General features: G+C 39.6%; 2 protein-coding genes and 2 long non-coding RNA genes across 4 annotated transcripts in view; 3 read left to right on the top strand and 1 right to left on the bottom strand.

Moving 5' to 3' along the window:
• six2a (SIX homeobox 2a) overlaps nucleotides 1–3586 on the top strand; it is a 3862-nt gene extending 276 nt beyond the window's left edge. Inside the window, exons 1-2 of the mRNA XM_026190185.2 lie at nucleotides 1–910; nucleotides 2315–3586. The exon at nucleotides 1–910 is cut by the window's left edge and continues 276 nt beyond it. Coding sequence (XP_026045970.1) covers nucleotides 351–910; nucleotides 2315–2627 — 873 coding nt within the window. The 5' untranslated portion in view covers nucleotides 1–350 and the 3' untranslated portion in view covers nucleotides 2628–3586. The remainder of the gene's footprint in view (nucleotides 911–2314) is intronic.
• Nucleotides 3587–21630: 18044 nt separating this feature from the next.
• On the bottom strand, nucleotides 21631–25492 carry six3a (SIX homeobox 3a). The gene is made up of 2 exons (XM_026190522.2): nucleotides 24378–25492; nucleotides 21631–22625 (listed from the first exon to the last, which is right to left on the bottom strand). The coding sequence occupies exons 1-2, from the start codon at nucleotides 25067–25069 to the stop codon at nucleotides 22433–22435; spliced, it is 885 nt and encodes a 294-aa protein (XP_026046307.1). The 5' UTR covers nucleotides 25070–25492; the 3' UTR covers nucleotides 21631–22432.
• Nucleotides 25493–28165: 2673 nt separating this feature from the next.
• On the top strand, nucleotides 28166–30888 carry LOC145419558 (uncharacterized). The gene is made up of 3 exons (XR_013900850.1): nucleotides 28166–28303; nucleotides 28533–28666; nucleotides 29754–30888. It is a non-coding gene; the product is annotated as an uncharacterized LOC145419558 (long non-coding RNA).
• An 8031-nt stretch (nucleotides 30889–38919) lies between these two features.
• Nucleotides 38920–40887, top strand: LOC113035535 (uncharacterized). Its single transcript, XR_003274356.2, has 2 exons — nucleotides 38920–39203; nucleotides 40119–40887. It is a non-coding gene; the product is annotated as an uncharacterized LOC113035535 (long non-coding RNA).
• Nucleotides 40888–72089: the final 31202 nt, after the last annotated feature.

The following is a 72089-nucleotide window of genomic DNA, read 5'->3' as shown; positions in this document are numbered from 1 at the left end:
GCCAGCTTAGAATAATATTATTAAAACGAGCCAGCGAGCCCGGTCTCCGGGAGTAGTTTATGTTGAAACGGCATAGAAAAGGTGGAGGACGGTGGAAGGAGTAGCAACTTTCTTTCTTAGCAACTTTATGGAGAATAGTCGCCTGGGGTTTCGCATGGCTGAACGGACTTGAGCTTATTCCATAATACGCAGTTGGACTTTGCCTAACCTTGGGCACTTTTACGTTTTAGGTAACTCTTTTGGGGACTTTTTGACGCTTATGGACTTAATGCGTTTTGATTTAACGAGACACTGAGAGGAGAGACGTGGAAGTAAGGTACAATATAATCTGTATTGGTTTACTTGTCGCCATGTCCATGCTTCCGACGTTTGGTTTTACGCAAGAACAAGTGGCTTGTGTCTGCGAAGTCCTCCAGCAAGGGGGGAACATCGAGCGTCTTGGGCGCTTTCTGTGGTCCCTCCCGGCGTGCGAGCACCTCCACAAAAATGAGAGTGTTCTCAAAGCGAAAGCCGTAGTTGCTTTTCATCGGGGGAACTTCCGAGAGCTCTACAAGATCCTGGAGAGCCACCAGTTTTCGCCGCACAACCACCCGAAGCTGCAACAGCTGTGGCTCAAAGCGCACTACATCGAGGCAGAGAAGCTGAGAGGCCGTCCGCTCGGCGCCGTAGGGAAGTACCGCGTCCGGAGAAAGTTCCCCCTGCCCCGCTCTATCTGGGACGGAGAGGAGACGAGCTATTGCTTCAAAGAGAAGAGCAGGAGTATCCTCCGAGAGTGGTACACCCACAACCCTTATCCATCCCCACGGGAGAAAAGAGAGCTGGCCGAGGCCACGGGACTCACGACCACGCAAGTCAGCAACTGGTTCAAAAACCGACGGCAGAGAGATCGAGCGGCTGAGGCAAAGGAAAGGTAGGAGTATATTTACTTCTTAAAACAGACGCTAATCTCAGATTAGATTATTTTATTTTTTTTTTATCATTGTCACATCAAGCAAAACATAGGAGGTAGTTCCAAACTGTTGCTGAGTCACGGACTGCCACTGCTGACTCTGTATGCAAAAATAAATTTCTGACCTACATCTGGAAATTTATTTAACGTAGATAGCATGGACATATTCTCAGATCTTATTCAATCGCCACAAATTAAAGTTACACTGTGTGTATTTCTGTGATAACTGTATAAGCCCCTATTAAAAGTTGAAACGCACGAAATGAAAGACGTGTTGTCAGGTAAATTACAAGGTTATAAAAGTTGCTTTTACCCCACTTTTATGTTTTAGTAACCACACTGATTATAACATGAAACTTGACTTTCACGTTAAGATCAGAGAAGAAATATATGCAGACTACTGTGAATCACAGACACTGGATGAACACATGGTATATGCAAGGAAACATATCAGAACACGTATGAAAGATGTTTTGCGGTGTAATTGATGTGGCTTGTTGTCTGGTCTTCATATCAGCCAGGCTGACATTTCATTATGAGTCGTTTGCACATTTCAGAGTTTGGAAATTATACAGCCAGGCATGTAGAGAGGTGCGGGAGATGTGTTTTTGTCAGGTGTTCACTGGGTCGGTGTCTTCTTTCACCCCCTGGCCACTAATTTGGGCTGAAAGCTCCACGTAAATCATGTCTTCCCACTGAGAAAAGCCTCACAGCAAACCTATGAACTATGCCATACGCAGTACGCACGCGTTTCAGAATGATTAGGCCTGTCATTTATTTAGAGCTGTGGACAAGCTCTCCTCGAGTGGCCGAGGACTTCCTCAGGTTGAGCTTCTCCACGGGTCACTATGGTTAAATTAACTTGCTCTAAAAGTTTCATGCAAGTTCAGTAGTCAGATGGATTTATTATCTTCCAGTCACTCTCTACTACTGATATTTAATATAGCGCTTCTGTAGTGAATTGACCCTCTAATTATTTTTGCTGGCTAAGTGATTGCATCTGGGCACACGTGCCTCAACGTATTCTCGTGTGAACATTAATAAATAACCAGACTAAGAACTGATACATTAATGAGATTATTATGGCTGTTGTAAAAGTGTCACAACCCAATAAATATTCTAGTAAACACAACAGAATTGTGTGTGCCACTTTAATTCAAGTGTGTGTTCATGTTCATATTTTTAATGCAATCTTAAACATGTTAAGCTACAATTAGCTGGTGTCTTTGTTCCTGTAGGTTTTACTCCGAGATATGAAAATTTCAGTTCACCTAAATCTTCCTGGTTGTTATGCACTTTTTCGCAGATGTGCTGTAATTCCGCATTTGTACCAAACTGATGTGTGACTTTGGTTTCTGTTCGCAGAGAAAACAACGAGAACTCCAACGGCAACAGTCACAACCCATTGACTTCTTCTATTAATGGAAATAAAACTATTTTGGGGAGCTCGGACGACGATAAAACACCTTCTGGGACTCCGGATCATACGTCTCCGAGTCCGGCTCAGCTCCTCGGCGCAAACCCCGGTTTACCGTCCCTGCATGGCCTTGCGCCCCCGCCGGGACCCAGCGCAATCCCGGTACCCAGCGGCCCAGACTCGATGCACCATCACCACTCATTGCATCATGACACCATACTGAACCCTATGTCTTCTAATCTAGTGGACCTCGGCTCTTAAAAGCCGTCACTGAATGGAGCGCCATTTTTTGGGGAAAATAATTTACGAGGTGGTGTGAGTTAAGCTTCAAGCACTTGCGGCACGGTGCAAGGCAGACAGACTGGAACACTGCGAAAACAGCCACCGTAACAAATCATTTAGTCTCATATTCAACCTTTAAAATCTTTTTCAACAAGTGGAGAGAGGAAAACCTGCCAGTGAGCGCAACACCTCCTCTTATCCCCAAACTGAACGAGCCCTTGTTTCGGGGATTTTCTAGAATCAAGAGTTCAGAGCAGAGCACTTAAGAACTTTCCAAATATACTTAAACAGGACCCTACCGAACTTTTCCCCCCCGTTAATTCGCTTGAGGAAAATATAATTTGGAAAAAGTAAGTAAAAGTAGTAGTTTTTTGAGATGGCTTGTTTTGCTGCAGGGCTGGGGATAAAAAATTGATAAAAAGAAAGAACAGAAGAAAAGAAGGAAGAAAGAAAGAAAACTTTACCGGAATGTAAAAACGTAATATGTTATATTGTTGAAAACAATAACAATAAAGTGTCTTAATTCTTGTTACTATTAGCCTACAGTTGTTATTTTAGGGGTTTAGATTAACCTTTATCACCAGACTCTATGGGCACAAAGTTACGTGTACCCATCGCCTTTCTGTTTACATGGGGTTTTTAAAGAGAGCCATAAACGGTTATTTTTGTTTGTTTGTTTGTTTGTTTGTTTGTCTGGGGGAGGGTGGGCTGATGGAGTATGCCAGTTAAACGTGTCTCATAGGGGCTGTGATAAGATAAAATATTCTAACCCCTTGATATTATTGTTATAATTATTTGCATTTTAATTTGGGGAGAGACTGCATGTAAACTCTGCGATAAATGATGAAACATAAAACGATTCACCTATAGTTTCATATACCCTTTACAATAAAAAAAAAAAAAAGAAACACGTGGAATAAAGTCGAGAATTTCTTTGATTCTGAATGATTCTTGACATTTTCTTGGCTTTTTTTTTTGTCTCTTACGGGTCACCTCCTTATAATATTATAAAACCATATAAGCTGGAGGACAAAATATATAAAACGTATTTTAGAGAATCTGCACGTAAACGTCGATATTTACAGTGTTACAGAAATATTGCTTGAACGATAGTATTTAGGATTTATGATCATTTGTAGTTTCAGTTGAGGATACTTAGATATTTTTCCCTTCAGCTCATTTATGTCATTTTAAATGCAGAACAACGCACAAACCATGTATTCAGCCTTATTTCCTCAGGCTTTTTAAATGTGCTCTGAGCCACCACTTCCCAACGTTAGGAAAATACATGATCAGATATTACTGAAAATCAAAAGCTGTTAGCCTCTGACACATATATCTCCTGCAAGAAGATAGATAGATAGATAGATAGATAGATAGATAGATAGATAGATAGATAGATAGATAGATAGATAGATAGATAGGTTTTTCAATTTTAAGGACATGAGGTCAAAGTTCATCCAAGTGATTATTGCCGATTTTTTGTTTCTTTTTAAGAAAAGCTCCGCACGCAGTCCAATGTTTTGTAAAAACATCACTCGAAGCATGTGGCATGTGGCCATGGCAGGCAAAGCTGGGCGAAATTTAGCAGTGCTTCTCCAACTGGGAATCCTGACGTTCGAGTGATGACACCTTATCTTTCCGCGCTCAGTCCGGGAGAACAAAAGTACCGTAGTGTTTGGAGTAGGAAAAAAACAGAACTGGAAACGACCGCTGAAAGAAGACACTTTGTTTGAACAGCTTCAGCCGCGCAACACCTCCAGCCTCCCTCCCGCCCCCTCCTCCCCTCTGCTGCCTGATCAGTTCGTGCAGAATAAACCTAAAAAAACATCTTTTCTGCCTTTCATATTTCCATCATAAGGCTTTAGTACCTCCCCTATTTCAGGTTTCGACAGGCCGGCGCGTGCTCGGTGTATTTTCTGGTGTCTTCTGTATCTTCATATCAGAATATAACAGTAGCTTATAGTTTCATAATTTTCTTACATATTGCATGTTTATATTGATAAATGTTACACATTATGCATGATATACTATAATATTATTTTACAATATTACTCGCATTTTAAAAACAAAAAACGATGCCAGCATATAGTTAATTGTTAAGTGGGTGTTTTGGTTCACATGTTAATGGGTTGCAAACATTTTTTTTAATATTTGAAACAAGGGCGAAACACTCTTTTATTCGTTAATAAGTTATCCTGTAGACCCAGGTGGCTCTAATGGGAGTGCAAATATGAGAAGTGCTCTCAGAGAGTGCGCGAACTGTCTGTAGATGTGAAATATCGGTCACAGCTTCCTGGGAACAGCTTCCTGCGCCTGAAGGTCAATTACATATTCAACACAAAGCCCACAGGTTGTAATTAACAAGGATTTAAGTACACATGGGTCTATTCACAACAAGCCCAAAACAGCGGCTTTTGAGGAGACATAACACTGAATGTTTGGCCTTTCACCAAACCAACCCTACAACCCTACAAAGAGCTGTGATTTTCGTCTCCTCGTTCTTTCACTCTCTTGTTTCCCATAAGGCTTGAAATGTGAACTTGAACTGGTATTATAAGTGCGCCATGTGTGCCCGGAAAGTGGAGGCTATTAAACTTTTTTTTTTTTGTTTGGATGTTTTTTTTGGTTTTTTTTAAACAGAAGATGAAAAATCTGCCAGCATTGAAGAAAACGCCTAACGAGGCGCACTGACGTGATTATGCTAGGCTGGCTTATGGGGGTAAAGACCCACCAAAGCAACAGATGAGGGAGGAAAAACTGTTCGACAGATGTATCTTGTCCTGGTTTCTTCATCTGTAGGGTATTTAATCGCCTGTCAATTCACCATGTAAACAACGCCGTAAAATAGAAGCGAATGCCACTTTGCCCCAAGACCAAAATCCTGAAACAATCAGGAGAGAATGCTGAGTCCTGGCCTCGTAAAGATCACATCCATGCAATTTCACAGCAAAATGCATGTACTAAGCAGAGCTGTTCTGACCTAAGATCAGTTTTAGCTGTTATTATTGCATCTCCGCACTGTCATTAGCGCAAAAGGCATTTTACACACGCGTTTTGCCCGATTTAGTGAATGGTAGGGTGGTGATTTTTATTCATTCTGTTTGGTTTTCTCGATTAAAACAAGAAGCAAAAACAGAAAAGCCAAAATACGGACTCTTTGGTGTTAAAAACATCAGACTTTGTATTAAACATTAAATACTTAGTAGTGATTATTTATTTATTATAATCATTGTTTATATGTTTATATACTTTTGGACTCTTTTCCACAACTTTCACTAACTGTGCGACATAAAACAGCACTGATTTTTTTTTTCAATTTTCGAATGAAACAGTCTGATTTGAAAGTTTCTCAGCTGTTAAACTAAAATTGAAAAAGTTATTTTCTCTTTCTAAAGATTGATTTATCAGCTCTGTATTCGAGCCGTCCTTTACTCATAATATCACAAAAACAAGTAACGGCGCAAAAAACAACGCGTTACCCTATTAATCTATAAGCACTGATTGTTATTGATGCTGTCACACTCTTTAAAGTACCTAAGAGTTTCATTAAAAATCTATCATCTCCACGTGTAGATTTTTATGTTTATCTATTATTTTATAGTGCAGATTAGGAGGATACATTTCCATTACATTTTCAGCAATCTGAGAAGAAACGCTGTCGTCATTTAGGACTTTGAGTGACGATTTCTTTCATCATCGACTGAGATTTTGTAATGAAATATCCTTCAGATAAACACGCGATAAAGATGTTCTGCTCGTGTATTAGCAAACTATTGAGAAGATAAAACCGCTGAATTATTATTGTATGAGTTATAATTAAATACTGCGAAAATGTATTTTGTTACTATAAAAACAGAAGCTTTAAGATTTAGATTTTTGTTCCGCATTTCTGTCTCTTCTCTGTGGATGAGTTAATCAAACCTATTTAATCCACATACTTCACCAAATCTGAATATAAAAGGTTTCTTTCAATACACATTTAATCCGGAACCTTTTGTTAAGTGATGTTAACACACTTAATAGAAATGTCAGCTACAGAAACGGTGGTTATAATGTGACACGTTATTGGCCCCAGTGGGGAAATTGTCTTTTGACTTAGACCCCCTTCAGGGAGGTCAGAGGTCAAACTTTTATGGCAGCGGCCTCAGAGCTGGAAGGGATTCACTGTTGTTGCTCAAGGAAACTTCAGCAGAGCAGATAGGCTTAGACTCAGGTCCTCTGAGTCATGAGCACTTTTAAAATGACCCTCAAAATAATTACGGACAAAATGTGCAGCAAATGATGACTCTTTGATTTTGTTGGCAATTTGAAAGGTTTTGTGTGGCCATGAGGAAGACAAAATACAGAACTAATATATTGAAACAAAGGATCGCATTAATGTAACCAGTTAATAATTCACCCCACTTGTTGACTGCAACGGTTGGTAGCTGTCCTAACAAGTGTGTTAGACAGCTGGGTTTTACATTACTGATACACTGCCACTGTAATGTGGAGTCTAAATCAGACAGCAGAAAAAAATATCAATTGCATACACAATTACATCTTTCTTCTCATATGCACAGAAACAAGAAAAAAAAAGTTAAATCTTTATTTAAGCATCCATATGTTTTGAATGAAGTCATAATCATTAAAAGTTATTATTACATTTTGCATACAGGTCTGAATTCTTTTCAGGGTCTAGTCTTTTTGATTGAGTTTAGTATATATATTTTTAGTGGATACATAGTGTACACCATATGGTTCACATCTAACAAGTAAATGATCCCTTTATTGATCCTGAGGAGACACAAATCCCTCGGTGGTTACATCAGGAAGGACATCCTAAGTAAAAATCTGTCAAATAAAATATACTGCACTACCTGCTGAGGTGGCTCTTTCTGAATAGGACAAGAGCCGAAAGTAACTTTACTGGATCTAAACTGTCAGACTCAGTTAATAGTTAGCGAAGAGGACATACTCTTCCCTCTCTTCTTGTTATAGTTGACATCAGACTGTTCATCAGTGCACACAAAAGAGTCACGTGAAATGGGAAGAACATATTTCAGAATGAAATTCCTCTTTCATAATTTGAAAACCACCTTTAAAAAATGAATGCAAACATGTGTCACTGTCAGGAAGAGGAGAAGCTGGAAAAAAAAAAGAAAAATAGAAACATTATCCTTCACCTTTGATAAGTTTTACCAAACGATTTTGTGTTTTTAAGTATAAATATAATGCATGGCCTGAATATTATTTGTATGCATTTAAAAATGATATGGATGTCAACATAAATCATTCTCAAAGAAAACTTTGTTATTTTATGAAAATATTTTTAAATTGCGTAACTGGTATTATATTTAAAATAAATCTCCAATGTTTTATGAATGAGGGAAGTTTTGGCCTTCTTTTAACTATAACATTGATATTGATAGAATCTGAGATACTTACTGGCATAAAATTTTTTTTAGAATACTTGCCCAGGTCGGACACAGAGATTAAAGTTCATCGTCAGTGTGGTGGTGGTTTGTATAAAAACGTCCTCCTTCTTCATTGCTTACCCAAAATAAACATAGCTAGTTGCAACAAAATCAAAATGCAAAGATTCTAACTATTTCTGATGTTGGTAATGATTAATATGTAGGAGCAAAAAAATGCAATACATATTTGGGATTATAATTAGTTTGGCTGAATAAATTATTTTGTGTTGTGAAACTATAACTTCTAAAATACTGAAAAGCATATTTGGACTTTGGAATAAATGCTGAATACTGAATAAATACTAGTAAAAAAAACCATCAACATTGATAGAGTGAGACCATTTGATATACTTTGTTTTAGAATGCATCTTTATGTTTTGTTTAGCTATTTTTCTCTTTTAGTTTACAGCACTTTGAGCTCAATTGCAGTGTTAACATTATTGATGAACCCATTGATTTCACCTTCTCCTCGGCCATTATGCATTTTTGGTGTATCAGGTGTGTCCCATAAAACAGGATAAAACTGTAGGGGGTCTGGCGAGTGAGGAGGAGGAGGGGGGCGGCGGGGTGCGCGGTGTTTAGTTACGGTCAAAAACGAGAAAGAGAGAGACATGGCGAGGGGAGTACGAGCATTAATGCACTCCCTGTGTGCTGGACGCGTACTATTACAAAACACACGCTCTCACACACACATAAGCACACTGCGGGTGCCTTTTGCTCAAGTAAAAGGTCACCTGGCAGACCGAGTCCTGACTTCCATCCTGAGACCTGAGACAAGGAGAGGCATATCAGGAAATAAAGTTCAGTTAGAGGAAACCACTACACTTTTTCACTTCAGTAACACACAATTAAACGGTACAAAGTGAAAACAGGAACACTATACCTTAAATCCCCTTTTCAGCACTTCCAAAAGATATCCAGTACAATGGGTTTTAAAGCACTACAGGATTCCTGTTTAATGTAGATTTCTAAGAAAGCATATAGGCAATATTTCACTATGTTGTTAATTATGTTGTTGATTATTGTGCAATTACACACGAGTCACCACTAATGCATTAAGTAATATGTCATAAACCAGTTATGCACAGAGGACATGATTTAAAGAGTTGGTTTGAAAACTAAAAGAACTTATTTTAGGAGGTTTCAGTCTCTTTGTTTCACTGAGACGGAGGAAACGGTTGTAGTACTAATGTATATGAGTGTGCACACTACAGGGTTAAAGAAGGCTCACCTGGGCTTTTTGCCCCTACTGTAAATTCCAAGATAGAGGACAGACACAGGCTATTCTGATCGCATTAGGTTCACTCCGATAGTTTTTCCAGCTATTGTCACTTGACACCATTCCATTAAATCTGTCCAGCTAAAAGATTAACAGCACCATTCTTTATGCTTTCACTGGGTGTTCACTCTGAACGCCAAAGGGCAGGTTAAATCATGCACAAGATTTTCATAGTGTGCTGTGTTTTACGTTCAGCCTATCTAGCCTTTTTACTTGATGTTATATCAGCTAGCAGTGCACGGTGACACAGATAAATTATAGTAAAACAAGTTCATTAATCACAGCCCAGCTTTTCTGTTTTGTTAGTAGTAACCAGCTTGTATTATGATCAAACCTGTGTGTGTCTTTTTTAGTCCAGTAATAATTAAATGGTACTTTTATTCATTATTCATTTAAATTTAAAATACATTTACATTTGTGAGATGAGAACTTCTGTGGGTAGATGCAGGCTATGCTGCCGAGTCCATTAGTACACTCTGACTTTAGATAGCCGTTCTTATCATTATGATGCACATGATCACTAAATTTTAATGGTACAAAGTTGAAGACTTTCTTATACATTGCTTTGCATACGTTACTTTATGTAACTGTTATGAATGGCCAAGACATCAGTATAGGACAAATTCTGCATATTATTCTAGTGTATTCAGTCTCATCTGACAGCTAACCGTAAGACAACTGCCATTCTGAGAGAACTTTGTATCAACTTAAATAAATGATCTGACTTCGGTAGCTTTGAACTTTACCAGCATGAATGTGGGTTGCACATATAAGATAATCTGCCTGACAAGATAGTCTGGCACTCTCTCCAATTTTTAAAAGTAAAAATTATTGTTAGTTTTCTTTTTGTTGGTGTATTTTAACTGAATTTTGTACATTGCCCAATTTGCTGTAATTTGAATCATGTTTTCCTGAATATTGCACAGAAAAGGATGACAACTAACACAAAAATGAGTGAGTGAAAGAAGTGAAGATGGGTCTTGACACAGGAACAATGTTATGCTTTGTTCAAAAAACTATTTGTTGCTTTAAGGGATTAAAGGTTGTGCAACTTATTCACATCCTGCTCAGAGTCTGTCTGTTCCAAGTCAGGAGCAGGAACTTCCTTCTAATTTCGATCAGTCAGTATTAGTGTTGATTGTGCACACTAGACCTGTATGTCTAAGTGTGTACAGTGCAGGTTTGTCTGTTTCCAATGAAACGCAGTAACGGGTTCAACCTGCCAGACTGTTGACTCACCTTACAGTATGCATGAACATGCTTTGATGTTGGCACTGTGCAGAAATATGAAGGAACTTTTCAGAAACTGCTAAAAACAATTTGCATATGAGTAATGGTGCACAGTACATTATAGCATGTAATTTGCAGGTTATAGTTTTAATATTAGTTGCTCTTACTTCATATCATTTCTGTAAATGTAACCACAAACTTAAGCATGGTTACAAAGAAGAGAGAAACAAGAAAAAACAAAAGACAGCTTGTTGCTTCTAATATGCTTTCCATGCACCAGAGAAGGAGAGCTTCTCAAAGTTTCACTAAAACACTCATTGCCACGGATTCACTCCACTCAGTACTGTGCAGATTTGTCGGAAGAGTAACAAAACCTCAGAACAGAAGTGATGAAGGGTAACTATTTGGCTCTCTTCAAAATTTAGGGGAAACGACTGGAGCAAAAGGCCTGGAAATCATGACCGCTGCTGCCACCTAGCGATCAGTATGTGTAACCGCATACTGATCAACATAATAGACCATAAAACCAGTGCGCAAACTGGATACTCCAGCAGATGGGCTGAAGCGCAATAAGCAGGTAAAAGCATAACAGCAAAATGAGGAGTACTGGGTACTTCTAACAAAGTACCTATATAATGATAACAAACAGTTAGGTGAAAACTGTGAAAACAATGACACGTCTTCATCAAGGTCGACAGGTGAAATCATTCATGCACCCATCTGTGTTTGCACAGACTAGGAAAAGTAAGTATCGTTTGTCCTATTTTGCATAACTGTCAAACACACAGGAAACCAAAAGTTGCATGAGCAAACATTAAGACAAACATGAGTAAGACAGCATGAATGACCAACAGTAGTTTTACAATGATACCTGTAGTTAACTACACATTTCAATAATATGTTTGTTTGTGGCTATATTGAACTTTTTTAAAATATATTTTCAAGCATGCTATGCGGCTAAATATGTAACTAGAGCCCAAGTATGACGTTTACTTTTAGGTTAAGTTAAACAGATTGAGCTCATGGGCGTGGTGTCTTACTGCTGCACAGAGATACACTGTTTTGTGATAACTTAGAGTTATTTTGAAACATGGGCAATGTAATAGTAAGGGGTGATGCTTCACAATGACAGGCACATTTTGACTGGTAGAACAATGGTTTTCAAACCCACATGTCTGTACAAAAAACGGAGGAAGACATAGAACTACAGCTTTCTGATTCTCTATCCAGCCTTCCCCTTGTTTCTCATCTCTCCACTCTCTTCCCCATCTGCCCAGTTCTTCCTAATAACTTACACTAGACTGGTCCCCGAGCTGTGGACTCATCTTGTTGTGATTTTTTCCCTCACCCACAGCAGTGGCAGCTGCTTGAAGTCGTTTTTGCTTTGTTGCCGTTAACTTGCTGCTTGATTAGCTCCTCCGCTGCACATCAAACGTCCCTGGGTTTCAGCCAAAGCAATTTTGTAGTGCGAAATGCAGAAAACATGCCACGGGTATAATTTCACTACACAATAAGAGGTAGACGTAGATGGGGGGTATGTGTCAGTGACCTTAAAGCTTCTGTATACATCATTTGTAATTTATTGCACACTTGACTTGACACACACACACGTGTAACTACTGGAATGGATCTGGAAGCCATGAATGCCATTACCAGCTTGAATAGGCCGCAAGAAATGCTGCATGTGCTTTAAAGTAAATGCATAAAGTTCGATGGTGGAAAGCTTTACATGTGATACATTTTTAGTGAAAGTATGCTGGATCATTTAATACCTTTTGTTTCCATCCCATGGTTTATCTACAATTGTCATCTCATGAATAAAAGGAGCGAGCTCATGATGACACCTTGTGGTTAAAGTTGGCATCTCGTAGCAATTCATTTTCTGCATAATGACTCCTATCCATACAACAGCTAATCTGGAGCATCTCATTCCTATCTTATTCCCACAGGTCCATTTAAACTCAAACCAGGAAAGGGAAACAGGACATCCTACTGTAGATATTACCATGTGATTACATGGTACATGGATGCCAATTAACAATTGCAGCAACGGCCATAAACTTTGGCTTTATAAGATCACAAACTGACTCTAATATTGCTATTTGCAAAATATATTGATTGAACCCATCCTGCCAATACATTAACGCCCATAATAAAATCTGGTTTCATGGCAATTTGATCTTAAGATAAAAAAAAAAAAAATACACTTCCACTTCCTTACACACAACCAAAGGAAAGAACAGTTTATGTGACAAAATAAACATATAACACTTTAAATGTTTTCGGAAGTATTTTTCCTGTTTGTTCGTTTTTGTCAGGGGTATGATAGTCAGCTGAATGGAAATCTGACTGCTACAAGACATGCGCCAGTGTTGCATGCTGAAGTAGAAAAGATCATGCAGCTGCCTTATAAAGCTATTCCCAGGCAAAGAATCCCTCCAGGCAACTTCATGAATGTTCCCAGTAATGCAAATGGAAGCAGTTTAGAGTTTTCACTCCACGAATGTTTTTTCTGGTGGATGAATCACTAGATGGCAGTATAACATAATGAGACAGCTAGCAAGTATATAAAGTTACAAGACGCTGATGCACTCATAGAAGATGGTGTGTATATATATATTTTTTTTCTCACTCATTCACATTTGAATGAATGAATGAATGAATGTGAGGAAGTGCTATCTTAATCCCAGAGCAAACACTATCAAACATCTCACTCATCTCTCCTCCCTGGGGGGTAACCAATATGCTAGAGAGGATTACATCAGGGAAATCAGAAGAGTGCACATTTGCGCATCGCCCACTGACACTGTCACACCAAGAACAGACACCACTGGGTTAAGCCAATTGACCATTTACATGGCTCTCAGCCTCTCCCTTTGGCCTCACTCGATTTTCTCCAACTGTTCACGTTCAGTTCTGATGCTGTTTGCAAATGTGTGTGTGTGTGTGTGTGTGTGTGTGTGTGTGTGTGTGTGTGTGTGTGTGTGTGTGTGTGTGTGTGTGTGTGTGTGTGTGTGTGCATAAAAGCAGTCAGAGAGAAGATACGGAAACTAAAGGTAAATATTTGATGATGGAGTAAAGAAGAGAGCATATTGCTATATCTGTTGACAGATCAATACCCAGTCAGTTTAAATAGTTTTTTGAATGAATGATTTTGGTTCATTCTTTAGCTGAACCAAAATCACTGAATTTCCTTAAAAATGTGAACTTGTGAAGGGTTTTTGCTGTTTCGAACTGTAACTGCTCCTGCTTCATCCACCTCCACAGACGTACATTAGGTCTCTGAGCTCTGAACACTTGGCCATGTTTTCTTTCTCCTCTCTGTCTCTTATGGGAGCTATGCAGCTGCTGTTGCTTGATGAACTGGACTGAGTGAAGGGAGTGCAGAGGACAAGGCCGGTGTATACATCAATAATGCATGTGTTTTGGAGGCCACCTCAGGACAGAGGCCGTTTTTAAAAAGGGCGCTTTAAAGGTGCTCCACAACCGAGTCCTGTACAGGAAGTTATTAAAAATAGAAAAAGTGGTTAAACAAAACAGCCAGCTTCAGCTGAGGGCCTCTACCACATGAGCCAGTTATTAACAACCAAGGTTCATGTTACACGAACATCTTAACTAAATGCTCTCTTAGATGATAAACTGTGAAGGATAAATTTGAAACAGGAATTTAAATGAAATTTCTTTTCTCCTTTTTTGTTTTTGTTTTTGTTTGCAGATGCTTAAGCTCCCCCCCATCTGTACCAAGTAATACCTTTCAGCTGGAATCCTAATGTGTGTTACAGAAGGTGGAAAGTGTAAAATGATAAGTATACATGCAGTCATGCAGTATGTAGTTATATTTGGATACAGAATGTAGTTTTGTTTGTTTGCCTAAATTTATGTATGTTACATTTTTTTAATTCACATTTCAATTAATATTCTATGGACTCTCTGATATAGACAAAGTACATGCTCTTAAAAGGTACATTTAAAGTCGACTGATCCAAAGTGCATTTTTTACTCCAGGCTCTATTTGCTAATATGTCTATAAATGTTGGATGTATCGCCATCTAACTGGTTGAACTATAAATCAACTCTAGTGACCCCAGATAAAGGTTGCTTATACACTAACGTCAACTTGAAATCCAGCCGAAACCGCTTTAGGATATATGAGTGAGTGCAAAATGGGAAAGTGAAAGTGATCGCTTATGGCATGCAACATGGTGGGATGCACTTCTCCTCTTGCAAGGATTTAATGGCAGATTCAGGCCTGGTTGCCATAAGCATTTCACTGTCCCTTTACAGTGAACCCTTCTCTGTTGCATACTTTCTGCCCCCCCCCCCCCCCCCCCCCCTACCACCACCACCACCACCACCAGCACCTCCTGCTCTCCACAATAGGGGAGTTAAACTCTAAAAGGCCTCGCTCCAGCGGACACCATTATTCTCCCCTCTCTGTGACCATCACTACCAGTTCCCCTATTTCTCACAGACTGGTCAGTCATTTGGCTCCTTGCCAGTCTCTGTAAAATTCTGGGTATCAGTTTTGAAAAATTAACTAGGGATTGGTGATTCCATTACAGTCCCTGGCATCTGAATCCTTGAGCATTAAATGCAGTGTTCCAACATTGTTTGACTTTCATGCTATTAAACTTTAAAGACTGCATCCTGTACAGTGTATATACACTATGTGTGGGGATGATGTGACTTCACTGGCCTGCAGGGATGTTCATGCCATGACATCAACTAGAGCACAAGGAAGGTGCACTGATGGGGCAGTTTGCCTTTCTGATGTATACTGATAATAAAATTGTTGTAACAAGAGACATCTTGTTACAAAAATTCCAACACAACTTTTACATCAACAATTAAGACATAAAGCACTGCAGCAGTTGTGATAAACTTTGTTTAAATTCAAGAGAACCTTGAATTTTGGTGCCTTTTTTCTTCTTCTTTGGAGGTGCTTGACAAAAAGGTAACCAAAGCTTGGGGTTATTTTTTTATTTTATTTCACACGATTCCTCTAGATGGCAGTCAAGGAACACGTTTGGCCCTCCGCTCAGCTCTTCCTGGCCACCGCTTTCCACTCACAGTATGGACTTTTCCTCTGGTCGGCTGTTTGAGAGGGGGTCGTTGGCATCCAGGGTAAACCTTTCCAAAGCTTTGTAAATGGAGGTTAAATTGATAAGGACACCCAGGCATCAGTCAATCCCCGACCTTTTGTTCGGTACATGGGCACAAAAAGGAGGCGTGTCACCGGGCAAGCTTTACTAAAGCTGATGCTTTTATCGTATTTCACATATTAGTCACATATGCTAATCATTTATTGCTCAGTATATATTTGTATAACTATAGCCTCTTTGCGCAGACTCTTGTGAGCTGATGTCTCTGTTTCAAAAGCAGATATAGGTTATATAGGACACGGCATAGTCGGGTCAGCGTTACCATTTTATTCTTTTAGCTTTATTTCGTCAGAAATACCCCAAACACTTTGAGCTCATCAGAGTAGACCCAGCATCTTTAACTTAGATATCAGCTTTTAGATATACAGTGTCCCTTTGACTAAATTGCTTTCTCGTCATTGCTGGTTTTGGAGCACTAAACAAAAACACATGCCAGAATTGTTTTTGTTTTGATTAGCTTTTGAGAGATGTGCGTCAAAAAGACAAACCGTTTAGTTTAGCCTATGATGTAAAGTGCCTTGTGTGGCATTAGGCCGAAATAGAACCTCGTTTACGGTTAAAAGGGACAGATATTTTTTTCATGCATTGCCATCCCAAAACCTTAGTGGTTAAAGAAAAGGTTGGGAGTGTCGGCCTATGAAGTGTCTAAGCACAGCGGAACCGGGTGTCTGTGTCCAGGTTCATTCAGTGCTTTCAGCGGCCGACCAGTGGGCAGGAGCTCCAGCTGACAGACAATAGCCTTCAGCATCAGACCAGGGAACAATCACCAATTCATGGAAGGAAGGGGGTGGGGGGGAGTAAAGAGGGATGTGTCACCGAAATGTACCAAGACCGAGAGTACATACGGGAGGGAGTGTGTTTCACAAGTTTCTTGCGAAAAAATAAATAAAACTAAAAATCCAGTATTATCATTATTATGATTTTAACCAAGCACGAATGAGGGGCAATTTAACCCTTCGGTGTGCTGAAAGACAAAATAAACCAACTCACCCCCTCTTTAATTTGTGGCACATGATGTGTATAATGTCTGTACGTTCACGGCGCATTTCCCATTGCATGCATCAGTGCCGTGTAGTACCGTACCATGCTAAGAAGGCCTGAGAACGGCGGTAGAAAACACAGGTGCTGGGGCTCCATTTAAGCTGCTCAGCCCTCTGTCCACTCGGTGTGCACAAGCCGAGAGATCACAGCCTGCACCCAGCGCCCCCACCCCAACACGCACATACAAACAGCTCCATACGTGCCGGGCGTATGTACACGCGCGAGAGGAGTGGGATGGGGTGGGGGGGCTCATATTCGCTTGAGTAAGCTAGATTTGGGTTGCTTTCATGTTATGCTTGTTTTAAAAAGATGAGGCTTGTGCTATAGAAGCCTACACTAATAAGCATTAGACTGGAGTATTTCTTGACACCCTCTCGCCTCACATGCACACTCACTCCTCCCAACCTGACTGTGAAAGAGAGAGTATGAGCCCATCTGCCCCCCAGTAGCCTTCAAATTTAAAAAAAGAAAAGAAAAGAAAGAAAGGGGTGGGGGACCTTTTATCATTTCTTCTACCTTGTGTGACCTCCAATTTACAATTTAATGCTCAAAAACTTTTTTCCTTTTAATGTTGCTCTCAATTAAAAAGTGTGTGCGTGTAATAAATGACTTGCATGAAGGAAACTCTGTGTGTGTGTGTGTGTGTGTGTGTGTGTGTGTGTGTGTGTGTGTGTGTGTGTGTGTGTGTGTGTGTGTGTGTGTGTGTGTGTGTGTGTGTAATGAGGTTTGGGGGGTCGATCAGTTTGCAACAAGCAGCAGGTGCATGGCGCCGGCATTAGTGAAATCAGCACAATTTACGTGCACAGACGCATTTTATCAAAACTACACCATATCAAAATGTCTCGTCAGACCTGCCTGCTTTTAACCACGCAAAATTATAAAACCATCGATCTCATTCACCTATAACCTAATAGCAATACAACTGAATTAGCTGGGGGTTTTTTTTTTAATTACTTCTTATCTATCATAACACATTTGTTAATGCTTACATGTATAGGTATTTCTTGTAATCTGTCTATTAAAATGTTTGGAAGGATAGTTGTGTTGAACTGTGATGGTAAGGTGAAAAAACAACGTGTAATCAATGCAGACTCAAAGCATTTGGCCTCTGCAGAGATGGCTAATTGCAGCTAATATTTCACATAAAGACCCGGAAAAAAAGAGAACAGTAGTTCCCCGTCTAAAACACTGAATGGCAGGTCACGGTCATACAACTATAAATTACCACTCGGTCAAGAGGAATGCTGGGAGCCCTGCTTCTTACCTACTGAAGAAAGGAGGCACAGAAAGTTTAGTCCAAAGGCCCCGTTCATTCCTGCACTGACAGCCGTGCGGCTGAGGCTATAGGAAAACTGGTGCTCTTTGGCTGCTGCATGAATACACACCAATAGAAAAGTTGTGTTCAGTTAACCGGTGAAATCCGAGAAAAAACGGGGCAGGGCAAGTATTTCTCACCGCCAACTCCGGTCTAATAGCCCCCTCCTTCCTCTGGTCCCCTATAGTTGCGTTGACAGTGTCTGCATTAACTTCTTTGTACACGATGTTATAGTTGAGAACGAAGGGAAAGTTCAACTCTGACCTCTAAGCGGATCATCGCGACGCAAACAACCATCAGTTCAAACACGAATCAATTGTATTTTGTTCAGAAGAGAACCCGCTTTGCTTCTCTCCCTGTAAAGGCACTTCAAATCTGGAAGCGATCAAAAAATAATCGTCTTTACGTTGTCGACTTTCATGCCAATCTTTTCTATTTCCTTTTTTTTGACAGACGCAGTATTTTTCCCCACATAAATGCAAATCGACTCCAGGAAGCGAAAAGAAAGGGTGAAAAAACATGTGAATCCCCATTGTTGCCGCACTTGTCTCACATTCTCGTTTACTCTCATGTAAGTATCACACACAGAGATTACTCCTCGTTAAGTTCTTTTGTCTTGTGATCCATATTTGAGTTGACAGATCACGAACAAGAGCTCCCCCACTGTTAATGACCCCAGTGAGCAACAGATAGACTCGCACTTCCAGATCTTTTTCTTTCTTTCTTTTTTTTTCCTGCCGCTCCTCTGGCCTACATATGTTTGCAGCTAGAACAATTCTGTATCTGTTTACATGGCTCTCATTTACATTGTTTAACATGCTCTAATGGAAAACTCACTGAGATTTAATTAATATTGACTTGTTTGTCTGTTGCTCCTATAACACTATACCGTTCAATTATGATGATAGGGCTCTAACACACGATTTGCTGGAGTATTTACTGCAAAGCCTTATAAATATTCTCGTGGTGATTAAAACTGCAAGTATAAGGGCTACGAAGGAGTGTAACCGGCGACTGTAAAGTTTGCATCCTTAGCTCACTTAAAAAAAGAAAAAAAAACTACTTCAAAAAACGCTTGTATTTCTTTTTAAGTAAGTTACGTTTATGTGCATAAAACAGCGTTTTCCAGGGCCGTGGGTTTAATGAACGTAATTTTGCGCAAATGAAGCCCATTCATCGCTTGTTTTATATTCATGTGTCCCTATCTGTGGCTCCATCTCTCAGATACAGCCCTAATCCTCGTGTCCTCCTTTGCCGATAAAAATGCTCTTCAGTTTACGATTAATTTAATCTCAATCATAGCCGGGACTTGTCGCAGCCAATAAAACTTGTGGAGTGCGTAAATGGAGAGGCGGGGGGTGCGTGATAAGGTCTGGTGGAGCGGCGGTGCCATGTCCCCACGGTGCTCTTGATAGGGCCTATCTGTCTCTTGCAGGCCGGTTTAAGAACCGGAATGGGTTTAAAATATGATACAGATTTACTTCATCTACGATCGACTGCCAGTGAGTGCGGCTGGAGATGCTTTGTTTTAGCCAAGCGGGGAACTGAGCCTTGCGTTTGTCTGCGTCATGTCCTCGGTTACTTCAGGATCACAGACCTATTGAGTCGAATGGCGGAGGCTTTTGACACTACACTTGTTTTAGGTCCTGCTTGGTTTCTGTCTGGTGGGGACTTTTGCAGGTAGATAGCTTTATGTGGTCACTTCATCCAGTGGTCTGATTACATTTACTCAGTGTGTAAAAAACAAAACAAAAAACAACATAACATAGCCCATAACTTTTTTCAAGCCAAATTTCACATTTAGTGGAGAGAATTTCATTAAGTCCAACAAATATCTCAAAAAACTGCTTTTATGATTTTTACAATCCCCTTGTCATTGCTTTTCTAAATAAAGTCATTAGAAAAACACATTGAAGTAGTTCCATTGGGAGCGTTTGTGGTGTCTTGGTCTGTATTCAAAATTTAAATACCTCCTCACATTTTCCGTGGGCACACTCATGATCATTTGTATATAGGCTTTCACTTTTTCTTTTCTTCTTCTTCTTTTTTTTCTTTCTTTCTTTCTTTCTTTCTTTCTTTCTTTCTTTCTTTCTTTCTTTCTTTCTTTCTTTCTTTCTTTCTTTCTTTCTTTCTTTCTTTTTCTTTTTTTTTTTTTTTACAAAAAAAGTAATAAAAAGGAAAGAAATAAAATATCCTGGTAGTGATCTGCGAATCATCTGTAACACCACAGGTAATAACGGGTGCTGGAAAAAGGAAACTTTAGTTCTCTTTTTAAAATCAGACAGAAATCTGTCATGATTAAATAAATGGAAGTTTACACTGCTGGAGTCCTCTTCGCAGGTTTTATGCCAGTGTTCAGTTTCTGAAAGTCCTGCGGTTTCTCCGTACCAAACAGTGGCTACTGTCCTACTTTCTGTTACTAAAGACACCACCGCAGCACTCACAGACTCGATTCGTATCACAGAGTTGCGTGTAGCACATTTACATGGGGAGAGCCCGAGCGCTGCTTCTAGGAAACAAATCTCTGAGAAAGTGTTTCCACCAAAACTGCAGTTCATGCAACAGTGTCCTGTGGCAAATCTACTCTAGTCTGCAGAATAATTGGTTGGGGATTTGGATGCAAAGGGACTGCAGGAGAGAAAGCCTTTTTTTGGAGGGGGAAATGGTTCTCGTCCGAGGAAGAAAAGCTCTTTTCAGGGGCCACAATGGGAGATTGGGACAGGGGAGGAGTCCCATCGTGATTAGCCCATTTAATGGCGCGTTTACTTAATTTCTGTATTCACTAGCAACGGTAAACAAAAGGGGAAATGGCACTCACATTTTTAAGTGCTGCATGACGTTGACATTTGCCAGAATTTGGAGACTGAGGCAGTCATATAGGCGATGTTGCCTGCATCATATACGTTTGAGCCAGGGGTGTAATCATAAAATAAAGCAGACGTCTTCTTTTGGAAAATAAAATTACAAACTTAAAAATGAATTACAGCGTTGTGCCGCTTTTGTCGCTGCACACGACCAAGCTGTCTACGCCAAGACGATACAAATAATGAAATCCTGAGTTAACGCTGTACTTGAAATGAAATCAAACTAATTTTAGGTGAGACCAGCCCCCTGACTGAATAACCTGCTCCGAGGCTGGATAAGCCACGATGAGCATTAATGCTTCCACAATCCAATAATGATCCAATATGAACATGTGTTTAGCCACTTATCACTGTCCTTATCCGTAATCGGATGGAAATACAGACATCAACATGCAACGAGGTATAGCAAAATGAATAATGCGTTTGATCTTTAGAATCGTAACTACAAGACACATAATAACTACGCGATGAAAGGGAAATGACATTGGCAAATGCAAATAAGCGCTCAGAGTGACCCCGGTGGACGGAAGAGTATATATATGTTTTTGGTTTTGTTTCTGTTTCAGTTTTTTTGCCATTAACAACCCACCCATAATCAAAGAAAACCAACAAAAACGCCTACAGCACTTCAGTTTTAAGTTTTGACAAATATTTTATGTAGGAACACCAAGTCAAGAAAAGTGAGGAAGGGATAGAAAAGAGGATGACACGGGGGAGAGCAATAATTATGTACAAGCATATTTCTACACGTATATTACAGACCGGGAGAATGATCGCATTATTTGAGATATACATAATTCAATATAAAATTTCGAAAATAAAATTCTGATACAGTCATAAACGGTTCTGTTCGACATTTTTTGACCATGTACCCCACAGGCAGTGACAGAAGTGTATTAAAAAAAGGTGCTTACGACTTAAAATGATTGTCTGATGAACACAAAGTAAAAACAGGATTGCATCTTGTCTGCATGGCGGCTGCTTCACCGTCATATCATCATCATCACTTGGACTAGAACCGGAGATGGGAAAAGGTGCGACGAAAACACCAAGACGATCTGTTTTATTCCCTCTGATCGATGTTCCTGATGGAAAATCTTGCATTCAGGATTATTTCCCTGATTACAAAATCAAAAATAAAATAAAATAAAATAAAAAAAACCCATCATGCAAGTAGTCTAGTAGTATGGTGGTGGTGGTGGTGTGGGGGGATGAAGAGGAGGGGGAGGCGTGGGTCCTTTGAAAGCGCTTTTTAATAAAAATAAAATAAAATAAAAAAAACCCGACGTGCTTTTAACTCTTTTTATTTTAATATTTATATCAATCGGTCCTTTTTTCATCCGCGATATTTCATAGTCTTTTTTCTTCCTCTCAGGTCCATTTTCCCTGTAAATATTTCTCTTTTTGTTTGTTTTTGTGTTTTTTTTCTCCGTATCATACATCGCACTCCGAGTCACTGGATGTGACGGACAGGATGGACGTCCCAGTATCAACTCTCTCTGTCATACTGGAAACGCTGGTGGTGGGACTTGCCGCGGTTGAAGGCGACTCTGCCGAGCTGTGAGGGGTTAGACCGGCCTCTGAGAGGGACCTCATACCGGCTGGTCCTATTGCTTGGTGTTGGAGCCTGGAGAAGAAAAGAAACGAGGAGGGGGGGAAAAGAGAAAAAATGAGAGAAATGGCAATTAGACCTGAGAATGTCCCCCTTCCCCTCCTCCTCCTGCAAAATAGGGGTTCAAACTCGCCTTTCTTTCCCCCTGCCGGCCCCAGGCATGCATGCGTGCTTTTATCAAATAGCCAGCTTTCAGGGGACAAAACACATCACTATTTAGACTACCAAATGTTGGATGAAATGTACTAGGGCTGTGTTGTTGTTGTTGTTGTTTTTTAACTTAATTTTTTTTTTCTTAGAGATCAACGTCCTAGTCAACACTTTGGAATATAACTGATCCATGTTGCCAGTGCAGGGAAGCTTCAAATCCAACTTGCTGTCTTTGATATAGGCATTTTGAAGACATTTTCCATTTGGAAATCTGTGTTACTGCTCTGAGTTTGTTCAGCGTTTATTATTATTTCTTCATTCTGCACACGTGTATTCATGCTCATCAACAGGACTTTGCACGCCTAAAACCCCAAAATAATTATATATCATTGTTTGAAATAAAATATGGGTATTCTCACAACGACAAACTGCCGTGAGCCTTTGGCACAGATGTGTTTTAGTCTGATGGTAGGGGACGTGTATGAATGAGTGACGTCGAGATCCAGGTTACTCCAATCATCCTAAATGTTTATCTCCAATCCACTCATGATAATAACGCCATTGCGTGGGGATAATGTCAGCCTGGAAATATATCTATTCATTTAGCAAAAATATTAGAGTACTGTTCATATGGCTTAGTGCTCTCCAAAGTATTTTCTAATCAATTATGGCATTTCAGTGGAATGATACCACACTTAATGTTATGAATACAGCCCATGTCTTCAGATGTTTTTCTCTACGCATGCTCAGATATCAATAATATCGTTATTATCCTTTGAGATAGTCGTTGAGTTCAACAACACTAAGCAACATTTGATGTTAAAACGCTTAATGCTTGCATTAAGAACTTAAATTGGCCAATACACATAAATAAATAAATACATTTACTAAATTTAACAATTTAATATGTGTTTAAATGTAAAGATAAGACGATTTAACTTTAGAATAATTATTATTTAAAAAAAAAACTAAACACTGTCCTGTTTTTATTTCAGCTGATTGAAATAATTCACTAGGTTGTTTACAATTTTACAAGCGAAATAGTTGTAAAATTAAACAAATCCTGCAGCGGATGGTTTTTCTAAATATAAATTCAATAATCTTCATATGTTGCAAGAATGCTTCGCCTCTTGTAAAAATATAAACAAGGAGTTTCTGTTTAAAAAGAACTCGGCTCAATTATCTCTTATCAAGATTGACAACAAATGTAGTTTGTGTTTGTATTATTTTATTAGTCAGTTTTTTAAAATTCCAAACTTTAGATTAATTGTATTTTTCATTCTTAAATACAATTTGCATTCAATTTAAAATACATTAAAAATGATCAATCTGCAAAAAATGTTTAAAAGCTAATTTTTAATAATAATAGTGAAGTTTTTATGCTTAGGAGAACTCTGGAGATCTACAAAAGGAATATTTTCGACGTTTATCCGGGTTTGATAACAAAATGTCGCCGCAGCGCAATCCCTCCACCTGACAGCCAGACTTATCTTTTTCCTAGACAGTCTCCAATCGCAATATAAGGCTTTAAAAAGCTCGCATTTTCTTTTGAATGTGCATTAAAGACAAACTTGTGTGCATACTCGTGTTTCGACGGCACACAGAAAAGTCACTAACCTGTTTTTGGCAGCCGCAGCTCTGTCTCTTTGCCTCCGGTTTTTAAACCAGTTTCCGACCTGTGTGGGAGTGAGTCCAGTGGCTTGAGCCAATTCCCTTTTCTTGCTGGGATTTGGATATGGGTCCTGAAGGTACCACTCCCTCAACAGGCTCCGTGTCCGCTCTTTGAAACAGTGCGTCTTCTGCTCGCCGTCCCAGATGGTCCGAGGCAGCGGAAACTTCTTCCGTACCCGGTACTTATCGACAGGTCCGAGGGGACGACCGCGGAGCTTCTCGGCCTCCTGGTAGTGAGCTTCCAGCCACATGGCCTGCAGTTTGCCATGAGAGTCCTTGGTGAACTTGTGGTTCTCCAGGATGTGGTAGAGGTCTCTGAAATTCCCCGTGTGGAACGCCACCACGGCCCGAGCGCGCAGGATGGACTCATGCTTGTTGATCGCCTCGCACGCTCCCGGAGCCACAGGCAAGGACCAGAGGAAGCGGCCCAGCCGTTCGATGTCCCCGGTCTCTTCCAGCGTCTCACAGACGCTTGCCACCTGCTCCGGGGAAAAGTTGAGGGTCGGTAGTTGAAACATGGACAAGTCTTCTGGAGACCTGGTGGTGGGAGCGCTGTTCGCCAGGAGCAGAGGGCGATCAGCGAAGTTTGGCAGGAAGAAATGGGAGGGATAAAGCTCTAAAGGGGATCTGAAAACCATGGAAATGACCTGAGAGAGAAAGAAAATTATCGAGAAAAAGGGAAAAACCGAAAAATACGGCAAGTAAAAAAGATTGAATGATTCAATGGCTATCGCCTAATGACACCAGCCTCATAATATCTCCCCCCTAAATCCGCCGTTGAGTGTAGCATTGAAACATTTTGTTTCCCTTTTCTATTGGTCTTCTTGGTGTCGTTGTAGCGTTGTCATGGCAGCCCTGCCAATCACTGTCAAGCGTGCCAATCATTAGCCAGTACGTAGCGCGAGGCTTTCACCACTTGTGCAGCATGCACGGGGGGTTATCAGAGTCTCCGATCTCCACAGCAACCCTCCCACCGCATCGCGCGCATCAGGCACAAGCCAATGCTCGCCTATCTGCTGAATGGAATGAGCAATTAGAGGGTGGAATATTATTGCGATCTTAACGAGGCTCGTTAAAGCTAAAGAAGATATGTAGACTGGAGATGCTTAGCAGAGACGGGAAGGGAGGGAGGGAGGCAGAGGGAGCTTTAAATGGGTGACAAATGGACAACCAATGACTGCAACTCGGGAATACACGTTTTGAATAGAAGCGAGTCAATTTGCACATTGTTTTTGTATAGTTTTTCCTGTAGTAGCTACTTTTTAGAATCTTTTGATCACTCCATTCATTTTTGTGCGACGGAAATGAAAGCGTTAGTCTTCTGGGTTACATTTTCCTTTTCATAGATACAAGTAATCGCTTTACATTATTTTTTCTTTTGAAAAAACAAAAAAATATGGTGTAGTCCCTTAAGCCTTTGAGGGTTTTTGTCTTTTGTTTCTGTTTGTTGTTTGTTTTTTGCCCTGGATCCGTCGATGGTCTAAAAAACTGCATGTTTGTAATTTTATGACATAATCCGCGCATGACTTTACTCGGCCTAGCTGTTCTGTGTGGTCACTTTGTGATGGGTGGGTACTTGTCCGGGGGTATACTGCAGTGATGCCGCTCCCCCTCCTGCTGTCCCCGGCCCTGCCTCTGGGACGCTGGGTGCAGTCCTGGCCCCCTGCCCGTTGCCTTCTCTCCAACCAACAGAATTTATTGTTACAAATTAATATCGACGCGCAGCATTGTGTTGATTGAACAAAGATCACGGCATTGTAGTGGGAAAACTAATTTGCCAGTGGCATCGCCCTTTTAACAGTTTATCGCGTTTTTTATGGCCCGGCCCTCTAATTAAAACTATTAGGCTAGTATTGGAATTACAATCAAATGGCAACATGAAAGCTTCTTGGGGACATAAAAGCTATTTCATTTATTTGATCTAGTGGCAAGGACATGATCAATGTCCACATTCAGTCATAGGACTCGGCTTTTAGTGGTAGTAGTGGTAGCCACGGCGGTGTGATTTTCATGTTTATGGCTAAACCGGCTTCATATTTAGACAGAGCTTATAGGGTGTTAAAATAGTGTGAATTCAGTCTAACACGAACAGTGCTCACATTGTGAAAGAGCCGTATGCAGGGCATAGAATCTGGACTTCGCTTAATCCACCCTCAGCAAAGCTGACATAATGATCCTAAGCCGCCTTTCTACAAAATCATTCAGGAATTCAAAACGTTCCCTTTCCCCACTCCGAGTTACACATTCTGCCGGCTGACCAACGACTTCAAGCTTGGAGGGACAGTGAGTACCTCAGTGTGCATGTATAGTCAGTGCTGCCTGTTTATGTCCACCACAAACCTTACCTGACGCGCTTAAACAACGTGATTGCCGCCGAGCAATTAGCCAACACTGGCGCACTAAAACGCGTTTTAGGTAAAGCAGTGCTTTAACTCGTGCGAACATGTGCGTGCAGGAGTGGGCTGCGGAGTGTCTGTGTCTGGAGGTGTATGTGATGCAGAGTGGGCGTTGTGATGATCTTGCAGCAGGGTCAGGCGTTTGGTTCGTGTGTTACTTCTGGAGTTTGCGCGCGTGTTTGTGCGTGTGGGGGCAGGGTAGAGTATGGGATCAAACCTGCCCACTGCTGTCCTATACGAACCTCAGGAGGACTAATTCCAAGTGGCACTTGAATTGGTCCCGTTGGAAAGCTCTGTGGACTGGAAGTAAAGGCTGGTATTTTCATGCTGGTGTTAAAACTAACCTCCTAGCCTATACCCCCTCCTCTTTCTCTTTCTTTCTCACACACATATACACACATGCACGACCCCAACATGAAGTTGAGAGTGTGGGCTTAGCAGCATTTCTCCAAATATGCAAAGCCTCCTACCTGACCGGGTTCCTGGTGTACCAATTTAGCTGATCACCATTCAACCCAAGGCTGCAGGTATTATGTAGCATTATGTTTTGGAGGAGCCTTGTTTGGGAGTAGCCCTCGCAGGCAATTCGGAAATCACTCTTAGAAAAGACTAGAGGTGAAATGTAAAACCTGAATGGGGATTGAAGGAGAAAAGCCACTGGTAATTCACATTCTTTTACATGGCTTTTGTTTACGTTAAGCATGTAATTAACACCTCCCAAACAAGTTTATTCACCTGCCGTAATTGTGTGTTTATCCGAGAGCTTGCTGAATGTTCCTAGCAGCGGGGGACGAGAGCTCTGAATGCACATTGAGCATTTAGCGTCTTCTCCGTTTACTTACAGCCTAAACCTCCAAACAAGACAACACAAACAGCATTTTGCATGCTAAAAACTGGAAATATGCTGGTCAAGCAGGAACAGGCGTCCGTGTCTGTTAAGCAGCCGGATCTCGCTTCCCATTCCTTTTGGCAGAGCGTTAAATGGAATGTCAAACTTTGTGTAGAAAAGTTTTGTATAAATAAAACAAGTTACTACTGTGTTTTTTTTAAAAGTTCTTAATATAATAGGGTAATACTGTTCATTGACCACGATATGTTAGTCTTATCGGAACATATTGCGTCTAAAAGTGCTCGTTAATCTCCATTAAGTAGTTATTTTTCTTTTTCTGTCTGTTCCAATAAGGGGAGCAAATAAACAAAGCTGATGTTACGTCACGTTTGGGAGTGAGAGAGGGAGAAGGGGACCGGATGAGAGAAAGAAAGAAAAGGTGTTGACTGTAAAAGGTAAGAGGGAAAGAGAAGGCACGAAAGAAAGGGTCTTGTTTTATTTTTTGCTCCCTCGTTGACCCCGGTTTGGCAGAAGCTTCCCAGAAAAGGCAGCACACCCCTCCTGGCAAACACAGGAGAGGCACATGTGCCTACTGCTCCATCCTGGATTCATCTCAACATTACACAGACACATTGGAGAAATGACTGGTACGTACAAAAAAAAAAGGTTTTCTCCTTTGCTTTTTTCTTAGAACAAGGCAGTCTAGTTTCTGCTGAATTTATTTTCGCACGCGTCAGAGGATGCATTTATTATTATCCTGCCAACAGAGAAATGCAATTTTATTTTAATCACGTGGAAACTCAACGCTTGTGTTTTTCTCTCAGAATATTAGGAATTACCTTTCCCCCCCACCTTGCTCGTTCTTGTCTCCTGCAGGGCTGTAAGCTGGCTCCAGTCAACGAGCGGTCACCATTTGAGCTTGGAAGCTGTCGTTGGAGATGGCACCGCTTCACGGTTATTTCACTGGTCAGTTTGTCCAAAAGTAGGATGGAAATCGAGCTGCAACGTCTGTAAGTTCCGTCTGCGACGTTGTCGAGTCATTATTTTTGCGGACAATTCATTTATTTAAACAAAAATATGGAATTAAGCATAAAAAAAACCTTAACAGACCTTGATATGAGGCTAATCTATCCTTTAGATCAGAAAAGTTACATTTGGTGTTATCTGACTTTTCTCTCACCGAGAATCGGGGAGATCTGTCTTTGCAGAGCAGATGTGTGATGCTGTCGGGACGGGCGCACAATCGCCTCCATCCCTTTGCTGGCTAGTCCAGGGTACGGAGTCGCTGCTTTCTCCCCACACTGTAAAAAGTATCAGTCTAAAGGTGTCATTTAATGTAGCACTAAGTTTTAAAAATACGGGGTTATTTTGGGGAAAATGAATGGCTCTATCATACATTTGGGAGAAGGATGTAGAAGGAGACATCTCAATCTGATATAACTTTGTCTGCCTCTGTTTAAAGTTTCTCGTAAAAATTTTAAGTTAGTACAAGAAATGCAGAACTCCGCTTTCTTTAGAAATATTATACCGCTTTCTTTAAAAAAAATGCTATGCATAAAATTTGTGCCACTGGAATATATCTTCTTTTTTTTTTTTTTTTACCGCATATGAGGAAATTTTTACGAAATGAAAACAAATTGGATATTTTTTGCAGTGCAAAAATACGATTTAAGCATATAGTCAGCAGCTTTAACAACTGCATTCTATTTTTTAAAAGCATTAAAAATATATATTAGACCTGCATATGTGACGCTGTTACGATTTGGTTCATTCCATAGTGAACTCAAGCGCCAAAACAATTAAGTCGGTTGCAATATCTTAAAACAGCCACTCAATAACAACTTGTGATCACGTAAGCAATAGGCAAAACCTCTGTTTACGTTTGCAGATACATGCACGACGCACAATAGTGTCTAAATTTAAACTTAAAGAAACAGAAAAACGCCATGATTGAATTTAAAACATTTTTTCACCGCAAATGTGACTGATCTGTAAACGTGGCTCCAACTTTAATAGTAAAGCTTTTACAAAAGTTTTAACATCTCTCTCTCTCTCTCCCTCCTTTCTTTTATTGTTTTTATTGTGTGGTCTCATTAGGGGGACTTCCTGGCAGGGCTGGGAGCTTGTATCGGAGCTGTCCAATCAGTGTATTTACACGGGTTGTTAGCGACAGTTAATGAGGGCTCCTCCCCGGGCCGGTAGAGAAAGGCGCCTCAACATTAAGATTTACCTTGTGTCAACTCGTTACTTCTAATGAACCTCCATGCAAAAGCCTCCTCGTTCTCAATGGAGCCGTGCGCCCGGATCTTGTGTGTGAGACCCTGGAAGAGTGGAGCTGCAAGCCGGCCTCCCTCTCCCCCACCTCCTTTTCTTCCGCTCACTCAGGGAGTGTTGCTTTTTCTCTGCAGGCCCGGTTCTATGATGCATGCATGCAGTGTGTATTTGCGTGTGTACATGTTTGTGAGTGGGTACGTCTCCTCTTCATGGAATATGGCGTTAGGAATCCAAATGTTTTCATTATATATTTAAATTTGTGCAAAAGGGCTTTTCTCCATGTAGATGAACACATATTGGACTACAACGTAAAATTATACGTAGGCTATATATTTACTTAAAATGTGTTTAATCGATAAAGAAAAAAAACAGTCATTAGAAGTGTGTTCTGAGACAAGACATAGGCGTAAGAGGGTGTTTGTGTTTGCGTGCACGTATTACAAACCATATGTCTTCTATTGTTTGGTGAATGAGGCTTGACATGTCAGCTTATTGCCCCTGCAGAAGTAAGTTCATTTATAATCACCCTCCATCCCCACGAGAGCACCGAGGACAGATCGGGCTCTGGCCCCTCTGTCCACCCCTCGTCTGGCCCCTAGTGAGGCTTGTTGAGCCGCATCAGCAACACATCACTGCCCCTCAATTCAGGTACAAACTAGAGGAGTTTGGCAGCTCCCTGAAGTGGACTCCCCTCTTGCTCTTCTAGACCACAGAGACACCACTTAAAAATCAATTAGACTCGTCTAGTCTCTCCCTCATCGCCAGTCATTATTTAAAAAAGAGAGAGAGAAAGAAGGAAAAAAACAGGTGGGAACACCAAATTTTAGGAAGGACTAAAACCAAAATCCAACTTTTGATTCTTCGTTTGCGAAGGAAAATTTGCATTTGTACCCTCTAGCTTTGAGAAGTGGTTATCTGACAGACTGTAAGATAAAATAAACAGAAAAGTAAAGTCAAATATGTTTGCACACGATAATGTACACTTTGTTTTGCCAAATCTACATCCACCAGCAGCCAGCAGGTGATAAAGTGGCCCAAACTATATTCTCACGGTTGTTGGCACTTTATCACCTGCTGGTAAAAGTGACAGAAAACAGTTTGATTTCCATATCTGTTATAAAGGGAAAAGAAGGTTTTTAAGTAATGTCATTACTTACACAATCCCTTTCTTCATACCGTCAACAACGTATTTAATGCGCATTTTCTCATGGCGCCCTTTCCAGCAGCGGTTTAACCGCTCAGGCGCCTGGTCCTCCGTGTTACAGATGTGCAGCAATATGACACAGCGCTGGAGGAGGCCTCGTGTTCACTCTTCCAGGTGGATAGGCTGATTTGGAGACAGAGAAACAGAGAAATAAATATAATGGCTGCATATCGAATGCATTGCCCCAAGCGCTACATATGATGCTCACCTTGCCTTATACGTTTTCCTATTTAATTTTTTAAACAGCTGAACAATTTTTAAAGCAAAGCAACCCCCTACTCTCACAGCACTCTTATCTCCCAGCACCTAACCCCTGAAGAATCTTCATTAATCTGCATGTGTAGATCTCAAATTGTCCTGTATAGAACTAACAGTATAACCAGATTGGTACTTAAAAAAAATATGTACAGAATTACATAAAAAAAAATCTGACTGTTTTGGATTTGCCTGTCTAGGCTGATTAAGCGCTCAGTCTCTGAGATGCAGATAGGAGTTGCGGAGATGGCCCTTTAGCCCGGTGTCACAGGAGCTGACAAGCTGTAATTACTGTGGCTGACAGGTCGCTCTCAAAGCTTACTAATGTGAGAGATGTGGATACCACAGACAGCATGCACACAGTCGAGGCTACTCAACACTTTGGCCACGTAGTGCCTTTTTAACCCCTGTTTAGATGCTGCTGGGCTGGCCACATGCTCCGCAGATGACCTTTTCCATTTTAACATTTCAGTAATGAAATAGCCACTTATTTGCGAGCTAGTGATATGGCAGTAGAGATGTGAATGAGAAAAAAATACACATAAGACGGGTGAAAAGTTCTTTAACTTTCATGCAGTTATTTTGTTTTCAGTTAAGTTACATTGATTTGACAACTATAGCTATGTAACACTCCTAAAGAAGAATATGTTACACCCAAATACATGATCATTTGAAGATATTATGTAATGATGCGGCTTTCACCTCCAGCCCCCAGTTAATTTTTCATTGACGTAATACAGGTAAACTCAGTACATCCATAACAGAAAGTTTAAATACTCACATACTGAACACGTGGTACTGTTGCTTTAATACTTTCATTTTGTGCTGTTTTTTTTAATTAATCCTTCATTTTAGTGGGAAATCATGCATGTTTTATGTTTTTATGTTTTACTTCCACAGCAGTTATACAGCAATAAAATCCCAGTACATCAGCGAAAGGTGTAATCTAAATAACTGCAGTATTACTTTTGATAGTGAAAAAATTGTGCTAAAACTTCTTTTCCACTTTTACAGAATAAAACTGTAACCACAAGATTTTTTTACTCAGTGAAGTACATTTACATTGTGGCTGCTTGGGAGCCTGGTTAGGGTTCTTTATCTTTTTTATAAGACAAGCTTTATAAATACAGACAGGTGACATATTAAAGGAAAAACATGAACTTTTGACCCTTCCGTGAGGGGACTGACAGCTCTGGTATGCTGTGGGGTGCGCTTTACTGGCACAATCTGGTTCCACTTGTCCCTTTAGAGGGAACATTTGCAGTATATTAATACAGAGTGGTTTTGAGTGAACACTTTTAGCTTTACGACACAGTTCTGTCTTGATGAAAGTGGACCATTCCAGGATGATGTTGCCCCCATCCAAAGTTCATGAGGGCTCCCTGGATGGCTTGCAGAGTATGAAAATCATACGAATCATATGCAGTTGCTTTCACAGACATCAACTGACAAAACAACAAATGAGCAAAGAACTTTTGGAAGAACTGTGCCCCGTCCTTCCAGTGACTTTAGACTTTAGATGTCAAGAACCTGAAATTGTTCTGGCAGCACATCGTGGTTTAACAATCTAAATTTTGTATTTAAGTTCAACCTGTCATCTACCTACATTGCATTCCACAATATAAGATGCTGGATTTTGCCATAAGTTTAACCAGTATGCAATGCTCTAGTACATGCAGTTGCTGCCTCTCTCACAATAGAATAACCCTTCATCATCAACAAAACCTACAGAGCCTAATTTCCTCAGTGGATAAAACTCTAATTGATGCTTCAGTTTGTAATAGAGTAATGTAAGAAATCTATAGATCCAGACTGAGTAATCCACCCTCCCCTTTCGCGTGACTATGTGAAGGTCACAGTCACAGTTTAACCCATATTTCCGTGTCACATGCTGATTGTTTGGATGATTGTGTGATAGCGAAGCATGCACCTAGCATCTTTCTCGCTCACATTTTAATTTATAAATTGTTAAACTAAATTTTCCATTTTCCATGAATTCTTTTGCAGTTTAGGAGAACGATCATCTTCGTGTCAAGCTCACCTGTAGAACAATGAACACATATCCTGTTTCCCTTGGACTGTCATAGGTTTTTGTGTTTGTGTGGAGGGGTTTTTTTTGTTGTTTTTTTTTTAATGTTTATTGTGACTGAGCTTGCACATGGTTCGGTTTCTGAGTTTTTTTGTTGTTGTTTTTTTTTAAATATCTAGATACATTTCCTGTTTATTCTTAATCTCTTGCTAGGATCAAATAACATGTTAATATCCTTTGCCTTTTTCCGTTGTTTCAAATTGGCTTCCTTAGCTTGCGGCATAATTTGGTTTACTCGCTCTCCCCCTCTCTCTCCCCTGTCCTCTCCTCTCCTTGACTGCAGCTTTTGACATTACTCCTCTCGATTGCCCGTTTACCCCCAAGTCAAGTTTGAGGTAGGCATGAAGTGTAAAAGAGGTGGGCCATGTCATATCCGCTCAGTGTGCATGGGATTGTCTGCTTCCACGGCTGTAATTATTGTTGGGGAGAACAATTCATGCACAGAGTGCCCGGGCAAGCAGGAAGGTAGCATATCAGAGAAAGAACAGTATCAAAGTTGGATCATGAAGGTTTTCTCGGCAGAAGTAGAAATATGGGTTGGTTTTATGTGAGGCACAATCGCATTTAGAAGTTTACCTATTTTGCTTGTATATTTGGATAGATTTGGCTTGCATTAAAATCATTTAGCCTACTATAGCGTTTACTTTGCTTTAAGGGATTTTGTGAAAATAATCTAAGGGTACTCTCCCACTTGGACTCCACTTCAAGGATATTAATATTAATATGAAATAACTACTTTAACAACACAGCTGCTTTGACAGCCCCAGGTGCATATTAAAGTTTATTTGAATGAATTAAACGAATAAAAAGTCTCAGAGAAACAGACTTGCCTTATATAAGTTCATGATGAGGCTACTAGACGACTCTTAAATATAATTATTTCACTTGGAGAACATAAATATTTAATCCGAAGTAACTTATATTTATGCAAAGTCTAGTAAGTACAGTCTGCAATATTTATTTATTGTTTGGCCACTCAGCCTTTGAAGAAGTTTAATGGAATACCCAGTGGACAAAACTGAAGCTACATGGTGTTTTAAGTTACCTGCATTCATCCGAGTGTGCAGGGGGAAAGAAGAAGAAAAGAAGTTGCTGAACTATTTACCTAATTGTTCCCGAAACTTAGCTACATCAATCTATTGCTAGGCAACAGATTAGGCGTAGGTGTCGTGACTTTTGTTTTTACACAGTCTTGGGTGTGTGTTTATCGAATACGTCACCGTAGCAGCCAATCAGAAACGGGGAACGGAACTAACCGTCCTATAACTAGATATTAGTTTACAAGATAATAACGGAGGGATGCTGCGACCGATGAGCCGGTTACTCACGGGTGAACAGAGCCAGTCCAATCTGATTTGTGTAGGCTACCCATCTCCATTTGACTCCCAGGATCAATAGCTGATGTCTGAGAGAAAGGGGAGGGAGGGGGGAGAAAGGAAAGGAAAGGAAAGGAAAGGGAAGGAAAGGAAAAGAAAAGAAAGGTGCAACAGGTTAAATAGAAAATGACCATTATTAGACACACAACTTCTATCATACCGTTAATATATAATCTCATCAATATTTTATTTTCTCAATTTTTCTTTTTTTCTTTTTAGCCTGTCATTAAAATTAGTTTAACTTATTAATGCTCAAATACATTATTATTATTATTATTATTATTATTATTATTATTATTATTATTATTATTATTATTATTATTATTATTATTATTATTTCCTATCTGAGTGTGTGGGGGGTAAATTTTGCCTCCACACAAGGCTGATTGGCTTTTGCAGTATCAGTAGTTTGTATCAGGTTAGTGGGCTGTGCACTCACCCAGTCCTTACTACTGAAACCATAATATTTTCATGCACTGGGCTCAAACACACGCTGCTGAAATCAGTGGAGCCTGCATATGACCTGCAATCTTTTCTGTGCAGCTTACTTGCGCATATACAAAAACCCTGAAGTGATACCCAGGCCACAAAGCGACAGTCACCGCAAGTATTGCAATAGCACATACATACTAACATAAACCGAACAAAACAAACTTGACCTATATCCGCCTTCCTATATGGCGCATTGAGATATTTCAGCGTTTTTGTTGTTGTTCGTTCATTATTCAGGTTTAGATTATTATGGATGGCAGATGTCAGAGCGTGATGGAGATGTTTATGTTTGACTGATTTAAGAAGCCATTATCCCGCCCGCTTATCAAACATTCATGTGTGGCAGCTGTAGTTGTGGATCTGCCCTCCGTCGTGTCTCCTGTGGCCGCTTCATTTCTCTTCTTAAGCAACCACGACCTTTCCACTCAGTTAACCTATTATCTTTAACATTTAGAGGCAGCTTTACTCCATCAGAAGAAGAAATAATCTAAAAGCATTAGACACAGACTATATATCAGAGAAAAAGAAATATATGTGAAAAAATATACATCTAACAGAAAAGAACGTAACCCTTTATGGCACAGCCATGTAGAAGAAAACACTATAGATTGAAATTGCGAGCTCGACACAGTAGCGTATCAGCTGGCCTTTCAGCAGATAGGATAAAGCTGTCTAATGTCCAATAGACTGTAAGTGTCGCAAAACACCCGGAATAGCACAGTAAGTAAAAATGCGCAACAGAACGTCTTAATATTATATAGTCCAAATTAGATGAATATTAAATTTACAATTGCTTAAAGTTATTGATACTTTACCCATAATTAGTCTTTACAGCTAATGACAGATTTGTAAACATCCTAATGAAACAGTCTGACAGTATGCAGAGCAATTAATTCTGACGGGAGTCATCAAAGGCGTCACTATTTTATTGCTTTAATGCGACTTTTAGTTGTTAGCAAAATAAGATCCAAACGAGCTTTTTTCTTTGCAGAAAATTAACTCAGATAAGTTCACACTGGAGCACTAGTACAGCACGCTCATAACGAGCCTTAACTTAGATTGATTGGATTGGGAAATAGTGACGCTTTTCTTTTTGATAAATTTCTTGTTATGCAGCAATAATATCGAGATTATAATGAGGTTTGAGGCAGGCTATTTGCGTTATCATACAATTTAAAATTAGACGTTAAGAAAAGAAAAGAAAAGAAAAGAAAAGAAAAGAAAAGAAAAGAAAAGAAAAGAAAAGAAGAAAGGTTTTTCCAAATTTCAGAACGGGTTGTTCTTGTTTTGTTTGTTTTTTACTCAATGTTGATTTTACCCATTAAATCCACCATCAAATGAGATAAAAAGAGATTTAACTTTAAGTTTAATATTAGCCAAAAGTGAGAAAAAAATATTTTTAAGAAATCCTTTTGCTTCAGCCTAATATTTTCTCTCCCTGTCGGCTGAGGCTGCACAGACCATCCAGCGTCCGCACTTTGTAATTGCCCTGTGAACACGGTAGTTTTCATTCTTTTGACCCTTCCATGAACAGCACGCCGCCGCCCTCGCTTGCTCCCCTCCACCCCATCCAAACAGACCCACACAATGCTGCGTGTGCGTGAGCGCTCTGCGGTATGTGGGCTAAATGTCGTGCAGAGGTAATGGGAAGTAGTCGGATGGTAGGGTCGCGAGTTCACGGCGGGGTTAAAGAGACCCGTCCGTGGCTCCTGTTTGCTTTTTTTCCACAACTCCGCTTCCTTCCTACAGGAGGATGTGTCCAGTGTGCCACCGTCCTCACCTCGCAACAACCCCGTCACTGCACAGACCGTGTTTGTTTTTCTGCGTTTATTAAATCTTCCCCCGGCAGGAAAACGACCAGTATCACCACGTCACTGGGTGCTGGTGAGTTTAGCACTTTGCATCCCTCCTCTGCTCCCTGAGAACGCTTTTGTGTTTGGACTTGTGAAGTCTCGCGTCTATTTATATCCTCACATGCAGGCTGTCTGTTCAACACTTTTCCCCCTTCAGTTTATCATATTTCTTCAAGATTTTTTCAAGGTTTTTTTTGTTCCAGAATCACAGCTGACACATTTTAAAATAAAATCCAAAAAACAAAAAAATAACTTTTATTGTACACCAAGAATCAGATTAATAATAACAAACAATAAAGGACAACTTCAGCTGTTTCACCCAATAAAGAGGTTCCCATGCACTCTTTGTACTTTATTTAAAAACATTTGATCATTAATAAATTTTGTCATCAAAAAAAGACAGCGACCTCCCTCAGAATGAACAAAACAGTCACCTACGCCCCTTATCAAGGTTTTTTCTTTTTGATGAATCCGGAGCATAAACCATATTTAAGCAGCACGACAATGATGTAAGTTGTTAAAAGAGAAAAAAAGAGCAGAGATTATTATTATCTCATTAAGGATAACTGCCTGCAGGTCCGCTGGGTTATCCGCCATTTTAATTGCCGCTGCATCATTATTCAGGCCTTTAACCATTTTATAGGGTTTTCCTCTAATGAAATGAGGATGTGTGCATTATGGAAATTGCATCTCTATATGATGTAGATTATTCTCTTGAGAAACCACGTAAAATATTAATCATTGAAGCCGTATATGATAACATTTCCTCCTCTATTGTATTTGCCATTCTAGCTCTCTATTCTTGTGTGTCTTCTGTCTCTGCAGATGGCAGGTAGGTGCTATTTCAGTTTACTTTACAGCTTCTTTTTCTAGTTTGTGAAGTTTAACAAGGGGATCTGAATTGAAAATAGTTTTTTATACAAGACAAGGAAAATATTAGTGTCCATATTGAAAAAGTTTTTTCTTTTGCAGTTAGTTTTCTATTACAGCTTTGTTAATAAAAAACAATAACAACGTGTTTTAAAACCAGTTTGGTGTCACATTTGCTTTAAATAATTGATTTATACATGGTTTGGAAAACTAGCAGGGTACAAAAAAGACATGTACACATGGAAAATACTATCACATGATCAACAATATTTTTACTATGTAAAGAAATGGAAACTAACCTTGTCCCTTTATAATAGAATACATTAGTTGAATGTAGAGTAAATCAAATTTACTGTAACACATTAAAAGACATTAATACAACATTTATAATTACTCTTTACAAACCAAAATAAAGGTAGTTTTATCCTTCTGTTCATATACTAAGAATTTTCAGCTGCACATATTGCTAAATAAAACCCATGTAGTCAATAATTTCACATAGAGGATAACCCGTGAGATTAAATATGTAAAAACATACATTAACAAAGAGAACAGTTACATATAGATGAATCTAAAAAGCAAAATAAATAAACAAATGCATAAAACTGCTCATATACCCTTTTTTAGGGGAAGAAAAGATGGTGGGATAAAAAGATGGACAACAAAGGGGTTAATAGAGAAATGGGAAAAAAGAGAAAATACTTAAGAAATAGAGAGACTGTAAGAAGAGAAAGAGCTGAGAAGTCATATATCCTCAAAGCAGGGGATTGAGATTCATCTGACAGAAACAAGACAAAAACAGAAGGAGAGACCAACAGAGGTACAGTGGGGTTTTGCATTGGCATGGAGAGGGTCTGTTTTGTTGTTACCTTCCCTCTGTTTTTCTCTTTCTCTGTGTCTCTCATCCTCTCTCTTTCGCTTTGTGTTCATATAGAGACATCTATACTGGAGACAGGAGAGTGAGAGAGAGAGAGAGAATTTGGTCGTCTGCCTATCTCCTCCTCACCATGGCGCCCCTGAGACCAAGCAAGCAAGGAGAGTACACATACACACACACTTTTACCCGCCGCTGAGGAGAACAGCTTGGCTCTGTGTTACACTGAAAACCCCACTTTCCCTCAGTCAGACAGACAGGTAGACAGCTGGGTGTTACACTAAATCCTCTCCCCCATGTGTTCCTCCTAACACTGGCTCTGCTCTTTCTGTCACTTCTCTGTGTCTGCTCCTTTCTTTATCTCATAGCTCGTGCTTTAAAGCAGAAGAAAAGAGTCAGCCCTGGAATAAAATAAAACTATGATATGATTGTAAAATGTAGAGTAGTTTATGAATAGTTTAGAGGAGATGTCAGGTTTTAAAATTAAAGGATTAGTCAATGGAAACAGCCATTTATGATGCACTGAAAATAAAACATAGTGTCTCCCACAGAAGTGTTATCTGTCCCTTCTCTTGTCTCTCTCTCTCTACCCTGACCCCAAGTTCGCTTCTTCTAAGCACCACTTCACCCTAAGCCTACATTTTGTGTGTGTGTGTGTGTGTGTGTGTGTGTGTGTGTGTGTGTGTGTGTGTGTGTGTGTGTGTGTGTGCTGAGAGCTTTTTGATTTCCTGTGTATGTGTGTGACAGAGAAAGGGAGATGAGAGAGGATGATGGTCAGGCTTGGCCTACTGACTCATCCACAGAGAGAACTGTGTTAATACAGGAATGAAGCCATCACACACTTGCACACACACCCCCACACACACATAGACAGCCTCTTCCCATCAGTCTTTTGTTGCACTTGCCAGTGATGATGATCTCACCACATAGCAGGACTGAGCCTCAATAGTCATCCAGTTTGTCAGTATGGCAGACAGACAGGCAGCCAGTCAATATGGCCATCAGTCATGCAGCCAGGCAGTCAGTCAGTAAGCAACAGCTAATTATCAAAATTGTAAGTTATTCAGGCACTTAGGTGGGGAGTTAGATATCAGATAATGTAGATAATGTAATCTCAGCCAGCTGACTGTATTTGAGTGTCATTACGTCAGCCTTAAAATTTGCTTTCTCTTTAGAAGAAAACTGACATCATACACAACAGAAAGACAGAAGAAAGAGGCACAAACTCATCTCTGTCATCAAACTCTGTCTTTGAATTTCCTGCTGAAGACTCAGATTGAAATCCTAATAAGCATGCCAGGTCAACAAAAAAGTCCTGAAAACTGGGAGAACTGGAGCATTCAAGTTCAGGCAAGATCTTTAAAGAATCTATCCCCACTTTCATTTCCATCGGGATCAACTGTAGGAGACCGTTTATAACGTCTCCCCTCCAAACAGACTTTGAGGCTGCAGATGATTTGATTGTTCTAACAAAGAAGAAGAAAACAGAACTTGTAAAATTAACAATGGCACTGTATCTCTGAAAATCCCCACATGGTAATAGACCCAAAACGGTTTTTTTGGTGTAGGTCTTACTGTATTTGCACTCTTTAGCTCTCATGTCATGCGATAGTAGTGTGTTAACTGTTCCTACAAAACATGCAGATGCAGCATTTAGTTGCACTGCATACAACTAACATGCATTTCCAACCGACTGATGTTCATTCACCAAATAAACAGTTTATAATTTGCTTCGTTGCACATTGCAAACGCTTAATTTTCTATGTAAAATGTATTAAAATGTATTGCATTGCATTTCGTATTTGGCTGTTTTATGGGTTATGTAACTTGCCTGACATGTCCCATATGAATAAACATCATTTGTATTCTTTGCTTTCATTGTATTCAAATCTGAGCTTTGTCATGTTTCTTTAGTTAAAAATAAAAATATATTATAAAATTGTATCTACTCGTTTTGTTAGTAGTTATGCCCCCCTGACACCTCTCAGGCACCATAAAGTATTCTCAGTATGTCAGCCATCGGCTAAAACCAGCATTTGTTATTTTCCACCAGGGAAATTCAGTTCCTGAAAAACATAAAAGTTCCTTCCCTTTTTTTTTAATCCAAAGCTTTAAAATGGTGTGTATTAAAGAAAAGAAACAGTCTCCATTGTTGGCATCTGTAAAAAGACACTCTGAACACACCATAGAAATCTGTAAAAGAGAATAATGTGGTCTAATCGATTGTTTACCCGATAAAAGCCTTGTTGTTACTTATCTAACAGTACCTGGCTGATTGAGTTTCACTTCCCTCAGGCTTTCCCATAACTCTAGTCTGAGAAAAAGAAAGTGCAGACTAAAATATAAAAAGGCTTATTTATTAATTTATTCCGTTATTTTAAATGAGAGTCAGAGTTGATATGCAAGTGGTGTACCTGATGAGCATGAACAAAACAGAGAGCTGGAGTTGGAATATTCTAAGAACAACTGTATCCGTTGTTGTGCTAATCCTAAATGAAATATGTATTCAGTAAAAGGATTAGGGCGTCCAGTGTCATAAAAGAAACCACTTACCAGCACCAAAGGTAATTTGTAACCTTAGCAACTGCTTGGTGGAAATGAATGGGGGATTAGGATTGGCTGCAGCCAGCGTTGTTCTCATGCAGTCAAAACAACCTACACAGATTCGCGCACACTGTATTTGTTCATACTAAAGTCAAGCATAAAGCGCTTGTGCATGCACAGAAAAGTTGTGCATGGAGACAAAATGAGGTTTCATACTTAATATAAAACTTCAAATAAGAGCAAGGAAAATAAGGATTGCACATGGAAGAGAAACAGAAAAAAGAAGCACAAATAAGAAAGCTGAACCTGATGCTTCTAGTTTTTAATCACAGAAGAACTTGAAGCAACAGTTAAAAGGTTAGTCAGCAGCCTCACAATGATAAGCTGCCAACTAACAGCAATTAGTGTGCTTCACCTTTATTGATTTAACCGACACATTCAAGGTGGCTGAGTGTGTTTATCCCGTCTTGTTGTGTGACAGTTCTCAGAAAGCAGAGGCCTCAACTGTACTTGCAGGTTCTCACATTACACCTAATGATGCCAGCTCTCGCTTGAACAGTCAAGGGTGAGTGTGTGCCTGTGCTTGTATATGTATGTGCGTACACGCAGAGAAAGAGAAAAGCAGACAGAAATACATACATTGCAAAATACATCAATAAGAAGAAGGATGCGCAGGTGAAAAGACACACGCAAATGAGGAGATAAGTCCAACGACGAGAGAGAAAAGAGGGAACGAGAAAGCGAGAGGGATTAAGTTCTAAATAGCCACTTCTGTCTGGTTCCCCCACCTTGTTGGAGACATCTCAAATAGCTAATTGCTTAATCATGTGGAAGTGACAAAAGCCCAACCTTGTTCTCATCTGTTCTCTTTCTCCCTGCCTTAATCCCTCTATCGTTTTGTGCCGTGCCTTGCTGTGCATATGTGCATTTGTTTGTCCCCTGACTTTATCTGTCTCTCACTCAATGTGACTCATCATTTTCCTTTGCTCACCTCACCTTCTTACTTTCTGTCACTCCCTCGGTAAGTCTAGGGAAGCTATTAAAACGGTGGCAAATGGCTTCTCGGGTGACATTTGCTGACATTCAAGGAAGTGCATTTATCAGTGTACTATAGTTCACCTTGGTGAATGAAATCCATTTGTGCTGCTGAGATGGCCTGGTGGCCCCTCTCTCTCTCTCTCTCTCTCTCTCTCTCTCTCTCTCTCTCTCCATCCCTGTCCCTAAATGGATGCCCAGTGTACAGGGAAATGGCAAGGTGGCGCGCGGCTTCACAGCTGCTCTCAAATGTCATGCTGGAGAAAAAATCTTTAATGGGCTAAGTGTAGCCTTTCCAGCCCTAACTTGTCAGGTAATCAGAAATCTCTCTCTCACTCTCCCCGTCTCTTTCTTCACCCACCTTTTCCTTGTTCCTAAGCTCCCCAGGGCCATGACACACCACTAATTACCTGTTATACCAATCGGAGAGTGGGATGGCATGAAAGAGGAAGACTGCTTTTAAGATGGGAGGATATCACATCTTCCTTCTCATTGCCTTCACTCAGACAGGCTGCATATTTTTAGCTTGGTTATGTTTTTTGTTTTGTTTTTTACTTTTATCAAGCCAGGTCATAACTCTTTGGCTCTAGAGTCATCTGAATCATGACACCTCCTTTTATAAGTGGCTGATTTTCATGTAAGTGAGAGGATTTCTTTCACTATAGCTGCAGGAACCTGCATCTTCCTCTTGCCAAATGTCAGTGTTTTTTTCAGGAGGGTTTACATTATGACATGGCAAGACAAAACACATAAATTTCTGTGTAAACAAATTCCCAGCTCCCTTGTATCTGCTTGAACCATGACCAAATGCTTTCAGACCGCTAAGTATAAGTAGATAAGCAGACACTGTGTGAAATGAAATAGAATCCTAAAAAACAAGTAAAATATATAAAATTTAATGCTTGCTTAAAACAGCGCTAATATTTATCATATCAACAATGGACACAGTGGCTACATGTAAACCACACACTTGCAGTGAACGACAACTTATTATTAGTTCTGACAAGCCTTTCAGCACCTTTCTGCTTTTTTTTTTAAACTGACTCGCATCACCTTCACTTACAGGCAAAATCCTAAAAGCGCTGCATAAGTCAACACATAACTTCTTAACACCTAAAAACAGACAAGGTTACTGGCTGGTGAACACAGAGGAGCATTTTTTTTAGATAAAGATCCAGACATTTGTTACAGGAAACAGTGAATGTTGAATTTACATTTGCCACAAACATACTTTAAGTCACCCTGAATGCTTGTGATGGTCATATTTGCCATTTAAGCATAATGCAAAAAGTTTGAACATGCATGATCATACCAACCAAGCTTCAAGCTAGTATAGGCATCTCAAGTTAGTATTTATTCAATTTATGTACAATTTGTCTCAGTGAGACAAATTTAACTTCTATAATTTATATGTTTAGTAATACCATTTACAGTTAAAATTCCTGTTATAAAAGTAAACGTTTTAACATTTGCTTTTAATATGTAAAAAACAAACAAACCGAGCCTAAAGTAAATAAATGGAAGTTTACATTCTGGCTCCAGATACATGACAAACATGGATGTGAAGCAGACATATATCTCTGCCAGAGATTTCCATTTCTCCCCGTGGGTGTCAGGTGATTGACAGTAAGCAGTCTCGTGCGGAGCCCACATAGAAAAAACACACACAGCAATACAACACAAGCACTACACATAAGAGAATTTAGGCTTTTTTGAATTGTTTCCTGTGCTATTGTTACTAATTCATCTTAAATGGCTTACTGAATTACTTGATATAAAAGAGTTAAAATAAAGTTATCTTAGGAAGAAAAACTATGGCATGGCCATAAGAATTAAGTGTTACTAGTTAGTGTGGATAAACCTTTTGTTGGAAAGCCTGTAGAGGAACTAGAAAGGTAGTCAAATTAATGTTAGAAAGATAAGGCAGGCAAGCTGAAGCAGGAAGTATAGTAAAACATAATGTTTATTAACTGAGAAGAACACTGTTATCATATTGTCCGGGTGGATGTTCTCTGTTTTTTGGTCTCCATTGTGATGGATTTTTTTTTTTTTTTTAGAAAAATAGCATCATTTTTAATGACACATTCTCTCTTTGTCGACAAGCTTCACACTCATGTCACACTGCATTGTTTACGTGCATATTGTGATTAAAATGCTAATGCCTGGTGAGGTGCTGCACTCCATAGTGGCTTGTAGCTGGACAATAGCTCAGGTCAGTGTGGTGAGACAGGAAGCGGAAGGTTGATTGAGGATGGGGTGCGGCCCCAATCAACTAAACTCCTCCACATGCGCACATATGCACAAGCACATACTCATAAACACGCACACACGAGCATGTTCACATAGACATGGAAAATAACTGAGCATGAATGGAATTGGTTACAAGCACGCACAGCCACATACCCAACCATCGCTTACCCGCTGGCATCTGAGCATATGCGTGCACGCTCACATGCAAAAAGTTCATTCAGTAGCAGGGTGTAATGTTATTTTCCTCTAGGCAAACTGTTAAGAACAAGCAGCAGAAGGAAGAGCTGAGGGATATATGACACAAATGGAGACATGAAGAAATACAGAGTGACAGGAGGAGGGTGTTCTCCAAGAAAGGAGCAAGAGGCACTGATTTTTGGGTTTCACAATTTGAAATATTCAAGATTATTTCCATAGTATTTCTAAATAAATAAATTGAATGGTTGAGGCATACATTTTTCCGCCTGCATATTTCACAACATAAACCAAGAGATCCTCAGACTGAGTTAAATTTTGGCAGTCATAAAACATCCTTTTAAAGTGGAAACTCAGTAACTACAGAACCTTGTTTTCTAAAATGTAGTTTAAATCTAGTCTTTCTAGCAATTGATTGCTTTGCTTGAAATTTGTATCAAAGAAGTACAGTGGAGTAGATTTTCTTGTGGTGCCCACAGAACTAAAAAAAATTGAAAAATCAACCATAAAGGGTCTTTTCAGAATCAGTCTAGCTAAACAACAGAGTTTTGGAAAATGCTGGAACTGAAGGAATAGTCCTTATGAATTCTCTGCATGGTTAAATGGCTTCAGTTAAGAGAAGAAGTATGCTGTTTTGTACTTTCAGTGACCTAAATTTCAAATGTTATTTCTATTTTAAAGAGGGAAGTAGTTTTCTGTGACATATGTGATTTATAATTTATATCCCTGTTGTCATTACCTCATTGTCGAAGCTAAACTACTGTAGACCACACATTGTACTCCATGTATTCCCACTTCACAAAGAACAAAACACAGGCCTTAAGAAACACAAGACTTGAGAAAAATCTTGCATCATTTTTTTCACTGTTGAACTTTAACTCACATTAGATCAACATGGAAATTTATTTGCACAGAATGCATTCACCCTTTCAAAATCATACATTTCTGCACCAAGTCCCTTCTCACGCAGATCTAAATTAAACACAAACACACAGCCTCCATAGTCTTCAGGCTGCTGGTACTTATTGTTGTTTTCAATTCTGCCGTTGAGCTGAATAAGTAAAGATTTCTGTCAGCTCTGGTCTGCCGCCTTTCCAGAGGACCGGACCTTTTAAAAGTCGGTCTCCACATTCTGGCCTTTCATAGTGCTTGGCCTCTTTATTGATAAGCAGGTTTTCCATTCAGGGAAACATGGACTGCCACACAAAGACTTGAGAACAGGGAATGACCTTTGGGGTCACACATCATTTGAGAAAAATAATTCAATTTTCGCTGCTTGGCTATATACAGATGTAGGTCTTGCACTGCTGATGTGTTGCACAACAGCAAGATGAAGCAAAACACAGGCACAACTTTATCTCTCTTCCCGGCTTCACTCTCACTGGTTTCTGTCTCTCCTGCCTCCCTTTGGGTGGCAGAAATGGGGGTCCCTTACTGTGCGGCATGATGCTGTCAGGGATTCATCTCGCCGCAGAGTGAGACCTGTCTCTCAAAGCCTTGTGTGCGTGTGTGTTTGTGTGCATGCAGAACTATTAGCCTAGCCCAGCAGCTCCAAGAAAGGGCACAAAATATCTTGTTCGCACCTTTCCCCAGACAGCCTGTCCATGAAGTGCTTTTCTGTGTTAGAATCTGGGATGCGTGCATGTGTGTGTGCATATGTGAGCATGCCCCCTGCAGACTTTGCTATGCTACCGACAGTGAGTTGACGTGAACATGACTGAGTGCGTGTCTCAGTTATGATAGGGGAGTCCTGTCTGCTAAAACCACCTCTCCGTCCACTCAGGAGAAACAATGATATTTATGTCAGTGGACAGTTGTTGTGCTCTTATTGCACGAATTCTCTTTTCTGCAGTTTTGTTCGTCAGATTAACCTATAAAAAAAGAAGGAAAAAAAAGATTTACCAAAAATCAACATTTTTAAAAACAAAAAGTAATCCTAAAACTACAATTAATTTATGAATAATGAATGTATCTTAGCTCAGTTTTAGAATATTTAATATGCCCTTGTTCTTACGTGCTTACCACCATTAACTTTTAATTTTTTAAAATGTTGGATTAATAAATGATATAGTATGCTGCCCTTTCTTTTGCAGATAATTAAGACATTAATAGCACTTTTTTCTAAGCAAAGCAGTGTTGCTGCTATAGTTTTTTTTAACAACATAAATGTTTATGATGAATATATTTGAAACCAGTTCACTGGATGTGTATCTCATTTGGTGCTTTTCAACTTCTGCTTCTGAGGCCTACTTCAAAAATGTTTCTTTTTTGCACTGTTTACAAGCACATTACAAGAACTGCAGTTTTTAATTCTTATTCTAATGCACTGGTCACAAATATGGGTTTAGCTCGGAAAGATTAGCATGATTAGCATTTTCATGGTCATATTTAGTCAAACCAAAGGCAGCAATTATAATTTCCCCATAATAGCCAAACTAGGAATAGTTGATTCACTAAATATTTTTAGAGGTTGCTCAGTTGCACAGTTACGCGCAGCAAACATACACTCAAGCCCGCACAAGACTCCACACACACAGAGAAATGATCAAGTACCTCCTTCTTAATGAGAAAAAAGCCTATCTGCTGTGAGATTTGGTAATTATTAAATATTAGAGGGTACTTTGCCTCAGAGTTCTTCTGCAGTTGATGGGGCCATGGTGATAAGTTGCAGTGCCACACTAATAGTGCCATCCACCAGCACGACACTTCAAAGAGGCTGGGAGTGGCAGCCATGACACTTTGAGGCTCCGCAGAGGAGGCCGTGCTGTAATCATAATTGTTTCTAGATCAAGAAGTCCATAATTAATTTGCCTGTCTTGAAGTTCGGCAAAGAGGAATAATAGCTGCTGGTAAAGCGGAGTGAGTGTGCATGTGGGGGCATTGTGGGAATGAGTAATAGCAAAAACTGTGCAGAAGAAGCACTAAGGACATAAAAGTGAAATAAAAAATGTGCCGTGGCGTTTAGATGTTTAACTGTGCGCTGTCTGTCCATAACAGAGGCGGAGGTGGTGTGTGCGTGTTTGTATTGTATTTGTGTGTCTTAACGCCATCCCATTGTGATAGATTTGACATGCCATAACGACGACAGTTTGTCCAACAGCTTCACGCCACTTAATAGTTCTACTCCAGCGGTATTTAATGCAAGGGGCCCTGGCTTTTTAAAAACTATTTAAAAGAATGCACACAAATCACAGTGTGCAGAAAATGACCGTCTTAATGAAAACAGTGTTCCCTCAACACTGCCCCGCAGGAGGTCCAGGACCTGAGGGACTACTTGGGAATTCAGGGACCACAGGGTGCAGAATAATGGCCATGGAACCTTGACTGCAGAGTGTGCACTTGTTATGCAAAAAGGCAGGACTGGTAGCCTAAGGGCTGAGATGGGAGGGCAGAAACATACATACATAAACATAGGGAGGAGACAGCTGTTCCTTAATAATCTCCGGTAAATAGTGCCTGAGGTAATTAAGGTGCCCAGTAGGAAGAGAAAACACAAACCCTTTTAGCAAGCTTTGGCTTTGGAAAGTTGCTTTAACAAACAAGTTTAGAGATCCAGAAGAAAATTTACATTGACTGTCAATTGTTATTTGTTAAAATAAGATTTTTACATTTTCATACATTTGTCCAGCAAAAAAGATGTTGCAGTCTTGACATCTGTGAATGGGAAAAGCACACATAACTTGATCTGTGACTTTGACATCTCTACTTAACAGCATTCAGTGCTCATGCAACCATTAAGGCCTCAAGCAGCTAATTTCACAGATACTTTGGTATAATTACTGTTTATATATAATTATAATCAATTTATATTTGGACAAAATATTTCTTTAATGTTTTTCCTGCTCATGGTGCTTGCTAAATATATAACCTCATCATGGAAATTAATATATTACGGAGGTTTATGACAATTCAACACAGTGACTTTCTATGTCTGTGTATGTGTGTGTGTGTGTGAGAGAGAGAGAGAGAGTTTGTGCACACAAATGGATTATGTTTTACAAGCACTTAAAAAATAATAAACAAAGATTGCTGCCAACAGCATGCAACGATGAAGGTGATGATGATAGTGATGATGGTGACAGATTTGATGATAAGACAACAGCCGTCACTGATGATGACTATGATGACAGTGATGCCTCCTTAGTGAGTGAGTGTGTCTGAGTCTGTGTGTATGAGTGTGTGAACCTGACTTATTTTCTTCATCCTCAGATTTGGATTCCAGAGCAAAGAGGTGTGTTGCTAATCTTTGCAAGAATGTCAGGTGTGTGCGTATGCGTGTTTGTGAGCGTTGATTACACCCTCCTCTCCAGCACAGAGAGCCGACATTTCTCAAGTGTGTGTAATTATAGTGAGCGCACAGCCTTCTAAGCATCCTGTCAATCCGAATCAGAAAGAACGCACACATGTACACATGTACACAAACACACAAAAACTATTGTGTTTTGAGACTGTGCTTTCGAGTGTGTGTAATTAGCCTGTATGTGTATGCATGTACGTTTATCTTCCTTAACACGCTTATCTGTGCATCTGATTTTAGCCCTGCTACTCTATGCCCAGTGCGAAAATTTGGCTCCAGAGATTGTCTACATGTCTGCGCAGATCCTGCTCCTGGCTTCTCCTGTCACTTGATGGCAAGACTCTGGTTTCAGACACACACATGCAAACACACAGACTGACAGTTAGGTGCTAAACAGAGGGTATAACGATTGCCTTTTTAGCTTATAGCTCAATTATGGTCTCAATGAGTATCTAGGCCCCAAGGCCAAAACTGTCAAAATGCCTGTGAATTCAAGTGTTGGAAAGAAAGGTGTATTTACCAACCACCTGCCAACAGTGTCACACTGGAGTTTTCTGTTAACCCTGGATTAGGTTCAGTGACAAAGTTTGCTGAACTTCATTCTCAACATTTTTGTGTAACAAAAAAAAAAGGAATTCGGCAGCAAAAAAAATACACACTTACTGGAAACATGCTACTATTTCCACACTGTCTTTGGAGCCCTGAATGGCACGCTCCACTACTGATTCATGCATATTGTCGCTGCAATTTTGTTAAATATGGAAGAAAGTGCTGGTTGTAACACTTAAAAAGCAAGCAGGAGCAAAAAACTGATAACCTATCAGAGTTTAACTGAGGAAAATACGGAAAATTATGGAATACTTAGATCTGTCAAATGAAATGCATATACCTCTAAAATGTCTCATTTTGCAAAAATTAGCAGTCAAATAAAAAGTATGGCACTGTGGCGGTTAGTCACCTCATAGAAAGAAAGTCCTAGGCTTGAATCCAGTCTTGAGTCTTTCTGTGTTGAGTTTGCATGTTTTCCCCATGTCTGCGTGGGTTCTCAACAGGTTCTCTGGCTTCCTCCAACATGGGACTATGTTTAGATATCCTCTTTTAAAGATTTGGTGTAAGATGACAAGCATTGTTTGTTGGTTTTTGTCTGCTTTGCAGTCTCTACTCTACTCATTCCTTTATGATGTTTCATGTGTTAAGCATATTCATGATGGAAACCCCAGCGGCTGCTTGAGTTTCCTCACCTCACTTTCTCCCTCTTCCTATGAATTTAACAGAGAGATAGCAAGAGGAGGGTGGCAGAGACAGATAGAGTGGGAGAGAGTTAGCAGAGGATAGCGAGAGAGACATGGTAAATTGCATTGTCAATTCAAATCCTGCCACTAATGCATCTCATTGAGTCTGTGTCGCTGTCATCCCGGATGCTCAGTTATCTGTGTCACTGCAGCCAGCAATGGAAGGCTGCCATGTTAACAGCCCAGTGAAAAACCAGCGCAAAGTTTAGCTAGCCAACACGCCCTGAGCCAGGACGAGAGAGGAGAGACGGCAGAGATGAAGTAAACGTGCTAGCCATGAAAAATTCATCTTCCCTACATGAGTGTGTGTGTGCCTGCCGAGCTGTATCAGTTTAATTACTGCTAGTGCCCCGGCCTCCATTCCGACACGGCCTCTTTCCTGCGTGAATTAAAATATCCCTGTAACTTCTCTCTCACACACTACACACACGTAATTGACATGCACACACTCAGAAGTGCCAGTGCTATACATGCAGACTACCTTGTTGTAGCTACCCCCCCACCCTCACTAACCAGGCCCCCTCCCCAGTATCCCTCCCCCAGCCCCCGTCCCCATTCCTCGTCCTCAAAACTATTTGAAAATCAATTATCTCAACAAACCAGCTGTAAGGAGTGGGTGCCAGCCACTTACTCCTGAAGTGAATAACTTATTTGAAATTCATTATTGTGTTGAGCGGTGCGACGGGGCCCTCCAAGACTGTGTTTCCCCATTCCTATCTAACCCACTCCCTACTACTGTGCTGGACTGATCTTTTTTTTCTTCTGTCACAGTCCCTCTTGCCTTCCTCCTGTCAAGCAATTTTAACCAGCTGAGCGCTATGGACATAAGCAGACAGCGATTCACACACATACACATGCAGAGCTCCCTTGATTGGTTCATCTCATTTATTTATCACATGCAAATCATGGGATGCCTAGAAATGGACTTTTTTCTCCTGCCTGCGTCTACAGGCATGAATACGGATGTTGGGACCAAAGCAAGGTTGAAAAGGGAGGGCGAGCATATTCTCTATTTAGTTTTCTTTATTCATTAACATTTGTGACCTTATTGATATTATTGTAATAGCAATGTATTAGATTGTCTATATTGCCACTCCACCTTTATGGAGTTGTTTTTCTTTTCTCATTTGGTCCTAATCATGCAATATTTTAGACAATACTACTCTTCTAATAGGAAGATTGATGATGACAACACCCAAGTTCACAAATCAACATCCACATTGAAACAAATTCTCTTTGCATTGTGTATAAAATCTACACAAGCTGTGCGTTATGGTTCAGCAGCTATAACTCTTTAATGCTGTATTCTGACCATCATTAGTATTGTGAGAAAACAAACAATCCTGCTGCCTCTCATTTACTTCAATTAAGTTTATGTGTTGACGCAGTTGGGATGACGCTGCAAAAACAAAAGTTATTGCTTGTCTGGTGAAATAATTGAACTTGGCTGAAATTCTGCCACAATGCAAACTCAAACCATGGCCATGCAAACAATCCTGGTAGAAAAGACCACTAATGGTTCAATTACTCAAACAAGCCTACTGAGATCATATCTTTGTGTCTCACTGCGCTATTATGTGCTGACGTATTATTTTACGTACTTCAGTTTTGGACTGAACACTCGGTAATGCTCTTGGAAGTGGGAACAAATCCCTGCAGCCAGTTTCCAAACGCTTGCAAAATACCATCTCAGCAGACAGGTAGAAGTAGAAGGTAATACCCACAGTTTAGAGTATTGACATACTTCTAGATGATACTACAACTGCTTCTGCCACTAAAAAAAAGCAAAGAAAGAAAAATGCTATTTCCTACATTCTTTTTTATCCTGTGAGAACCCTGACAACAACAACAACAACAACAACAACAACAACAACAGATATGTACTTGCCAAAAAGCACTGCAGAACACAATTAGAGTAAAATGAGTGTGTATACAGGGCAGCTGCTCTTTTGGTAATTAAACCTTTTGTTGAAGGTTAAAAACTAATTTGACAGGGATGCTCATAAGTTACATTTTCTGAAAACAAGCTGTGTAAAAGTTTAAATAAAAGAAATGATCTTTTCTTTTTGCTTTGTGAGAATAAGAATCACACACAGAGACAAACTAGTGGTATGCCAAGGACATTAGTACTATAGCAGGCTGAGAGAAATCTGTGCAGAAGTGAGTAAATGTAGCACCAAAATTTCCTGTAATCTTTCTTTCTTTCTTTTTTCTTTCTTTCCTTTTCTGTGTCTTGTCTGTCCTTCTCTTGCCTACTGTGTATGACCCTCTTACGCACTCCATATACCTCGATGGAGGGAGCGAAAGTAAGTGAGTGTGACAAGGCTGTCATGTATGTTCCCGCAAAGGCCAGCAAAGGCCAGTGCAGAGACAGGAGGTGTCATATCCTTACATCTCTCTCTGTTTCTGCCACCAGCTGGACTCTCCTTCTCTCTCCTTTTCTGTCACACTCTATCTCTCTCCCATCCTTTTCTGTCCTCTCTGTCTCGCCTCACTTCCTGTGTTACATTCTCACTGTCACACTTCTCAACTTCTCAGCTCTTTACCACTACAGATCTCGGTTAATCCTTCTACTCTTTCTCAGAATGCCTGTATAAGTCTTGTAAAGAAAAAAAAACTTTCAGAGTTGTCATTTCTGTTTTCAGGTCATTTTTGTAAAAGTGTACCTACGTCTACCCAGAATTATGTAAATATTTAATAAATATACATTTTAATATAAAGTATTTATATATGATCCTGCCTTTTCTTTTGAATAGCAAGCAACAAGGCAGCTAAACTCTACCGTTCCATAAGGACAGTTAGAACTAGTGATCATGGAGAAGTTTAGAGGTGACAGAAATTATTTGTTATGACAGCAAGTTTTTATATTAGAGAAAAATGTCAGCTGATTGCAGCCAAAAACAATAAGAAAAGATATTAATTTTAGTAAATAGACATTTTTTAGTCTTACTGTATGCACCCACGCAGCACATTTATATTGTACATAAAGTTCTTTGTCTGAACTAGTTTGAGCTTCAGTATCTCATCCAGATTCATGCTGTCCCACAGCTTAGTGTGGGTATACAGTCACTATAAGGGTTTGGGGTGAAAAGAGGATGCCAGCAGTCCAGCTCCAATAGTGACTTTAGTTCTCTGTCAGTCTATAGAGTACATGATGTGATCAGCCACAGTACACATGAGTGGCCAATTATGTTTTTTTCTTTCAGAGACTAAAAGGATGCAGCTAGAAGCTGTTATGCAGGTTTGTACAGACAGCTGCATTTTTATAATAGAAAAGTGTCATTCTGTCAGGTGTTTGAGATTGACATCTAACAAACTTGCTGAAGTATATGCTCTCATACACATCCCTGACAAAGAAGATGTCACGGTCTGGGTGGCAGACCGTGGGGGATGTTGGAGAAAAGGACCCAAACGCTGGACTTAGTGCAATGAACAGTGCATTTATTTACATTGGGGGTAAATGTACACCACGCAATAAGTCTCCAGAGTGCTCCCTCAACTCCTGTGTTGTGCCTTCTCCCAAGTGCTGGTATTCTGTGCTCTCTGCTCCTGTGCCTACGCACACCCTGTGCGTCCTGCAGTCCCGTGTTCCGCTCTCCTGAGGAAAAACGACAGACACAGTCGTTATGGCACCAACTCCAGTAGGCATACACTGACCAACACTATGAACACTGGCATGGAGTCTAACTCAACGATCCTGCGCCGGAGGAAGCTCCACCGCACTGTTAAGTAGCTCCCCCGATGAGCCTGATCAGAAGCAGGTGTGTGAGAACCTAGACGTGACCGGCAGCCGGCAGGGCCACGCCCATCAGGCCTGCAGGTGGCTGTCCTTCATCCTTCAGCCACACCCGCAGACACCCACATGTACACACACCAGCATGGAACACAAGAGCACAGTGCAGCAAATATACATCCAATACAATAATAATAACAATAACAATAATAATAACAACAACAACAGCAATAGTAATACTAAAGGTCCACACTGCTCACGGACCCCAAGTCCCCGGAACTGGGTCCGTGACAGAAGAGGGTCTTTCTGTTACTTCTTCACAGTATTTCTGTCCCCCAAAAAGAACTTAAAAACACATGTAAGCAGAAAAATAACACTTTACTGGTAAAGGGTGGGCACTCGATCAGATTTCATCATCAACACCTAACACTATTGTAACTGTTTCTGACTCGCTCTGCCTCAGGTGTTCAATTGTGTCTTTTCTTTCCTTTTTTTCAAATGTTTCTCAATGTTAAAGAAACTGTAACAACTCTAGCTGAAAAGCGTGAATATATATCCATGTGCACATGCAAGCATGTGCTCTCAGGTATATTTTTGTATACGCGTGCAAACACTGGTGCCAAACACACAAATGAGAACACCTACTGTAAATGCGTACGTGTGTGACACCTGCCTCAGGGCTGCAGCAAATCGGTCAGCTGAGCCATCAAAGTAGAAACGGGGTCAAATTGGCTTTTCAACCGCTCTTAATCTTCCAGTCATTTGTAAAACCCGCATGCCCACGAGGCAACTCTATTCTGCAACTCACAGAATAATAGATAATTTCATCACCTGACGAGCACACAAATATCAAAAAGGACATAGAATGAAAGTGTGTGTGTGTGTGTGTGTGTGTGTGTGTGTGTGTGTGTGTGTGTGTGTGTGTGTGTGTGTGTGTGTGTGTGCGTGTTCTAGTTTGTGTAAGTGTCGGTCTCCGTATGTGGCATTAGCTGCTCAACTGGCAGTGTGTGTGCATGTGTGATTTGTGTTTGACCATATTCGCATACCCTTTTGAATGGGGTTTGTTTGCATTGGGAGTGAGCGAGGGAGAGTCACAATCAATGCCAAAACCATTATGGGACACACTTTAAGTAGAGCAGCCCCATTTTAGCAATTTGGCAGTAGCCGAGCCCCACATATGGAATTATTTGATCAATACCCTTGTAGCTTGACAGAGAGGAGTAAATTATATGATCAATGTTGTGTACAATGTCAGTATCTCCTCACATTGAGAGTTTCTATTTGTATGTGTGATTCCCTCTGTGTGTGTGAACAAGCATACCAGTGTGCAGGCATACCAATACATGTGTAAGTACAGATATGTAATTCCTGAATGCTATTGTCCATACATTGTTGGCGTGCTGCTGAGAAACCATTTAGTTTCTCACTTATTGGTATAAAAGGCTTGTTTCCTGAGGCTCTTTTTATATTTCTTTCTCACTTTCTGGGCATGATATGCTCTCTTTGAGAGTGGAAACAGAGAGGGATATCAAATGGCAGAGATGAAAATAGAATGAATGGGGAGTAGGGGAGACGGGCTAAATTATTGATGTGTATCATAGTGCCTATGAACACACAACATACTGAGCCATCTTCTTGGCTATTCACCTCAAATAACACTATCACTCCACCAACAAGTACATCTCTCACCCGAACATGTATAATACATTTGTGTATAATACATGCCTACGCACATATTCATATCACTAACAATAACACGCGTGAGCATGCATAGAAAAGACTATTGGGGTTATGGCTGCAGAAAGAGCCTTCTCAGAGGTATCTCATGCGCTGAAGTGGCTCATGTATAGGGGGTGACATCTTATGCACAAATATACAAAAGGACATACACACACCTCTATTCTGAGTCAGTGTCTGTCTCTGTGGATGAGATCACTACCCCAACTGTCACTATGAAATGCTGCCTGTGTGTCTATGTCTGACCATGAGTGGCATACATCAGCGCGAAGCGATACCTCTCCTCATTGTAGGTTCATGGTCGTGTACATGTCACAGAACTCACAGAGAGACAGAGAGAGACAGCCTGATAGCCTGGCAAAGCGACCTCGGTTTGAGTCTGATTTGTTTTTGTTTTTTTCCATCTCTGTCTGTCTCTCTCCTGTCACATGGTAAAAGTTGAACTGTCGGGGGAATGATAAGCAAACGACACGAGGAGGCTGGGGCTGGGAGAGAGAGTGCTGGGTGGGTGGGTGGATGGATGGAGGTAGGGACAGAAGAAGCAGTGAGGTGGGGGTGTGGGGGGACACAAAGGAGAGGCTGTCACACTCACTTAGATGCTGAAATATTAAAGTGAGCAGTCAGGTTGTAATTTTCCTGAGAAAGCTGAGGGAAGAGGGGGGATAAGTGAAGCGAAAGAAGGAGGGAGGCGGGGGGACAAGTGATAGAGATGCAGAGAGAGGAAAGGTATCACCGCTGATCTCTCTTTCCTCTCTTCTTGGAAGAGACACGGGCACACATTTAATACTGCTACTTTAATTAGCTTGGCTTTTTACGGGCTGTCTCTCTCAGCTCCTCTTCTCCACAAGATGTGAATAATTCAGCAGAAATGGTGTACCGCTGCCTCAAAAAGACAGCAGGCCAACTGACGTGCAATGTATCTGTGGGAAGTACAGGGAGAGAGTGAGGACAGAAGAGATAGTCTTCGGATCTGACAATAGGCATTGCCAGTCAAAAACCTCAAGAGTTTTTGTTCCATTCCAGCACACCATATACCACAGCTTGTGGCAGTCATCTCCACATATACTGTGGTTAGTTAGCTAATTTTTTGTTTGTGTGGAATGTTGGATATTTGGTCCACCCTGCACAGGACAACAAAACACTTCTCTAAATTAAACTGACATTTAAAGTTAAATCATTTAAATTTTCATTGCTGTTTTGCTTGCAAATGTGCACACAGCTTGTATGTGGTTACATGTGAGTGTTTACCTCTCTGCGTAATAGACCTCATGCCTGTAAGCATCTTTCAGTGTTTGAGTATCTGGGTGTATGTGCTGGTGTGCATGTATGTCAGACACTGCTTAGCTCACCAGCTGGGGTTATTGAGGATGATATGGCAGGACGCTGCAGGTTGATGGGTTTGGTGGTAAGTGAGGAAAGACAAGGTAATGAGAGAAGTAGTGATACAGTTTTTCTCACGTATCATCATATTGATATAGTATTATCTCTTGGTATGTGTGTGTATTTGCCATGACAGCCTGTCAGCTTGCACCGTAACTTCCCAAACCACTCCTGTCTCAGGCTCCCCAGCTAAGCAGCATCACTGTCTGGATGTGTACGCTCAGTGACTGAGGGAACTGCTGTGTGCTTAGTGGCCCAGACAAGGTGAGGGTTTCTGTGCCAGGCTGAGGTCGGCTGTCCCCTGTGTCAGCCCTGGAGGTTTCTCTGCTGCTGCTGGAGGGAGACAAGAGAGGACTGAGACACTTTCTGTCTCACACTCATACACAAAATGATATAAACACTAGTCTGCCTCAAGTCATCTTTCAGCTTTTGAAAAAGTTTTAATGAGTTGAAAATACCCTTCCCACCCCCACCCCCATGCTGCCCCCTTTCTATCTTTGCCTTTGTCTCCCCTTTGTGTGCCTTGTCTCCATTCCAATCATAACTCGCTTCAGCGATTGCTGAGTAACGTCTGAAATAGAATCGACATGGCAGCCTGAGTCAGCCAGGACAGCGAGCCGAACACAGATTAGTCATCCTGGTGAGGTGCTTTTGTCCAGGGACGATGACAGATCTATGAAATGAACGGGAGAGTGATGCACCAAGGGTGTCTGCCTGTCTCAACCAGGATTACAGATACTCCTGAGTGTGTGTGACCATGGCTATGTACGTGGGTCTATGTCATGCTTTATAAAAAGACATGACTATACAGGTTAATCTCAAATTTAAAGGGTTTTAGAGTAATTCTGCTGTCTGTAGCTTTTCAAAGGGAGCTGGACACATCTGCAAGAATCTAAAACAGTTTGCGATATAATGTCTAGAGATAGCTGGTCAGAGGATGTTAGGTATAAAAGAGAAGAGATCATATTCTTGTAATTATCTGTTTGCTTGTGTGTTTCATGACTTCTTTTCTGTTTGCTACAAGCTGGACAACAACTTGTGTCACAGTTGTGAGAGCTGTTTTGTAGCTTCCCAATCAAACACGATCCGCTACCACTAATCTTGTTTGTGACTAGATCGCTCACCATAATCCTTTCCACAACAAATAGGCTTCCCCAACACACAGTGAAACCTACCCCCAGCTAGGTTGGGAACGGCTCTCGCTATCCTGTGGATTTAGAACCACTAAAAATCTGTCAACAAAAGTTGCCTCCTTTAGCTGACTCCTACAACTTTGCCAAATAAGGAGCATCGCAAGATCAGCTCTCCATCTATCATCCACTGTTATCTTTCATTATGAAGCATTTAAGACACAATCTGTGATGTCTACCATCACATTACTTTAAGTACGTGAAGCTACAAAAACACATTAATTCTTCCCTCAGGGGAATGGAAAATAAGCTGTTGTTATGAGCTTTTTTGTTATTCTTTATTTTGAAATGAAAACTAATTACCAGAGCTATATCACAAATAAATGTAGTTAGTGAAAAAGCAGTAAACAAACTCACATTAGAACTAGAAATCAGCTACTTCTGCTATTTACTATTATTAAATGATTAAATTCTATTTTGAGATAACTAAATTGTGTTATGAAGGCCCTTTATTTGTGATTTTGTGTAGGGTTTCTTTAGTAGAGGGAACAATACGCCTCATTTATTAACAGTTTGTACACATGAAATCTGTGCATAAAACATGCGTACAAATGCTTCATGCAGTGATTTATTAAGATTTTTGTACCTGAATTTGTTCGTACTTTATAAAGAAGTCTAGAACTCTGACCATGTGTACAAACAGTCGTAGGCCTGGCTTAGAAAAAATAAACATAAGAAACAAAATTACAATTTAATTTTTTTTTAAAACTAAACATTAAAGTTGAGCTCCATTTGAAGAAAATTAAACATATTTAAATATTTCTTGTCTCATCTTATCTTAAACGGTCTCATCTTTCAATAAATGACTTCTATCATTGCTGAATTTCATCACTTACAGCCTAATTTCTTGGTACTATGCCACGAATGTTATAGAATCTAAAAAAAAAGTTTCTCATCTTCCTGTGCTTTACCTGTTTTCTGCTAATCCGTTTCTTTTTTTAAAATATCAACTTTTATTTTACTTGAGCCACAGTGAGTGTACCAGGAGGAGATGGAATTCAGATTCGGTTATTTCAGCTGTGCCTTACCTGATTTCCTCTTTGGACAAGGTTCTTTCAGTTCCTTCAGTCAGGCTTTTCTCTTCCAACACTGTCACTACTTTCTCCACTTCATCTAGAAGTAAATGTGTTTTCCTATATGGCAAAATGGGGATGTGGCAGTATGCCAGTGACAGTAGATTGCATGCAATAGTACACAGTGGTAAGAACAAAATAGGTTGGTTGCATATTTAAAAAATCTGATGGTAGTTTTGCACATGAATAGGCGGAGCTTTTCTTGTGCATATTAGCCATGAGGCCAAATTTAAGTTTAAAATTTTGAATTCTACACAAACTCAAACTTACACATGGTATCTTATTCCACCAGTTTTATATTTTGTCCACCAACAACAAATAAGAATTTTTTGTCCAACTTTTTATTTCTTATGGAGTTCTTATGAGAATATTTTAAAGGAACTTCAGATAATAATAAATGGAAATCTGGCCTATCAGGCTGGTTACACTATACAACTATTTTTAAAAAATGATTATATGACAGCTACACTGGTACTGTGTTTTAAATATAAAATAGGTTAATATTTAATGATGAGCGAGCTTATAATGGTAATGCACAAGGTAAATCACTCTGCTTGCCTTGCTGCCATTCATCTATTCAGACACTCACACATTTGCGCAGTACTTCTATCTCACTCATAAGCTAGAATGATTTTCTGTCCCACAGACTCACCAAAAAAGGCTGTGACACTAAACAGATGGAATATCCTGCCTGTACAGGTAAGGTTTGTGGAGTCAATACCAATTTTCATTTTCATTATGTACTCATTTCAACTTAACATGAAGTTCTTTAGGTTTTTCTTTGTATTGATTTTGTTATTGGTTTTATTTCCAATATTTTTTTATTTTATTGTTGAGTATTTTTAAATCTCTTGTACTTTCCTTTTATTTTGCATTGATTTTAATTCCAGTTTTTTAAGTTGTATGTTAACTTTTGTGAAGCACTTTTGCATGTGGAAAACAGCTATATGCATAAAAAATATTGCTTGTTTGCTTCTTTTTGGAAAATAAAATACTGATACAAATAGAATAAATATATTTATAAAAGCTTTATTTGTTTTAAAACTCCTGATAATGTACAGTAGAAGTAACAACATGTTTATATAACTGAACAGGCTGTAAAGCTGCTTGTTGGACAGTTTCCCATGGAAAACAGATGGCCTCAGTGTTGCTGTTAGTGTTGACAATAAAAATGTCCCGGCTGATTTAAGAAGTGAGCCAGTGTGTTTTAATGACACACACGCACACACACACACGCACACACGTGCACTTGCAGAACCTTGTCCCTCTGTAACCTGATTCGAGGAGGTGTATGTGAGTGGACAACTGATTAAATCAACTTTCATTTCTAATTCTCCTCAGACCTCCAGGGTTATCCTGCTGTATCACCACTGAGGTAGAAGTAGAGGGCATGTGGCGGAAGGGCTATAGGATGACAAAAAGCAGGAGATGGAAATAACAAGATATACATGTAACGTATCACAAACAGAGCATGATGAGGAGCTTCAGTCACGATAGAGGTTGTCTTTATTTTCCTTTATAATGTTTTCTTTCTTCACTGTCACTCTTCTGCTGAAAGGTCACGCAGCTCATGTCTGTGTTCCTTTGGCTGTGGCTTCAGGAATGAAAGCCGACTGAGTGTAGGAGATGAATTATGAATCTTAATATATACATAAACCTTTGATGTGTTGTTAGTTTGTGCTGCTCCGCTCTAGAGCTGGGCATTCTCTTAAAAGCCTCAGCATTCAGATCGCTTCAGTCCTACGGACTTGTAGGTCAGCAAAAACTATTTAAATGCCAAGACACTTTGGAGGATTCACTCTGTTTTACATTGGGGTATAGCGTAAGGTCACTAAAAGCAAACAGTACTGTTTTCACAACAGGAGCCTCTGTTGAAGCTTGTTGAGTGGGATGCCAGTCAAAGCTGATGTAGGTGTATGCAGGATTTGCACATTTAGTGAGTTTACAGGCAATGTCTTATCTTGTGAATGATCCATAAATCACAAAGCATACAGACTGACTGAGAAGTGAAAAGAAGTCAGAAGAAGCAAACTGTTGAACACACTTGAAATTCTAACTCCTGGGTTAGAGAAATTTTTGATTAGTTAGTTTAGTGTAGTTATTATCATCAGGCATCTTACAGAGTTTGCAGAAAATATGAACCGGAAGACCGTAAGAACGTCACTAACTCAGGACCTTTTCTAGCCCTTTATTTAGAGATAAAGCAAAAAGCAAGAGCATACAAAACGTTTGATTAAATCTGTCTTTGCTGAAAAGGCAGTTTACCCATATGCCTATATACCTGCACAAACATGGAAGGTGTGTCGGTCAAAGTCACCGTTTAAGCCAGAAGAAATCTGTCTGATTAAAACCTGTCTCATAACCTGGATGCTCATGTTTTCTTTGACTTATTCTTAACTCTGCAGCTTTCAAAAACGACTGGGAATGGTGATCAAAATCAAGAACAGGAACCTTTTAAAATTTATCAAAATTATTTTTGTAACAATTTAGCTGCAGTTTAATAAAGTTACTAGCGTTAAAAGTTGCACTATTAACATTAAAACCTGTTTCACTTTTTCAAGTTTAAAGTGCACCTTGATGCAACTGTTGTGTTTTACCACTACAGATATTAAACTGAACTGATTTCTTTTTCTGTTGTCTGTTTAATATATTTATTTAGGTAAAGGAGGAAAACGTAGTTTGACATGGTGAAGAATCTTAGTCACAAACCAAGCAATTACAATCAAAGAACCATTAACAGAGCGGATTAATATTTCCTCCCTTGTTTTGGTTTCACTTTATTTTGGTGTTACTCTACAGAAACAAACAAAAAAAAACCCCAAAAAACAGTAGCATACATACATACTGTCCCGAAAGATATGTTATGGTTATGATGAACTAAAGTAGATCAGGAATGGGTGCCATGACCGAGAACTTTTGGGATTTTCCTCAGAGAGAATAAATGATCTTATCAAGTTTAAGAGAAAACATTACATTGTGGAGCGATTGAGTGTGGGAGGGATGAATTGTGTACTTCTAAGCCTGAGATTCTTCTGCAAGATGTCATCAAAGTGTGAAAATTAACAAGTGGACACATCAAGATATAGTTAAAGTAAAATTGTAGCTCTAATATGCCAACTGTTCACAACAAATCCATACTAAAGTTACCACCAAGCTGACTGTGGCAAAGAAAAAGAAAAACTAGGTTTAGGAGTTTTAACAGTTAAAAATGTAATAAAAAAAACTATTTGAAGGAACCTATAGAGTTTCAAATAGACTCTGACTATGTGTGGAAAATTAATTCACTGCACAATACTCTTACATACATAAATGTAGACTAGCAAATCCTAGGCTGAATGACAGGCGAGGCACGGGGGAGGTGAGTTTTTATAAGCAACCAATTTTTATCAGATGTGCACTTCTCCTCCATCTATCCTGCATTAGTCCTTTTCTCCTTCCCCTTCCGCCCCTCTATCCTCCACCTCCTCCTCGCCCCCTCCTCCCTTCCCTTTTCATTGTGGACGGGGGTAAAATATCAGTATTGTTTACGGTGAAGATTAGGGCAGAATTGGGCAGAAGGCGGTTGTTCTGTGACGATGGAGATAAGATAGTGGATGATGGTGTGTGTGTGTGTGTGTCTTTGTGAATGCAGTTGGGTGTGTATGCCACGCAACCACGCCTTATCTCAGAAGCAGGAGAAGCAGACATATGAAGTTGTTCATTGTAATTACCAGTGGCAAGTGTAGATTTCATAGGGAGATTTAGGGGAGAGTGTGACAGAATAAAAGCAAAGGGAGAGAAAAGGAAATAAAAGGTGAGAAAAAAGAGAAAGAGGGAAGTTTCAGAATGCAAGTGGACAGTCACAAAAAAAGCACAAATGCCATCATGTACACACCTCACTTTCTTTTGTACCGTCTGCACATCATTCCCAGTATTTTACCACTCTCATCTGCGATATCTTAATGCCGCCATATCTTAACGACCTTTTGTAAGTCTAACATCTTAGCCACTGTTCTAATAATCAGCTTCTCATGACTCATCCCCATCTTTCCTCTGTTATTCAATCAGTGATCTTTTCTCTCGCTACCCGTCTATTGCTCTCCACTGTAATTATCAGACTGGATGAGAATGTCAGGTGCAGTCAACCAGATATTCATCTTCAAATGGTAAATCAATTCAGTTTCTGCTGAAAGTTATTTAATTTTTTAAAGGTTCTTAAAACTTAACATATCTTTACATATATGAACACAGTGTTGTTGCTTTAAAGCTTATGAGAAACACTTTAAAAATGTTTCTACATGGCTAAAGTTTTGGTATTACAAATTTTGCAGTGTCAGTCTGTAAATGCATCATCAGGTTTCAAATGTAAAAAAATCATTGCAAAGGTTGCTTAAAGGCTGTTTGATTTGCAGTGAGTAACATTTTTATTTATATTTACTAATAAATAAAACAGCTAAATGCAAATAAACTGGAATTTAAAATGGGCTTTTTAGTCTTTTCTTACAGAATCTACATTAAATCTAAAAAGATAAAGTTAAACTTTCAGAGTAAGGATGCATCTGTCCTTCGTGATTCATCAAAGTTTCCCAACTTGTTCCTGAGCTGCCAGCTAAGCAGTGAGTGAACTATTCATAACTCAAAGACAGGGAGTTGCACTTAAATCTAGCCTCAGGCTCACAAGCTAGTTTGTAGCCTAAAGCCCCCATGCTCATTTGCTCATTGTGCATTTCTTTGTAGCTTACAGTTAGCTATTAATGGAGACTGCAGGTGGCAGTTGTATAGGTAACCCTCTAATTTATTTACCACTTGTCATATGCCAGTGTTATGGTTTACTCACCGGTCAGTACTTCAGTCAGTTACCTTAAAGTTATGATAAGAGTAACTTAGGATCTTTGGGCTTTGTGATGCTTCACCTGTATTTGCTGCAAGTCGCTGAATTTCATTGACATTTTATGATGAGCTGTTTGCTGCATTGCTGCTAGTCTCTTCCCGTGTGGACACCCCTTCATTTCATCACTCTGGTTTTTCTCCCATGAAAGATTACTCTTTCCGCCTTATGGATCAAAATGATAAAGTCCCACCAAACCCAAATGGAAAAGGTGCAATAGCTTGAAATTCTCCATCTTTCATCGTTAAATCTGACTTTCACAAGTGCATCAATATTAGACACATCCTCCAGCTTTAATTAATTTCCCATATTTCACTTCTCTTCCCATAAACTCTGTAATGCTGAAGAAAACACAGGCAGTCTTAGTCTACGTCTGCCTTTTGCAGTAAATGTCACACAGAAAAATAATGGCAGTTGATTGTATGCAGTGATAAAGGTCATGGGATCTCTGAAGTTATTATGGTCCCCCCCCCCAATCGACTACTATAATTCAAGTACTATAATTCAGATTATAAATAATCTCTGAATTTATATGTTCCACATCGAGCCAAAGGTCTTCTCTTCTCTGCCATTCGGTGTAGAAAGTGCAAGTCATGATGATCTTTGAGATCTCTTAATATTGCCCATTGACATTATGACGGTAATGACAGTAGTTCTAGTGCATTTCAACATTTCTTTTAACTGTTTTGTTGGTATTTTACACATTTGAGGCAAAGTCCTTAGTGTATTTTATTGATAGTTGCTTCTTCTCAAAGAATAAAGTTGTTTCTAAAGTTAAAAGACAAATAGCAATAGGAAAAATGTGTTTTAGTTTTTTAAAACTTTTTATGATATGTGTTATTTATCAATATTTTTTCACATTTATTCTATAGAAGATTATAAGTAATAACAATAGTAATAAATAATAATAATAATAATAAAGTTAAAGTTTTTCTCTTTCTCTGAGCTTGATGCAACACAAACAATATTACACTGTGAGAGAAATGCCAAAAAATGACATCTGAAAAAACTCAAACTAAAAATATCATCCCTGCCTAATATTTCCACGGAGAAGTAAAACATGGCTCTGATTCTAATATTTCTCATTCTTTCCCAATATACACTCACTAACTTTTTCAACTGCTTATTACCAGAAATATCTGATGCATTTAGATATGAAGACACAGTAGACACACAGTGTCTGAAGCTCAAACTGAGCAACAGAATGGGGAAGAAAGCTGACTTAAATTACTTTGAACGTGGCATTGTCTAATTATTTTAATAAAAAAAAAACTGCTGATCTACTGTGATTTTCTTCAAACAATCATCTCTACAGTTTACTGAGATACAAATAGAAAATATCAAGGGACTGGCAGGTCTTTAGACAAAATGCATTGTTGACATGAGAGGTCAGAGGAGACTGACCAGACTGCTTCAACAGACATTCAAATAGCTACTTGTAACAACCAAGGTATCCAGAGGAGCATTTCTGAATACATGACCTGATGTGGAAGCTTGGAGGTGATCGTTGACAGTAGCTTGAGATGAGATCATCTTAAACTGATTTCTAGAGTATGGTAATGTGTAGCCTCGATAGCCACCAAATCTCAATTTAATAAAGTATCTGTAGGATGGGGTGCAATGGGAGATTTGGCATTGTGAATATGTAGCTGGCAAATCTGCAGCAACTGTGACATTGTCATGCAACCAAAAACAGTGAAAGCTGGCAGAAAATCTGTCATGGACTCCTTCCCATCTTAAAAGAAAATGTATATGATTTAAGAAAAGTGCTTTCATTTTGCTCAAGACATTGGTAACATCGGATGAAACTTTTTGTCATTCTAAAGTAAAATGTTGGAAAAATATATGAAATTGAAAAAAAAAAGTATATGCATGAAAAGTATTTAAGGATAAGTAACATTTCCTACATTGATAAAACATTTTATTTTAGACAAAGTGGCTGTTTAGTCAGAAGTTGCTAATGTGTTAGCTACAACAGTATGTAACTTACAGGCGGACACACACACTCACACACACAGCAGACACAGTTTACTACGGAGCCCTGCAGGGGACATGGGAGAAAAAAAAATTAGGGAGAAAAAAAAAATTTGGGAGAAAAAAAAAAATTAAGACGGACTTTTGCGAGATCTCGCAAAAGTATTGCGAGAGCTCGCAAAAGTTTTAGCCGCATTCTTCGGAGGCCGCTAGCTCGAAGCCGACCGGGAGGTCGAGGCACGATGTGCAGGGAAAGCGGTGTTCCTCCCGGCTGTAGTAGGTCTCGACCTCCCGTTAGCTTCGAGCTAGTGGGTGTCAGATCTCCAAAAACGTCGGAGCACTTTTGCAAATATGTGATGTCTTGTAAACCGAGCAGGTATCTGACGTTTACACAACTACATTCACGCCTCAAAATATCTTAAAAGTGTATTTTGTGACCCAGAAAGAGTAATATTACAACTAAGTAGCTGCCGCCATTGTTGGAGTTTTGCGAGGCTGGCGGCCTCCGAAGAATGCGGCTAAAACTTTTGCGAGATCTCGCAATACTTTTGCGAGATCTCGCAAAAGTCCGTCTTAATTTTTTTTTTTTCTCCCTAATTTTTTTTTTCTCCCATGTCCCCTGCGGGGCTCCGTAGTTTACCACTCAGTTCCTCATTAGCCCTACCCAAAGACATGCTAATGTTAAGCTAACATAACAAAGGCATTTAAATCTAACCACTGCTTTGCAGGTGTGTTTGGTTTTCTCTTTCTGTGTGTGTGTGTGTGTGTGTGTGTGTGTGTGTGTGTGTGTGTGTGTGTGTGTGTGTGTGTGTGTGTGTGTGTATAGCCTGAGGTTTCTTTGAGGACATCCTTACCTGAGGGAGAATTTAAGCATTTTCGCAGCTGATCGAGCAGCGCTGTGCAAACTGACAGTGTTTTGAAGAAGGAATTTAATTCATCGCTTGAACTGAACGTATTCAGAATTGTATCACCAGTAATCAAGCTAATTCTGATGCTTGGGAGTGTTGGGGAATGTTTGACATTATTTTTATCAATACTATCTCAATATAGCTTTTTGTAGTACTCCATAAATAATTACGTTTAAAGGCTCAATGTAGTTTTTCGACTCCTTAGGAAAGGCTACAAGCTTCAGCTTAAGGTCAAATTCCTTTAATAAATCATGGTTGAGTGGCGGTGTAGCTTTGCTGACTTTGTAATGGTATATAAGGTCTGAAAAAATACTTTAGACTGAATTCAAATGGTTAGCAAAAGCACAGAAAAACACATGAAAGGCTATTGCAGCAGCTTGAAAGTTTGAATTAAGTGTACACAAAAAGTAAATCTCCTTATTGAACCTTTTCTTTGATTAACTAGTGGAAGAGCCATTTGTTATATGACTTGAATATTTTAATCGCATACCAGTTTTTAATTTAAGTTTTCAGGACGTCTTTGTAATATGAAACACCTATACACAGAGATGCTTCAAAGCCATACTCAGACCCTAAAACTCACTAACCTTAATAAATATAGAATAAGATATAACAGAATTTAGTTCATTTGCAAAATAAATAAATAAAAATTTTTTTCTTGTGCCATTGAGAGTGATGACAGCACTATGTGCCTTAGAAAAAGATATAGACCTGAAGAAAAACATAACTCCAACCATATATAAGTAGGGTGGTTAATAATTCATCTACAGTTTTCAAGGTTGGAAATTTATGATTGTACAAAAAGAACTGAAAAAATTGCAAAGATGCTGAAAATACAGCAGCAAACTATTCCTTTCACTGGATGATGTGACATTATTACTGTAAAGTGCTGCTTTGATGTCACCGCAGGAATGTCATCATTTCCTCGCCCTGAGAGATGCATCCCTGCCTTTGTGACCGTGTAATAGAAAGAGTTGAGGTCCACAGTCTTGTTAAGAATTGATAATATTTTGCTAAGAAGTGGAAAATGAAAGTCATTGTGCGCAGGCTATCAGTCAATAGGGCTTTGTGTTGTCCTCTCTCGTCCTCTCACCACCTTGACGCGGGAGCACAGTGTGTGTTTTTGTGCATGCCTGTGTAAAGCAACCTTGTCATGTGGGGAGGAAAAAAAGAAAAAGCCCAGTCAAACTTTTGCTCATCTCTTTTGCTGTTTCACACTCACTCATTCATTCTTACTTTCAATGTGACTACTATGTGAATTTCTGAAATGTAGCTCTTTGAATACTGAGGTCAAACAATAATATTGTTAGGAAAGCAGCAAGACTGACTGCATTTGTGACACAGGAATGTTACTGAAAGCGTACACTATGACGCCCATAGGAAGAAAAAAAAGATTAAGGACATATGAAAAACAAAAGATAGTAATATCGTCATAATATTTAGAAAAGTAAAAGAAGGAAATGTTAAAATCAAAAGATAAAGAAGCAGAACTGTGATGGAAATATATCAAATAGACCTGTAGTCAGTAAACTGATGATTGTTACAAACATTGAACCTCTACCAAAGATGAAAGAGGTGATTGCATAAAAAATTGGAACATGGCTGGATGTGTGTTTGCACATTTCTAATATGTTATGGTATTTCCTTCAAGAAAATTATTTGGTTTAATCACAAAAATGCATGCAATTTCCTGATCCTCCTAATAATATTTTTGGTTAGAAATGTATTAGGCTTGCAAAAACCCAAAGGCACACTTGATTTAAATCTTACAGCAAGTTTTACAAGTTGTGCTCTGACCATGTGCATGTGTGCATCAACTCAACAACAGCAACAGCAATACATTTCTGTTCTGGATCATCACTGGTGATAAGAGCTAGATCTCCTCAAAGGTAACACTGGGGTTTTCAGCAGAAGAGTCCATAATGTGCAAGCCCAATGGCAGCACATCAAGTAGGGACTGTGAGCAAGAGCACACTTGTTGTTTCTTTCATTGTTTCACAGAGTTGTGTACCATGAATTTGTCCCACAGGGTCCAGTGTAGTTTTATTGTAATCCTCTCAGATGCTTAAAAAAGGACATTTAGGAGAAATTATCTTGATTTGCTTGCCTGATTTGGCTCCCTGTTGAAAGGTTGACGGTTCAAAAATAAAGCATCTCTGCCATTCATCTCCTTGATTTGACCTTTTCTTCTAGTCACCAAAAATAAAACCTCTTTTTTTAAGTGAGAGTTAAGAAACTCTGTGTTTTCTTTTTCTTTTCTTTCTTTTTTGTGGTTTGCACAATGATTTTCTCAAAGAATTTTTTTTTTTTTAAATCATGCCTAAAATTTTCAGTTTTGTAGAAACTACATTTTTAGTGGACAGTGCTGAGTCCTTAGGAGGTCCTTGTCCTTGTCATACAACAGACAAAAATCTAACACAACCACAACACGTTCTTGTCAAAAATGAACAGCTTTCTTTTACGCTTGTGTACAAATAACAAATTCTGTTATTTTTCTTGTTGTGAAAGAAAGAGGGAGAGATAAATAATTATAAAGAAAAAAGTGTCAACTGCAGGATTAGTGATTCCAGGATGGAGCAGCATTAATGTTTTTGCTGTTATTCTGTTTGCTTCCCTTCTTCTCTGTCATTTACAGGGTGGTAATGCTGCGTTCATCTATCATTCATCAGTGCTGACTATATGATCTGGATCACAAGATCTACATTTAGCTCCCCTCATACTTGCCCACCCCTGCCTCAAGGTCCGCCTTTCTGCTTCTTCTCTGTCGCTGTTGATATCTTCCATCTTTCTTTTTAATCGGTCAAATTGTATCAGCTTTTATCTTTGCCCTTAAGTCTCACGCAACATTTCCCATTTTTTCAAATTCTCTCTGACATATCTTAAAAGAGGTTTCCTTGATTTTCTTGTTCTCTTCTCTCTTTCTGTTTCTCTTACATTCACACAGTCAAACCCTCAATCACCTCCAGGTCTTTTTTCTTCCAGTGACTTTGAATAAAGCAGACGAGGTGAATAAACTCGAGGGCTCAAAGACGAACTATTGACACTCCAACCGGGGACATTCCCAAAGGCAGCAGTTCATTTGACACTCAGCCAATCAGCTTTTTGCTTCTGCATGACTGACAGAGGTGGTGTCTAATTACACAGGAATGTTTAGAAGCACTCAGATAATCCTCTAAATGCCTATCCAAAACTAAAACTCCTCACTTTGGATAACAACAAGAACAAGCCATTGTATTTCTAGCAGTGCTGGACTGAGGAGTGGAAATCCCCACTCAGCTTAGACAAATTAAGGATATTTTATGTTGTGGAGAAATCTCAAAGTAAATGTGCCTGGCTGTCCAGACATGATCTGAAAAACAAAAAAGGTCAGAGGTGTGACATTCAGGAGTGTTACTCTTGTTCCCATCCTTGAACAGCTGACTATGAATAGTAGATCAATAATCATTAGAATTGGAGATGGGCCCAATAGACCACTAATGTATGATGTTTAAGAGTTTGTATCAAAGCAACACTTCTATGGGAGTTTGACTAGAGGATATCAATGCCAGCAGGCATTTTGAATCAGTGTTTTAAATGTCTGGATCATAGAGCTGATATGGCTTTACTTAGAGAAATGCATTAATAGTCACCAAGTGGATTTTTAATGGTCTAATATGTTTACTTTATGCCCTTAAGGAGGTGTACACACAGGGACAGATTAAGACTGACATGGTGAACCAGAGACGGTGGAATGTCAATGACATTTTGTTGACCTGTTTCAACATAAAGTGGGAAGGCAACAAGTTAAACTAACCTGAGGTGAGAAGTTTGAGTTGAGAGTTTGAGGCAGCAAACAATAGGAGGGAAGATTGACAGTAGTAAACGTATAAGCGTGTTACGTATGCAGCTGCAGCCTGAAGTGTCGAGTGATGAGCTGTCAACTGCAAAACGTTGCATGACAAGCAAATCTTGAAATTTGTGGACAGGGAGTTGCATAATTTCTTTAGTCAATACTAGTGCTGTGCGATACTGCAAATATTGGTATCAATCCAATACCAACACCAATATTTTAACCTATAAAGGAAGTTTAAGGAGGAGAGACCAGTGTGTCATGATTTATGAGGTGAATCATCATAATTTTAAAAAGTCTGAACACATTTTAATGACCATGTGACCATGACCACTCACTGTGATTTTTACTTTTCATATTAATTAATTAATACAAAAAAAAACAAACTTTGCAGCTTTAAATGCATTTTGAAACTGGGCTTTTTGGAGACTTGGAGTGTAAATGTGCCGATCTCTTTGACTCATCTTCTGTTGTTTAATGTGACATAAGCTATAAATATAATATATATGGGACAGTCAAAAAAAGGTTTTATCATTTCTAACTGTGCTTGTTTGTGGTATATTTTTCAATTTTAAAAAAAGAACATTTTTAACACAATTTAGTGAATTATATGCTGAACTTAGAGGATAGACAAAAAATATTCTTCCTATCATCCTAGCATTGATTCCAATACTAATATTGGATACTAATACAATACTAATACTAGTATTGATACCAGTATTGGTATCAATGCTTACAATATTTGGATCAACCCACCTCCCTCTAATCAACCCACATTTCCTTTCAACAACTGAGTCTGCGCATCTCAAAGTGTTTATTGTTTAATTTTTAATTAATATATT

This window comes from Astatotilapia calliptera, chromosome 13 (genome assembly GCF_964374335.1).
Source record: "Astatotilapia calliptera chromosome 13, fAstCal68.1, whole genome shotgun sequence".
In the NCBI taxonomy this organism is placed as follows: domain Eukaryota; kingdom Metazoa; phylum Chordata; class Actinopteri; order Cichliformes; family Cichlidae; genus Astatotilapia; species Astatotilapia calliptera.
This window is presented reverse-complemented; position numbering and strand designations above follow the sequence as displayed.

Coding starts and splice junctions, on each gene's coding strand:
- six3a (XM_026190522.2), bottom strand. CDS start 25,069: ATGGTTTTCAGATCCCCTTTAGAGCTTTATCCCTCCCATTTCTTCCTG. Junction 22,626..24,377: donor GCTGCGGCTGCCAAAAACAG/GTTAGTGACTTT, acceptor TTTCTTCTCCAG/GCTCCAACACCAAGCAATAG.